This window comes from Lycium ferocissimum, unplaced genomic scaffold, assembly GCF_029784015.1.
Source record: "Lycium ferocissimum isolate CSIRO_LF1 unplaced genomic scaffold, AGI_CSIRO_Lferr_CH_V1 ctg10778, whole genome shotgun sequence".
NCBI lineage: Eukaryota > Viridiplantae > Streptophyta > Magnoliopsida > Solanales > Solanaceae > Lycium > Lycium ferocissimum.
Genome location: NW_026713487.1, coordinates 12,462 through 75,511, shown reverse-complemented (window position 1 = coordinate 75,511; position 63,050 = coordinate 12,462). Strand labels below are relative to the sequence as shown.

Sequence of the window (63,050 nt, the reverse complement as noted above, 5' to 3'; positions counted from 1 at the left end):
ATGGTACTTTGAGAACAGAATTGGTAACACTGCCTATGAAGGGCACATGTTTCTATTTGTAACAGAACAGAACAACTAGACTCTTGGCCTGAGAAAGAGATTCAATGAAAAGAAATTGGGTATGGAATAATCCATTCTTTCTAAATTTCATTTTAAAATATAATCACATCTTTCATTTGTTGACAAGTAGCTGGTCCGATAACCAATTGCAGATGAATGTGCGAGAAGCAAGAAAACTTTGCCATAATGGGTGGATGAAGGAGGCTTTGAGCAATTAGTAAGTCGCCTCACATCACAAAGTAAAACGGACCAAAGGGGAACTATTCCCAGGAATCCAGTGTAGCTCCAACGCTCGAGCTGAAATACTTTCTCCCCACCACCAAGTTCTACTGAAGAAGCATAGTCTTAGAGGAATGAGTTTAGTGAAACTCCAGATTTAGAACCGGAGCTGGCAAATGACATCTGCATATTGGCTTTAGGCTTAAGAAACAAAGTCTTTTGAGTAGTCAATGTTGGTTGGAATAGCTAGTAGTAAGTTGAATTAACTAGTGGCATATGTAAATACCTTCCCGGAACAATAAGGGTGGTCAGATGAACACTCTTAGTCGAAGAATTATATTATGTATATAGAAAATTATACTGTGTATATATATATTTTTTTTTATTAATGTATGGTAAATCTTGAACAACCTTGACGAAATTTCTGTTTCGCTACTAGGAACAGTGATGTTGGAAAATTATTGCATTGAATAGAGGATATTCTGCTGGTTTTTCTATTTCTTTTCTCAAGATCTTTAGCATTCTTTAATTCTTCATCTTGCTGGAAAAATCTAGAAGGATACAGTCATTTACCGTATTAGTTGAAAGTCTCATCAAGATCTAAGCACTGAAAAGGTGAAAGAGATTCTAATTTTGTTGGAGAAAAATGCACTCAGAAGATTAAGGGTAGTCTGGTGCATGAAGGATCCCGCTTTCTTGCAGGGTTTAGGGCAGGATAACACCTCAAGAGGGTGTGATGTAGGCAATTTACCTAACACAAGCATCAATTATCGATTTTACGGCTCAAACCCGTGACCTACCGGACACACGAAGCCAACTTTACCAAAACTCCAAGACTCCAAGTTTATTAATATATTCCTGATCTTACCCATATATTATTATTAACACATTGTTTCAGTTCGAATCACGTATATACATGCAAAAAAGTTTTAATTAGTGTTAATATAATAAATTTCAACTATTTTGAATCAAGTGATTCAAAATTTGAATTAGCGGGAATAGTAACATCATTGGCGGCTAATAAAGTATACACCTACTTAATAAAAGGATATATATATATATATTAATTTTCCCCTATATGCAGGGATTTGATACTAGATTTTAATTTTTACTTAATTGTGCCACAAAGATGGATTTTTTTTTTTTTGATACGTCAAATGATATATATATATATATATATATATATAAATTTTAATTTTCCATATGCAATTTGATATTAGATTTTTTTTTACTTAATTGTTGGATTTTTTTTTTTTTGCGTCAAATGTTATTACATCTACTTCTTTAATTTAAATTCGTTTTTGCAACTCTTTTCTTTCTCTCTTTGATAAAGAGCGGACAATACGTGTCATGTTCTCTTCTTTTTTTTTTTTCTTCACTATGATCTTTTCCTTATAGGTTTCCAAATTTATGCAACAAGCAGTCATGACTCATGATAATAATTGTGTGTTTCAATAAGGCAACTTAAATCTTAATTGAAAATGTATGCATTTAATTATTAATTGTGTGTTTTGATTGAAAAGCCCTCGGGTTGCAGCTAAATCTTTTCCTTTAGCTGATTTTTCTCTAATACACGTTAATGTAATACATACACGTGGAGTCCAAATTTTTATAGCTATTAAGTCACTACCTGCTTTCTCTACTCAATCCAGTTGTCTGTTTCTCTTCTCAGTGCTCCTCTATTTTGTCATGCTTCAAAATCGAGCTATTGCCCTAAGGTATTTGAGACAATATTGTGAATCTAAGTACATAATTTTGTATAGTTAAAGAAAGCTTTAGATGAAGTAGGCCTTTTTTTTTTTTTTTTTTTTTTTTAACTAGCATTCGTATCCGTGCGATGCGCGGCCGATATCAAAAGAAATTAATTATGTAAATGTATTATCGTGTTTGTCTGAATACATTAAATTAAATAATTTTAATAAAGTTGTATTTGTAATTTTGCTTCCTATACAATGTATTCTAGAACAAAAATTATGAAATCAAATATGATAAAATTTTGTCCACGCAAGTGCGTCTACCAAATCAATAAATATATGACAAACATTTTTATAAATATTTTTTATCACTAAACATTAATTAAATATACAATTTCTCCTTAATTTATAACTTTACAACAATAAATTAATATAATTTACTTCATACACCGAGTGCAGATAAAATTACCATCAAAGATAGCCTAATAGCTGCACTCAGCTATGAGCTATACATAATGCTGAAATTCTTTCAATCATTATAAAATGTTACTTGACAACTGATATCTTTTGTTATGGTAAGCTTTTAGTTTTAATACTTTGTATGTAAATATTAGTCCAACGTACAAATGAGGTCTTACCTTAAATGCTTAAACATAATATCTTATGTAGAAGAAAATTCAAATATTATTCTTGCAATATTCATTGCAAGAAGTCTTAATAACGTCATTTCCTTGAACATTTTGGGATGATCCCTTGTTTTTATTATGTATTCATTCACAAATGATTATTGATGTACTTTGAGCTAATATTTTGCCATTATCTCTTCATCGTAGTGCGATCCACACCATTGGTTGTGTTATGAACTCACAACTTTTATCTCAACTCGTATTTATAATGCGAAACCTTTTCAAATATATAAGAAATTTGAGCCGAGAATCTAGTAAATAAATGCATCACATAGTAACAAGAACCCACAAGCTTCAAATCCTGAAACCGCCTCTGCTCTTCATATGCACAAAAAGCTTACACAAAAATCTAATTGTATGTCCAAAGTGATGCTCACCTACAGCTGATTCAAGCATGTTAGAGATACAATTAATCAATAAATTAACTATTTCATCACCAAAACATCACAAGATCCAACAACAAACTTTATAAATACATAATTATACAAACTGGGATTACCATTATTCAACCAATGAAATCTAATCAAACTAAAGTAGAAGTATTGAATACTAATCAGATTGAAGATCACCCAATAGCTCCTTTGCAATTTCTAAGTTGGACTATAGCAAGAAAACATCAAGAATGAAAAAGGACCAGTTTAAAGCAAGAAGCAAGAGCGCGTCAGCTGCGAGAAAGTCATTGCCCCTCAGCACACTCATTTTCTTGCTCGTCAGTGTTGTTTTTTATCTTATTGTAGCTAGCGCGCACAACAAAACCTACAAAAAAGTATATTTGAAATTCCCTATGGTGGGACTAATGAAATAATCAACACAGTATAACATCTTTCTTTTGAAAGTACTCTCTCTCTCTCTCAATTTATATAACACTCTTTTCTTTTTAAGCATTCTCGAAAAGAATAACACATTTCTATATATAGTGTAATAAAGTCATAATTTAACTTTAACTTTCCATTTTACACTTAATAAGATGATTTCTAGTCACATGAATATCTAGGACTTATCTTGAACCATAAATTTCAAAAGTTTATTTTTTATTCTTAAACTCCGTGCCCAATCAAATACTTCTACATAAATTGAGACGAACGGAATACAGTTTATCATTTAAGAAGGCAAACTTTTTTTTAACAAAATTTAGTTCACCCATGGGCCATGTTTGTGGGCTTAGTTGCACCCGGTATGTCAAGTTTCGAAGCCATAATCTCAATCGCAATGCTAACGCACCCACAGTGGGTAGCTTAAAAAGCAAACCTGACATTACATTACTAATTGAGGTATTTCTCTTCTTTTACTGATTTGTGTTATCCATAATATTACTTTTCTCATCATAATTTAAAAAATATAATATTAAATTCAAATACTTAAGTCTATCCTTCGGTAGTTTTACACTGAAAGTTTAGATTACCTTCATTTATTCCTCTTGTTTGTTACTTCATGTTGATAATGCATTTATCCATATTATTGGTCTAGTTGCATTGTCATATAACTTTTTATTAGCTTGTCACTTAAGTTAAAAAATAAATACTTCTCAATTATTTTACAAAGTCCGGCTTGCAAAATGATTAGCCCACGCTAATTTCAATATATAGTAACATTAAACTATCCCACCTACTACTATAACGTAAGAATATTCTGGATTAGCTAATGTATACGGAGGATTTCAAGTCTGGGGGTTCGAATCATAAGACAGGACAACGACCTCAAGCTAATGTGATAACAACTGCTAAACCAACGAACAAGTATCTATGATTATATTCAAAAAGGCTTACAAACTACTTATATACACTATAAATATAAGCATTATCATTACAATTGCACTCGACGAGTTGTCATCTTTTGAAAACGATCAATGATCGCATCATTAGGTACACTTTCAAATACTTCATCCTCTATATAACAAACTAAACAATCATTCAAAAAGCCATCACTAATTCTACTTCGCAAGTCATTTTTAATAAACTTCATTGAGGAAAAGCTCTTTCCACCGTTATAAAGAGGCACAAGTAATATCAGCTTAACTTCACAAGCATAAACAAGTCCCTATGTCTGTGCATATTTGATTTAACCAACGCCATCAAAGATCTCCAAGTCCTTTCAAATTTGAAAAGCTTTGTCCACTTCTCTCACATAGTAAATATAATTGTCAAGATCAAAACTAAGATCATCAAGCTTGGAAGCACCGAACTCATTTGGATAATAAGTAGCAAGCCTCATGATCCCGTTTTTATCATAATTTGCAAAAGAATTTCTGGACTCAAACTAGCCATGCCAAGAAGTAGATCAAGATTCACTTCACTAAAACGATTGTTAAGCTCAAAGTTGCAAATCAATAACAACATAAAAACTTCCACACGCAAACGATAGAGAATATATAACACTTCGAGCTTTTACGCTTCGACTTTCCAAGACCATACTTCTCATTCATTTCGGGGATCATAATACCATTCTTTTTTCACAAAATAAGGAGACGTCTTCTACCAAAGAATTCCATTCCGTATTCCCTCATTGATTGCAATTTTCTTTTGTGAAATCAACAAAGCTTCATAGCAATGATCAATATCTCTTTTCGTTGCAAAGCCATATTCAAATCATATGTAATCGCCAAAATTTTCAACATCAAATGCAACATACGTAGATAAACTCATAAGATCTAATGTCTTCCACTAGACTTTTTTGCCATTGCTTTCTCATGATAATTTGCACCCTCATTTGCAAGAACCCAAGTACATGCACAATTGATGAATAAGGAAACGAAGTTACGTACCATCTTTAAAACGAGATCCCCAACGGCATCACTGTGCCTTTGAAGTCCAAGTTCTTGATTTAATCCACTTCCCGTACGAACTTCACCGAGCGCTAGTAATTCCTCTAATTTTTTCAAATTGATCATCTCAAGCATTCCCTACGCTTAAAAGAACCTCAACGATATTTAAACATTGCGTTAATGCAAAAAAATTATTTACATCATGATGTTTTTTTGCAACGGCTACAAGAGTCAATTGCAATTGATGAAAGCAAAGCAATGTACGTAATATGCCGAAGAATTATCTTTCGAATCGAGTTTTAAGACCATTAATTTCTCTTGCATGTTACTAGCTCCATCATAACCTTGTCCCCGTATTTGAGATCGACTCAAAGAATGGTCTAAAAGCAAAGAATAGATCGCTTTTCAATGACTTTGCGTATGTATCTTTCACATGAACAAGACCAAGAAAACGCTCAATAACTTTCCTCCTTGTTTACATATCTCAAGACAAGAGCCATTTTCTAGTACCACATTTTTCACATCTTTCCTTCTTATCTAAGATACCACTTTAAGAGATCTAGAAAATGACCCCTTCTTGTAGAAGTTACACACTCATCAGGACCTTTAAAGGCATTCCTTCTTTAAAAGATACTTTATCACATCAACCGAAGGATTCAAGCGAACCCGATAATCACCTTTAAATTTTCGAAAGGCTTGTCAAATGAAGTTAGAATAGATTGTTCTTGATTCATCAAATCTAGCATCATCATGAAACATCGAGTATGAACACTATTCACTTCTCCCACATGCTTTTTAAGCCTTTCTATACCTTTATTCCAATTTAAAACCTTTCGTTGTGAAAGCATCACTTACTTTTTCTTCCATATCCTCCAAGCTCATTTTTAAACAAGTAACAACATAAGCAAAATGCCGCATCTTTTAACACTATATTCTAACCATTGAGAATATGGATCGTCAAACCAATCGGGATTAAAACGACGCAATTCTCCTCCAATATCTCTACTTGGAAATTTAAATTCTTCAGGCTGTCAAGGTTTCTTTAGTATGTAATATCTCCTCACTCCTGGCCACGTATATTAGGAGAAAATTTCGACATTTGTTTTCTTTTCAGATCTCGATTTAAGATCCAAATCAGCCAACACTTTGTCATTATCCGATGCATTGAAAAGATTGACAGCGACGAAGAACTTGGCAATGAGAACTTGGCAAAGGAGAGCTAGGAATAGTATTTTGAAGAGCTGAGGTTTGAAGAAATTATGGATCATCTTGACTTTTGCTTAAAGATCCTAAAAGTCAAGAAAACACAAATTACACTTCAAATTTTTGGAGAGCATACAAAAGCAATATAAATCGTCGCAGTAGTTCACCATAGCTTTTAAAGGCTATTAACATTTAACAATCAAATAATCTTAGTGTAGACTCATCTAAAAACAAGATTTGCACTTTTTTAATTAATCATAGTTCACAATCTTAAAGTAATTTATTTTGCAAAAAAATATCTTAAGCTTGGTCTCATATTTGCAGATAAATATCATACATGTCAAATTCAGGAATTCAGAGCTACAACAAACAACAAGGGAACAACAATAGCTGGATAAGACAACAATTTCAAAGAGAAACAAGAGGAAATCAAGATAACAATGGATACCGACCGGATATTTGCAATTAACTGGATGACACAAACGCAAAATGGGTTCTTCAAATCAGCAACATTCGAGCTAAACGGGTACCGATCCTGGAGTGCATTCAAGAAAGAAACTCAAATAGCCGAGCTTAGATGGGAGAATTTCTATAGATTTAGATTTCATTTTTTTGTGGTTCGTTGAACTGCACTTTCCTTTTGTTTTTTTTTTTTATGTTTTGTTTTTTTGTCTTGTGGACCCTTTGTTTTAATATTAATAAAATCAGCTCTTTTAAAATTTATTTAAAAAAAAAAAAAAAAAAAAAAAAAAGAAGGAAAAAAGAAAGCAAGGCTTTATATCAAAGAAAACAAAAAAAAAGCAATGGGTGCTGGAAGGGATTCGAACCTACATCACGAGTGGGATAGTACTTCGCAGGCACTACCTGTACCACCGAACCGTTTGCTTGCTTATGTATAGGAGTTCATACAAATATTATCTATATTTACTAATTTTTCTAATACAAATACAAAAATTCATTTAAAAGTGGGGTTCGCCGAACCCCCATATATAACTGTAGCTCCGCCCCTGTTAGCTAATGTTGGAAACAGTCCTTTAAGCTTATAAGCTTTAATTTAATGCTTAACACTAACATTATAAATTTTCTAAAGATATCTATGCCGACAATAAATTGTAAACCTTAGTCGCTCAATTTTTTTATAAAATCTAATAATATTTTGGCTTAACCGCATTGCAAAATATTAATATTTGAATACAATAATTTTGAAATCTAATAATATTTTCAGTGATCATAACATTCCTATTTTGCATTCAAAGAAGCAACTCATCACGTTGCTAATGTTTAAATGCAAAATAGGAATGATATGATTCCAAATTATCTTAGTTCAATTTTTTGTTTGATCACCGAAAATAGGGGATTTTAGATATAGCTTGTATCTTAAAAATATACGTATTTATTTTTGAATTCAAATTCTAAGAGAATCTTTATCTTCCAATTCAAATTCAAAAACTAAGCACACTAATTCAAACTAACTTATTTTTTACATTATCTATTCAATTGTTTTAATTCCCAAGTGGCTGCTATTAGATTGCCACTTGGCTTAGTCATATTGCTTGCATCTCTCCTATTTTATACAGTAGTGAATTTTCCCGCGCTTCGCGTTGTCGTTAAAACGTAAAATGTTTTTTTTGAACATCTGAATATCATAAATATATTACTCATCAAATATAATTAGATTTTTGTCACGACCCAAATTATGGATCATGCGGGCACCCACACTAACCCTCCCCGGTGGCGAACCCTTCGTATAACTACCTTAATTTGATACAACATGCGGAATAAATCGTTATTATAAGAAATTCCCAAAATCTTTCAGACTCATACAAAGAAATTTTCTAAGAAGCTTTTACATTTGAATAGATACCGTACTCGAATCGTATACTACGACTTCGTCAAGGACAGAGAACAATGTAAATCTAAGGAGAGACTCGGGTTGCAATATCTCAAATAGCTCACCCAAACGCCTTTGACGAATGCTCGAAACGGTCGCGAGACTCCGAACATCGCCTCGAAAATAACTCTACACTCCCGTAAGGAGTGTAGCAAGAGTAGTATGAGCACAACACTAGGCTCGTAGGTATCATAGGCCGACAATGGTTAGTTCACGCATATAAACATGAAGCAACTAACAAGTAATAAGTAATCAAACACACACACATCTACATTACACGAGAAAGTCTTGCATTAACGATAGTCTAGGATCTCAATATCTCGCATTATAAGCCTAGGAGTATTCTATAAACCTCGATTCCATCCAAATTTTTTAAAATAAATACTCACAAACAACAACTCAAGAATTCACAAATCAAGAATCAATCGTAGAACGTGCTATGCACGACATGAATGACCATTCAAACGGAGTGCTACGCAATGCAATGTCGTGCTATGTAAATGTTATGCAACGCAAAGAGTCACCTCTCACACTCCACTCCCGTACACACATGCTATGGCAAGCAACAGTCACGGACTGACCTAAGGGGACCCGCGAAGTCCATGTACCACTCGCTCCGAATATAACCTCATCACGAGCACACTCACGATCCCGCAAAGACCTCTGGCATCGACACTCCATCGTTCCCGGCAAGAAACCTCGCAACAAACACTCACAATCTCCTACAGAAAACCTCGAGTCTCTCTCGTCACTCAATCTCCCAGAAACCCTTGAGTCTCTCTCGTCACCTCAATCTCCCATAAACCCCTGAGTCTCTCAATCACTCTCCCTCACCAATATAACAACATAAGAGTAATATGAAAGCATGTCACGCATGATATCACCTCAACTATATCACCAATATGCAATAAACAAGTACAAGTCATATTATTGCCCACGCTCAATCATCAATATTACCCTTCCCTTTCATAAGGCGTGTGGAGCTAGTACGTGATAAAGATACAACTAGGTGATAATTACATCACATAGCACATAGACATGGACGATGCCCTTTCGCATGGAATCAACCTCAATAATCACCGCAATCATAGGTTCCATAGGATTCATACTAGAATTGCAATTCAATATTCAATTCTCAAATAACCTAACCCTCCTTCCATATGACCAAGTGAGATAACAAGAGAGAGAATTATATCAAATACATGAAATCACAATACAATGACAAACACATAACAATATCGTAATAATGGCGACGAGCCCACATAATGTCACAATAATGGCGACAAGCCCACATAACAAATTCTTGTAATACCAACCTAGATGGAATTTACCTCCACACCATGCCCGAAGGCCTATCATGCTTTCCCCGTCAATCACTACTATTTACATACGTTTCGCTAACCGAGTCTAGACATAAAGTAAACCGTAACCTACCTCAATGCCGAACAAAAGTCACGAACTTTCACGCCAAAGCTTTTTCCTTCAAGTGCTTCCGATCGGACCAGGTCTTTAGTGCTTATTCGTCACACAATATGTGTGTACGCTACCCAATAATACTTCAACCTATATTAAGACGCCAACAACTATGGTTAAGCCACAGTGAGATTCAAACGATTCTAACGTTAACTCCTTTCTAGATGTTTAGGCGATGTTTTCTCTTGTATCTAAACCAACCACATACTACCAATACATACATATCAATAATTGTGTGTTCAATACCAATCCGACAGCCCACACAATATTCTAAATAACACATTCACACACACACATGCAATAACGATTCACATACAAGCTTTCGACATTCTCAAGTTACTTTTATTAGTTTGTAGCCTTAACGTTTGTATGTAACAACTTATAACAGCCCATCCAATATACAATATGATGTATACTCTTAACTTATAATTATTCTTTCCAACTTGATGAAAACACAAGTCCAAACAGTCCACTACCACAACATGTCCAAAACAAATTTCTAACCGACAACATAACGATGTTCGGGAATTGCAAACGTTTACGAACATACTAAGCCAACCACATGCGATTTTTATACATCATTTCATGTCTTCTTTCATATAATTTCAGTAAGTTGGTGACCAGCTATCCACACGACAAGTACAACATCAATTCATACGCAACTACGCTATATCGTCATTTTTATAATCCTTAAAACAACTTTACAAATGACTTTAGTTTCAACTCCAACCATTAAACACCTTCATCCATCATAAAATTCATGATAATAACAATCAAAATATCAAGTAAAAACAGTTCACTAACTTCTTCACAAAACAGCCTCCACACACGCTACACCATGCTTCAACATCTCTCACATAAAATCATAGATTCAACCATTTTCATACTAACATAACTTCACCTTTAACCTTCCAATTCTTTTCATTCTTTTTACCATGAGATCTATGATAGTAACAACCATATTTATTAAAGAAAATCAGTCCATTAATTCCACCAAAACAGTCCTACGCCAACTAACATTCCAACGCCAACTTTCATGATTTTATATGCGATTCATCTGTTCACAAGTTACAACCATACTTCAACATCAACACATATAACCCCATAACTACTATCATGTTCCAACATCAACACACCTTATTTCATGCATACAACTTATATTCACACATCTACATCACCCTTAATACTTGAAAAGAAAGTTAGATCTTACCTTGACAACTTGACTTCTCTACTTGGCTGAAAGTTGGTGACTTGAGATGGAAATGGTTCTTGTTGCTCCAAAGACTATCTTCACGTTTTAGGGACCTTCTAAAGGGCTGAAACACCTGAAAATAATTTTTGGATCAAGACCAAAGGGCTCAAAAATCAGCTCCCTTGGCCGAATGCTCTCTCTCTCTAGGCTTAAGTTTTCTTTCTTGTGTGTCAGGTAGTTGAAATGAATTGTGATGGCTGATTTCTTGGTCATTATTTGGTTCAACTTTGATGCCTACAAGTTGGTCACATGCTCCACTTATGGCATGATTCATTCCATTAACTTTACACTTTAAATTTCCTAATTTGTTTTCTACAACTCTAGGCCAACCTCACCTCTTGTTTCTCCTTTCTTCTTCTTTTCAATTGTTTACAAGACAATCTTATGTGTGTTGAATGATTCATGCACCACCCTTTGCCTATTGTAATCATGCCAAGATGGATGAGCAATATTTAATGTGAAATGATCCCTCCACCATGTTATGTCCTCCTAAAACAATGTATACTTTCATAAAGTAGCGATGCTCAAATATTCAATTGTATGCTTCAACTTTTCTCCTCAAAATTTTCAGCCACCTTGGCCGAACTCTCACCTCTTATTTTCTTAAATTTGGTTGTCCACAATATGATGTAAGTGTAGTGGATGAATTAACATTTAAATGTATATTTGTATGTCTTCCATAATAGTTTTATTTAGATGACTTTGAGTCATCTTTTTTTTTTGGCATGTTAATGCTCATATTGGCTCATCATGTTGCCACTAATTTTAACTTAACACCACAATTAAGTAGTTCCTAATTTCCATTAATGCTTCTATACCAAACAAAATTTGTAGATAAATTGTGACTTCAAACGAAATCGGAAGTTAAAGTCTCTACTTTGTATCTTGAGATAGTCTTAATACTCAGCCGACTTGAATCATCCATATCTCCTTACCCCGATATCATTTTGACGAGCTGTTTGTTGCGTTGCAAACTAGACTCGATGAACTTAATTTTAGGCTTTTGAAACACCTTAAAACTCCTCATATACTAGGAGATATGCCTCCTACAATATAGGCTAAAATCTAGTCCGAGATTTTACCGAAATTGTTCCGATTCATTTCGTTTAACTTCTAATCCTCTCTCCATCCTCATGTAACCTCTTATACATACATATACACAGTCATTTACATCCATAACAATTCATATACATGTCCTCAAGGGTCCGTAGAATCACAATAACCATAAGTAGAACTCACAAAGCTTCGACGAAACTCCAATCGAAAAGTATATTCCTATCTTTGTCCATCTTCTATATCATTACTAATAATCTCAAATACTTTAAAAGGTCACTCACATTACCTCATATACATACTCATAACGCGATTTCAAATCCTTTAGGTTACTGTGTCACCTCGAGATACTTAAGACAACCATATTTATAACGATATTCTACTAACTCGATTAACTTTCCTTGAACCTTCTTAACTCATTCTTTCTTGTTTTAATACAAGTAGCAAGGATTATTATGGATGACATTCTCCTCCTTTAGAACATTCGTCCCTCGCATGTCAACAAGAGGACTAAAACTCGTCAATTAAATAACCGAATCACCCGTTATCGCAGACTATAGACAGCAAGATTTGACCACGAAAAGGGTGTTTTAGGAATATTATGCCTAAAAGTGCTAAACGACCAAATGGGTCGTTACAGATTTCAAGTTTAATCTATTTGATTATAACGATATAATTTTATGTTTTTTCTGAAAAAAAATATAATGGAAGTGTTTTCTAAAAAGCTGTCAAATATAAAGTAAATAAAACTCAAATATATTTCTCAGAAAGTAATGTAAAAACATTATGTTACTGATTGTTGAGTCTCAACATATTCAATTTCTCAAGAGATCATGAAAAAACTCGGATAGTTGGCTCACTTACAAGATCTTTGTCTAAAATTGCAAGACATTTTCTAGCAAACCTTTTCACATACTTTATATAGAGAAATATAAAATTAAGGGTTATTCTTCCGCTTCAAATGTCAAAACTATCTTAGATATACTTAGTTAGACGAAGTTTCATTTGTGTATTATTTTCATTGTATATGAGGTTTAAGTTAATAGGGATAACATCATTACCTTTAAAAAATCTAGTCAACTTATTAAGTCATTTGTATTCATTTTCTCTTTAGAAATTTCAAAAGATATATTTTTTAAATTTTTTTTAATCAAAAGTATGAATAAATATTTTCAGAAAAATGTTTACCCACTTTTTAAATTTAATTTCATAAAAATTAAATACATAAAAGATTTTTTTCTCATGTTATATAAGTCTTCTTACTATTTTAAAATGTCCATGACCCTGTTTCTATAAATTCAATAAAGAGTTATAATTTTTTTGCGTCTTATATAATGGGATTTGGTAAGTGAGATTTAGAGCAAGTGTTTATATAATCTCCTTATCTTTTCACAAGACTAACATGTTCCATAAAAACTATAAAGAATCTACCGGTACTTAAATAAGAAAGCCAAAAGAAATTTTACTAATATGCAGTAGTAGAATAAAATCTTCAAACCCAATATTTCCAAAGATTGCTCTACTTTCTCTAAGTTTTTTTTTTTTTTTTTTTAAAAAAAAAGCTTCTTTGGTGTAAGTATGTAAATTATTCGTACTAGGGGTATACATGGACCGGGTTGGTTCGAATTTTTTAAACACCAAACCAAACCAATTGCGTCGGGTTTTTAAATTTATATACCAAACCAAACCAATAAAATTCGGATTTTTCAACCTCGGGTTTTCTCGAGTTATTCAGGGTTTTTTTTTCCGGAAGAGTCTTGATACAAAACATATAACTTTTACTTCAAATATTTCTTTAATTCTAGTAAGATAAAACTATATAATTAAGGTGTTTCTTAAGAAAATAACACAAACTGTGAGAAGATTGATGACATTGCATTAAAATATTCAACAAAAGGTAATAAAATCGGTTAAAATAAATATTGCTAATTAACAAGCCATAAAGAAAATGACTATAATCTAAAAATACTAAGTCGTGCTAAAATAAGTACGGCTAAATAAGTATTAATTACATGACAAAGAAAAAAACTTAAATTATGTATTTTCACTCTCTAAATCAATTGTGCAAAACTAAAGAATAGATATCCAACATTATTTCATACCTAGTGGTAAATTAAATTTCTTTTGTTAGCATTAGTGTTGAGTTGGTTTTGGTTTGGACTTTATTTGAGTTACTAACATCCATAGTATATAAACCTTATTGACATTAAAAATTCTAAGTTCAAGCTTGAATAATATGATAATAGATAAAAAACTACAAAAAATTTAAGAAAAATTTATAAATTACATTACAAATAAATATTTTTATGTGTTATAAAATAATAAAACAAGAACAAGAATATTGTAGAGAAAGAGAGAAGAGGGTTCTTATTTCTTATAAGGGATGAAATACAATGAAGAGAACCCCTCTATTTATAGGAGAGAATTGAATTGGTGCCAAAATCACAAACCCTAAAATTCCTCCTAAAGATAGACATCACAATATTATAATAATATTTATAACACTCCCCCTTGATGTCTATTTCGATAGATAATGTGCCTCGTTAAAACCTTACTAGAAAAAATCCAATGGGAAAAAATCTAGTGAAGGAAAAAGAGTACACATTTCTAATAATAAGCTATTTGGTTGCCTCATTAAAAACCTTACAAGGAAAAACCCAATGGGACAAAAACCTTGAAAGGAAAAAAGAGTACAACGCGTATTAACTCCCCCTTATGAGAACTTCAATCCAAAAACTTGAATCTTCACACTCCAATCTTGTGAACCATCTTCTCGAAAGTTGTAGTTGATAGAGACATGGTGAACAAATCAACCATATTATCACTTGAATGCATTTGTTGTATGTTGATATCACCATTCTTCAAGCCAAGAACAACTTTGGTGAAATGGCTTTTCCTTCTATGAATCCACTCTTTAGTTGGGCTATGTATGTTGTTGCATCTTTAATCTTTGGATAGAGTTGCATCGGCATATAATATTGTTGAAATCACTCCAAGTGCATTTCTGACTTGCTTTATAATCAGATGTCATCTTTATATGATTTTCACTATCATGTAGAATAACATCGTATGACTATAATCTCCCAACAAGCAAATATATAAATGCATTAATTGCATAAAGATATGGCAAACTTCGGACCAAAAAATTCGCAAAGTTTCTCATTTTAACTTCTTTCAAGATAATCTATTTCTTTTGAAAACTCTTCAAGAGTTTCAATAATTCTCAAGTCATCAACTTGCACTAACCAATATAATGATTTTGATTTTCACAAAGACGTAAGGATAAATAGAGTCATTTGTGCCCTTAGTCAGTAAATATTCATTAAGGTGATAAAATCGCGTTCACCTTGCTTAATTCATATAAGAATTATGAACAAATTTCTACAACTTGTATATGCTTCAGGCATTTAAAATTCTTCAGGAATTTTCATATAATTTTGTCAAGTAATTCATATAGGTTGTGACAATATCTATTTCTATCTAAATGATATGACATCTTCTAGTGTCTGGACAGCAGGTCCAATAAGCTTTACTTGATAATAATTTGTACGTTAGCATGCTTTAGTAAACGTAGAATTTAGATCCTCATGGTCTTTTACAATATTGCGCTATATTGTACCAAAGATATCGTCGACGATATATCATTTGTATCGGTTCTCAATATGACATAACTTATTGAGATCTCATCACTTCCATTATTTTTAGGTACCTAAATCTCTCATGAGGTTTCATGAAGTGTTATGTCGTAGGCTCTTCAAGAGCACATTGCCTCCTTAAAATGATCATTAATCATTTGCTCCTCTTTCTTTTCAATGATCATTGAGTTTGGAACCGATTATGTTATAACCCGTATCTTACACCTTTGGACACCTTGGAATTTTTTTAGACAAGTTAAGGACAATGTAATAAATTGATCTTGTTTGGTTCATAAGTTGGTTATGAAAAATTTAGATGTGGAAATATCGGAAGAGACATAAATGTCAGAAAATATTTAAAATATGGACTAATAATTGGGCTTGGAAAAATTAACAAAAAAAATAATAAGAAGCCAAGCCCAATTTTATAAGGTGGCCTGGCCATGGCCCAATTAGGAGGATCGTCCATATATAATTCATCCATGTGATGAATTAATAAGTTGGACTATATAATTATCATGAATATGAGGATCAAGAGAAAGAATAATGATATATACATTAACCCCCCTATTTTACCCCATTGAAAAATTGTTCCAAAATTATTCTCTTGCTATATTCCTACTAATTCAAGGTCCCTTTACAACCCGTAGTTGTTTTGGGAAGATTGAGCGTTGGTTCAATCTCACACACTTGAGTAAAACTAGGACAAGAATTATTATGTTATGAAGGTTTGTTTGTGTTGTAGTATATGGAAATGAGTAGAATTTATGAAAATATGCATAAATGCGTGGCCGTGTGTGTGGTATGTAGTATGGTTGAATAAGTAATTTTATGTTGTATTCTAGTTATATATATGTGGAATTTGTATTGGAAATGAAAGTTGAATGAAAATTGGATGAGGTTGGAAATTGGTATGTTGGCCGTGGGATATATGAATGATGAATCATGATGAATGTATTTTGTTTAACATATTAGTGGCGTCGTTGCGATCTTTACAATGTAAATGGAAGTTTAACGATTTAAGTTTGGCATTAGAATTGCATATATGTATTATAGGAAAGTATGTGTGTGCTAGCATAGTTGTTATGTATTATGAAAATGAATTGTTTAGGTGTTAATTATGATTGTATTTATGAAGCTCAAGACGATAATCATATCTCATTGTCGAAGAATGGAAGTTTTGGATAAGTTATGGTTTACAGTAAAATTTGTATATTTTGCGAATGATATGAACAATCATATGTAATGCCTTAAATATGTTGAATGATGTTGATGAGTACATGAGTCAACATCCATGTTATTGAAATGTGAAATTAGTCGCAAGTCGTCGCTTTAGGCATAAAGATGTTTATTCGTGTTAGTATGCGATTCTCGTTGTGGATTAATATTGTTGGTTTGGTTGTTGTTGACATTTAAGGAGTTAAATTCTCGGATATTTATTATAGGGGATCAGAAAATTTCGGTAGGCAAATACTAAACTTTTTTGAACCTCATGAATAGTAATTGGTAAATGTGACCATTTGTAGGTTCTCACGAAACAGATTGAGTTTCGAAGCAAAGGACAAGAAATTATGTGAAGCTCCACCTTCCTTCTATTCTAGTCAGTTGTATATTTGGACCTCGGGGATAATGTTTTTGAAATTGCCTATGTCCAAATTTATATATTTCATTTAGTGAAATTGAATTAATTATGTTGCAATGACTAGCAAAGTTGTTTAAGTATCAAAAACTTGTGCAAATTGAATCCGACTATCTTAAACCTTCTATAAGTGATATTATGAAAACTAAAGTGTATATTATGTATATGCCACCTCACTTGACCCGAGGTGGGCCCACTATCCCCGAGTTTTCCTGTATTGTTTTGTTTGACTTGTTTTGAGTAAAATGCAAAGGAAACTCTTAGTTATTTTTCTATTTACTAGAAATTTAATTACTTTTTTATCCTCACAATATACTCCGAAAAAAAATGGGAACGATTTTTAGAAGAGTTGTTTTTGACATAATCCGAAAGTCATACACTTTGATTATCGTTTAGCTTTCTTCGTATGATTTGCTATTTGAGTTATGCTATCGAATTTCTGTATATGTTTTATATTTTGATATGTATAAATGACCTCTGAAGTCCTATTTTGATAAGAATCCTGATGAAAAAGGTATGTTCTGTCCACCCTTTTTCGATATGTCATTTGATTATCCCGTCCGATCTCTCGTATATGTCAACGTTTTATATTGCATTTAGTTTCTCACTACCCACTCGTGGATGCCTCAATGTTCTCCTTCAGCAAATATGAAGAGAATCTTGCCTCAAAATCATATATGTACAAGTATGTCTCCATGTACCTTTGATATGATAAAGGCCAATATCTATGCTATGTGCACTTTCGATATGATCGAAGTCGTGGCGCCGACGTCGGGGGCGACCACTGCAGTTTCTAAAATGGCATGTTTTCTTTATACGGCCGTTTTTATGAGTAAGCATTTCGATAACTCATTACATTTATGTTCCGTATCCTCTAGTGGTGATTCGTTTTTCGGGTTTATGCTTTACATACTGACATATTTAAATGGTGAATCGACCCCCCGTTTTTCGGACGCGTTTCATGCCGCGCGGTACACCCCCATGACTAAGATTATAGGATGCTTAAGGGATTTAAGCTCCAATCGTCCCCCGGAGGCCGCCGAGTCCTATGTGATATGTTTTGTATCCGTTGTGGGTTTGTCGGTTTTGTAACACGGCGTTCTCGTTTATGCCATAATTTTCATGTGATTACATATTCCGTCGATTTGTACACTACAAAGGATATTTTCGAAGAACATTTGTTGCATTTGTCATTTTTATTCCGATTAATAGTCCGAAAGTTTATGTATGTAATAAGAGTCGGTGGGTTCGCTCGGCTATATCCCATCACACCCTAACAAAATCGGGGTGACTAGTCTACCACGCTTCATGCATAAATAATAGGAACATTTTGCGGTTTAGAAATTAATTTTGATCGGGAATGACTCTAAATTGAACTATCTTTTGAATGAGGATCATACTAATGATATATAATTCATCACATATTCCTCACCGTTTTATTCTCTCCCCCCTATGTTAGAAAAACTAACATATACCCCATTTTCTTTGGGGGAATCCATCTTTGTGCATCACGGTAGATTAATTAATCATATACCATACATAAAAATTGTTAGATGAAAATATCTGGTCCTTGACCTTGAACCAATTGTGAAGGGAGAATTATCATAATTTATTGGTCTGAAGTATACAAATGATGTTGTATACAATATATCATATCTCAGACCACCACATGAAGCTTTGTTCTCATAAGCAATGGTTTAACTATTTATCGGAGGCATTCAATGCCAAATCAGCTTGGATTTAAACTAGCATTCACAAGATGAATTATCTTGATTACATAATCTGAAAATTGCGCTCTCAACTCAATCATTTTGAGCAAGTAACTTTGCATATGTCAAACTGCGGGTTGACAATAAACGCACATGTGATCGTCTTATTGATGCATCTATTTAAGACATCACATATAAACTGGCCCATATTCACCTTTTATATTTTTCTAATTTAGGGAACTCAATCCCAACTTTAACCAGTATAATCAACTTATCATGAGAACAAGCAACAACAATAAATTATTGAAGAATCTTCTAGTTCTTCAATATATGTCAAATACTCAATCTATCATATTTGAATGGGATGATCAATCGCTCAACATCATAAAAACAATTTCTTATTGGCTTTTCTAACTCTCTTTAAAAGAGATTATCTTTCAAATTCACTTGCCCAGAACTCGCTTTTTATTGATATTGATCTAGAATCAGCTATTCCTAGTTTTTTTTTTTATTATTCCTTGCCAGAGAAATGAAACGAATCTCGAGATCCAGAAACCTATCTATACGCCTAGCCTTAAGCCAAAGATCCCGGGATGACTCTAAAAGCTAACGAGATGATTCTGGTTAAACCGGGCATTCCTCAGAGCAAGGAAAGATCTTTCCAAAATAGAATCAAGAGAACGAAGTAAAGGAAGTCCATTACTGAGAGAAGTGGTGATCTCGTCTTGCTTGCTGGGAGAGAGGAAGCTAATAAAATTATTTATACTAGTAAATTTCAAGTTTACCATGTCATGTGCTATTTGTTTTAGTAAACTTTAATACGTTTACTATGACATGAATTTTATATCAATATAAACTTCTGGTTTATTGTTCATGTGATTCATCATGCTTATATTTGTAGTACAAATCGAGCAACCTTTCATAAATATATTTCTTACCCATAGTAACTTGAAGATATTCAATCTTCCAATCCTTTGTAGTATTGATCATTTTTATCGAAACTTCGGGTTTACTACAACTTGTATTTCGATCATAACAACTTTTTTATATTGCGATACAAGAAGAATGACATAATAATAGATAAGTTTTGGAGCTTTCAATATGCTTTCCATAATCATATATTGTTTGGACACTTCATGATTCTTGTGCACAAATAATTAAGCTCTTCTGGAGACCTTGGTCACTAATTTTGCACTACCAAATATTGCTTAGACACTGCTGGTGTCACGAAAGAGAATTTGATGATCTTTCTGATTTCATGTAAGAATGCAGTAAACAAATTTACTTTTAAAGACAATAAATTCATAAATAACTAACAATAAACATTATGCTCTAAACTTCAGTATTTCAAACATCTCCTTCAGGGAGATTCGCTATTAACATCTAAATATTTTTTATCTTAGCGGTGACCACATAAAATTACATCCTTGATCAAGAAAAATATATGAATTTGTTATTTCCTTCAGGAAAATCAATAACAACTAACCAATGCTATATCAATGTGGTTATAATAGAAAATATTTTACAAAATCCCTTGGAATGATATGTTATAAAGGTATCCAAGATAATTTGACGTACGACAGGTACGTGCAGTAATGACCTTCATACCACAAAATAATATCTATATCTTTTGTTATTTTATCTCTTTAGGAGGTGTGTTGTGGTATTTCTTCATTCACTTTGGGGAATGAAACTTGGTCATTTAGATGAGCATTATACATAATTTTTGGCGGCTCATTATTTTACTCAAGCACAATAAACATATGAAAATATTACGAGCATATAATTAACACCATCGTCTATAAGCAAATTCATAATAACAATTGTGGATAAGCAAATTATAATAAACTTCAAGCATATCCATAGTAATAAAATTGCACAAGCATATTTTGATCTCATCAATAAACTTATATATATGCTACTGTTTGTTGAAAATAAGAATTTCCGTATGAAATATCCATTTTTTTTTTATTTCAATTCTTAAAAGTCTATTATCCATAGTAGCTATTATCCATAGTAGCTTTAACCTATACAATTAGTGCCACAAAATAGTAGCCTTAAGTTAATCATATGCCTCATATCAACTCAAAATTAACTAGAAATAGGTGTGGCTACGTCTAAAAGATTTGCATCAAATTGAAACTGGTCTAACAACTTTAAAATTAGACTTTCCATTAGTATATGAATGGTCATGTGAAGTGTTATACTTGCTATAAGAAAAAGCACATGTCATATTTATACAAGTCAGAAACTAACAAAACGTGTTAACTAGGATTAAAATAATATGAAATTACAGAAGGGCTTCGGATGGTAAGCACGTATAGGCAAACAAGAAGTCAGTAGTTAATCATACCTTGGATAGAAGGGATTGAAACGTAACTTTGGTGGAGATAATATACTATACAGAGTAAATTTGAGTTTTGCTACTTGAGTAAATTTTGATTTACTATGTCAAGCAAAGTTTAATGTTTCTTGCTTCAGGGGTAAAGTCCAAAATTTGCTACTTCCGGAGAAGATTTTAGAGTTTGCTACTTCGGGAGCAGATTTGTTTACTTCAGGAATAAAATATAGAATATTTAGAATATCTTTTCTAATTATTCCACCTCTTCTGGAGGTGAGGCGTGATATTTTCACAGCCAAGAGCACGTCTGTATTTATAACCTTTACTAAACATCATCACATTCACTTCAGGGAATGGATCTGTATTTATCACATTTATCAAAAGTACTCATTCTGCAGGAATGAAACATATCTTATCGCGCCTTAAGCATATCAAATTATGATAGTTTAGAACCTCTCTTAAGATGTTGCTACTTCAGGAGCAAATCGAGGCATAAATATAGAGAATTTTTTCTCTAACATATCTTCCTTTATAATCACAATAAGTATATGAAAATATTACCACTTCTGGTGGTTATATATTTTCTTGTCAACTCTATTGGAGTTTATGAGTTTTTTTTTTCTTTCGATAATACACATTTTATGATATACACGTATTTAGGCATAGATTGTACGATGTTTCTCTGTGTTAATTGAACAAGTCAACACCTGCATGAAGTGTAAATATATCTAAAAGCATACAAACAGAACCTTTCCTCTACGTACAAAAAGGATTATTTGTTTCCCACTGTAGTCACAACAATTAACAAAATAACTTCTCAATAAGTATATCAATATGGATATATGTGATACGTACTTACAGTAAGGAAGCAATTTGGCTCCATCAATCTCTTAGAAAACGGTTCTATAACGTGGCCAAACAAATAATTAGAGACTCGTGCTGATAACGTGTTATAAAATAATAAAACAAGAACAAGAATATTGTAGAGAAAGAGAGAAGAGGGTTCTTCTTTCTTATAAGGGATGAAATACAATGAAGAGAACCCCTCTATTTATAGGAGAGAATTGACTTGGTGCCAAAGTCACAAACCCTAAAATTCCTCCTAAAGATAGACATCACAATATTGTAATAATATTTATAACATTATGTATAAAATATTTTAAAAATTGAATACATGTAATGTCGGGTTGGTTTGGTTTGGTTTGACTTTTTTTAGTTAAAACCAAACCAAACCAATTATGATTGGATTTTTTTTTCAACACCAAACCAAGTCAATCAAACCACTAGTCGGGTTTTTTTCTCGGTTTATCGATTTAGTGCGGTTTGTCGGTTTACTTTGTACACCCCTAATTCGTACTATGCTTTATGAAGAGGAAAAAGGGTAAAAGATTAGTTGTGAAGGGAAGAGTAGTGGCATTATAAAATTCATGTTCAAATTACTAATTGCACTAATAAAAGAAATTCTTAAATCATTATTTGTCATTGTATATTTCGAAGGTAAAATTTATATAGTGAAATACAAAGTTCTATATATGTCATCAACAAAATAATCAGTCGAATAATTTCCTCTTGTCCTTGAAACCCAAATTGTAAAACTTTGTGATAGAACCTTGTTCTTGGAGGGTACAGATCTTGTATTTGGAGAGATGACTAAATGAAACTATTACTAAAATAAGCACCAAAATGTATATCTAAATTTATTTGTAAATAGTTCAAACTAAAACTTACTGAATGGTATTCTTGCGCTTAAGAAACTAACCCGATCATCTCTCTCGATGAGTCTTCCACCGCCATTAACTTCCTTCTTCATGTCTTCTTCTTGATGAGAACTTGTGTCTACCTATGATGGCACAAGAAGAAATTCTTAATAATATGTCTTCGTTCTTTTCCTAAAGTAACATAATCAAACATTGACTCGGTGCCGAAACTCATTATTGATTATATGCTTTCCCTTCGAGAGGATGTCTATTGCTCTTTGTGATTTGCTTGTATATTTTGCCAATTCATTCCTGCAAGCAGAACATGGAAACTTCAAATCAGCAAAATACGTCACTGTAAGAAAAAGAAAAAAAGAAAAAAAGAAGAAGAAGAAGAAGAAGAAACTGATTGTGAGGAGGGAGAATGGGAGTAAGTTTTAAAACATATTCTGGATGAGCAGTTTTAGAGCCTGTTTGGCCTAGCGTTTTGAGGCCAAAAGCGTTTTTTTTTCTAGAAAAAGCACTTATTTTGGATATTTGAGGTGTTTGGCCAATTGGTAAAACTGCTTTTAACTAGAAGCAGAAGCAGTTTTTCTGCGGTTGGGAAGAAGTAGAAAATTTTTGTTTCTTGAAAAAAGCAGAAGCAGAAAATTATTTTTTTCAAGACAAAATATCCCTGCCATAACTACACATTTACCAAGTATATCCCTCGTTAATCCACTAATTTCTAATCAATAATTCTTTGTGTTAAATTTTAATTTGTGGAATGATTTTAAATTTTGTTTCGGTTGTAGTTTTTAGTATATTTAAATCATAGTGTTGATATTATATCACTATTGATATTTATTTTTTATTTATCTATGTATTATATTAATTTAAAAAAATTAATATATATTATTAAATTTTAATTAAAGAAATATGTATTATAATATTTAACTTTTAATATGTATTATAATAGATATTTAAAAAAAAATTCTCTCTATAAAACAATTTTGATAGTAAACGTTCATTTGATACTTGTCCTTTTTCATAATTTGACACTCAAAAGCACTTTTTACAGATGATTAGCCAAACACAAATTGTACTTTTTTGAAAAGTACTTTTGAAAAAACCACTTCTCAAAATAAGTTGTTTTTAGCCGCTAGGCCAAACAGGCTTTTAATTTGCTATAAAGAAGGAGTGAAAACGTGATTTACTTTTTAGAGTTACAAACGGTTACAATCACTTTTGTTTTTAAATTTTAATACAGAACATAAATAGGAAAAATAGGGACTAAAACAAAAAAAAAAAAAAAAAAAAAAAGAAGAAGAAGAAGAAGAAGAAGATAATACGTATTCCTAAAATTTAGCAACTTTAAAATTTGTGGGTGTACTTTTTTTTTTTAACAGTGCTAAGTTAGTTTTCTTAATTTTTTTTCTCTTTTTGTCTTTTCTTTTCATTATTTTTTATCTTTTTATTTTTCTTTTTTAAAATAGGAATTTATCTGGCGATGACACTTGTCATCCTATTATGCTTTTGTCTCTTCTATTCTATGTGAAGAGGATTATAACGTGGGGATTCGAACCGTCACCAAGGTGAAGAAGGCTATAAGGGTGTTGTTGAAGGTTTTTGTAATTGGTTAGCAATGAACCTACTTGTAATAGGCATAGCTAATTATACAACCCTCATCATGTTGATCTCTGCTGCTAAATCTTCTAAAACGTAAACAAAACATCATAGAACAAACTGAGTACTGATTTTGGACATAATAGTGCTTTCTTGCTGCATTAAACAGGACATCATTGAAGGAATATATGACAATCTCACGACCTTCTCTCTATTTCTTCTGGACAAAGTCCAGCGAGTATTACAAATCTTTGCATAAATTTGCTGGATGTTCTTTCATTTTGTGTAGAAAATTGGTAAACTACAATCTGAGAGCAATTTCTTCTTTGGAGACGGTAGTTTTTAACTGCTGTTTTGTCGTCTTTAAGTTCCAGTTTTCCTGTTTTTAGCTGCTTTTCTTTTTTGCGGTTTGAGCTGCAGTTTTTAGCTGTTGTTTCTTCTGTTTTTACCTGTGTTTATTTTCACATTTTAGGCTGCAGTTTTTTAGCTGCTATTTTTGGCATTTTAAGCTGCACATTCTATAGTTTTTAGCTGTTGTGCATAACCATTTAGATATTCAAAGCATTAAAAAAAAAAAAGAATTTTTGGTCTTATACATATTGTCACTATAAATTTATCTATAATGTAGTAATAAAATAATATAATTTTGTTCATGATGGGCCTGGCCAAAGCCCGGGCTATTACCACTAGTGTATGTAGAGACTACAATCTATGTCTTTGGAAAAAAAAGGTTACGATCGATTCATATGATCATAAAGAAAGCTTGCTTATACTTATTTATAGCTTACGCGCGGTTCCTTTCGATTGGAGCCTGTTGCTACCTGGATCATGTGTTGCCATTAACGACCACAAAGCCCAACATTGCTCTGCCTGCTACCTGCCCACTTTACCTTTTTTACTACTTTGACTAGCGCGCTGTAAAGGAATGATTTTTTTCTCAAAGCTGACTTCCTTTATATATCGAGCACCTCTCTTTGTTGAGGTGCTTTATGAAAACCGATCTAGTCGAATGAAAACCGGTTCTTGCTTTTTTGTCCCTCTCTAGTTTGACTACTCTATTTGCGTAACATAAGTCTTATTTAACTTTCATAGACCACTTCACCTCCGACTCAAAAGCAAGACACAAAAAGTCTTTGAGAAGTGTGTCTTTCTCGGTCAACTAGGAATTGTAAGAACTATAGCTGCTCTCAAAATCGGTTGGTAGGTCCTTCCTCTATTTCAAGAGTTCTAGTACTTGCATTGCAGTCCATGATCATAATCATCCACAACCCAACCGCCGTCCACCATAGGCTCGGCAAACTGTCCTCCTAGAATTCCCGAAGGTAATGCCATATAGATGCATTCCCAGGTTGGCAGAACCATGGGAAGCTGAATATGATGGAGGAGTTGCACTAAATTAATCCAGAATTGGACAATGGAGTAAATGGACGGTTCCCCATTTGGAAAAGCAAAAATAGATAGACAAGAGCAACAAAAGATGGAAACAATTGTTGCATAATCGTATATCATATATATCTATATATCTATATATATATTAATATAAAGCAGGGCACTGGATCCGCCACATGGCACCTCTCCCTGATGAGGAAATGGATTTATCTATTTTCTCAAATTTTTGGAGTTTCCCTTCTATTTTTTGTAAACAAAAAACACAAACTCCTCAAAAAAACCTCCAAAAACTCCGAAGAGTCGCTATAGAAAGACACAGCCGTTCGGACTGGGTGTCGGTTTCCTCTTTCTCCACTCTGAATGCATTTGACATTTTAAAAAAAAAAAAATCCAAAGTCACTGTAAGTTTGCTATTTCATACTCTAGCAAAAGCAGCATCATCACTACGTACATTTGAAGACTTAACAAGTTTGCTTATCCTTGCTTTTCTTTTTCTTTTTTCGTTTCTCATTCAATGTCCGGTATCTGCATTGGGATTCGACTAAATTCGGATTCGTGGCGGATAGTCTCACATTAGGGGGCAAAGCACTCCCTAACAATGGTGACTCTGTACCCAAAGAGGTTCGAAATCGAGACCTCTTGGTTAAGGATGGAGTAGTACCAGCCACTACACCATAACCATTGTTGGTCTTATCCTTGCTTTTCTTTTTCCCTTTTCTGTATCTTGCGTATTTACTCTGTGTTTCCCTCCTATCTCCATTTTCTACCCTTGATTCCTTGAATTTTTTCCTCCTTCTTCTTCTTTTTTTGCAGTGGCAAAATCTTTCTTATTCTTTTCCTTATTGTGGATTGATTCTTTAGATAGTTACGACTCCAAGTTGAAGGGTGACACAAAACAAATTCAGTCTTCCTTTTCCCACTTAAGCCATCGATAAGGATACCGCAGAGATAATAAGGTATTGTCGAACACATATAACTAATTCCTTTCCTTTTCTTTCAAAAAAAAAACTATTCTTTACCTATTTGTAGTCTTTTAATAGTCTCAGCCTTTAACATCCTTGCTTCTGAAATAATTTCCTAATGAATGATTATTTCTTTAGGCATTTTGGAAAATTTTCTTTTGAAAAGGAAAATGCCGGAAGAATTTACACAATTGTTTAGTATGTGTGCTCTATTTATCTTTTTTATTCTTCTGTTATGCTTTTGATGTTCCTTTGTTCTCTCCTTTTTTTTTTTTTTTTTTTTTTGGCCTTTTCGTAGAAGACGCTGCTTTGTGAATATGCATACCTAATCTTCAATTTGCATACACTAATTTTGAATATTATTTTTAAATTACATTCTTTATAACATTTTTTGTCTTTTAGTTGACTTAGCATAGTTTCGTTGTTCATCTTCTATTTACAATAAAAAGAAAATTAGTGAATTAGCAAATTAGCATCTCTGCTTCAATAATAATTGGCTAACTGATGTTTTTTTTTTTTTATTTTTATTTTGGAGTTCCGAGAACTTTGAAAAAAGAAGGTTGAAAGATTTCATGGCGATTATGCTTTATTTCATTTATATACATTTTTTTTATCTTCTGATATATGACTAATAAGAATTTAAATACTTTTATTTGAGTTTCTTTTATTATTTCTAGATCTCCTTAAATCTTTCTTAATTATTACATAAAAGTTAAATAGCTTCCTTGATATGATAAAGCAATTAACTATACATTACTTAGAGGTACCTGCTAAGTAAACCATTGATATAATAAAACAATTAACTATACATTACTTAGAGGTACCTGCTAAATAAACCAAATTAATAAACTAACATATCAATGAAATGTTATTTATGCAAATTTCCCTTTGCATAAAAATAAAGAGAGAGGTATAGTATCTAAAGTCGTTATTAGCTTATTGAATTTTTCGTAATATTCATTAATGACTTTTATAATCGCGCGAAGCGTGAACAATTTACTAGTGTGTATATATATATATATATATATATATATATATATATATATATAAAAGACTATTTTCATATAACACCAAAACCCATAAGGTTGGCATTTATCTATTTTCCCAGAATTTTGAATGGGAAAATTAATTTTACAGGTTTAAGATTAAAAAAAAAAACCCAAACTAGAGACGCCTCTTCTCCCTAAGCAACCCCACAAACTACGGCAAGGCTTATAGCGTTCCCTTTTTCCGCTACAACTTACAAACTCTTTTGCCACCGTTCCCAGCGCCACGCACAAAACACCGTTCTCCCCCTTGCTAAACCACTTTTAGTTTATTTTATTCTACACCTATTCCATGTGTTTGCTTATTAAACTTCTAATTAGTGGTAAGATTTGGTTAGTTGTTATCACTTTGGTTTTGGGATATTCGAAAGTTGTGGTCCTATGAAATTTGGAGTTATTTTGTAGGTGACTAAGTAGGTGACAAACTAATTAGTGGATATAAGAGGAATTGACTTTTGCATACCAATTTACTGCAAATTGGTTCTTTGCTCCGTTAGGTTATTGAAATCATCTCGAGCAACATGAACTTGTGTTTATATTGTTGTACATTTGTACTCTTTCACCGATATATATATCTTTTATGTGAGTATAAAAGTAGATATTTTAACTAAAGAATATAATTTGTGTTAATATGACAACAACAACAACAACAACAACCACATACCCATTATAATCCCCACAAGCAGGTATTATATGAAAGCAAAATTTTCATTCAACTCCTTTAATATTTTAACTTCCATTTTGATGAAATTATTTAATTCAAATCAAATTTGGAACCAGAATTTGACATTATAACTTATGCATCCTAATTTTCTGCTAAATAAATAATCTATACATAGTTAATGAACTTTTAAGACAAATACATAATTTAACTTGTGCTTACGGATAGTTCTCTAATCGATTAGGGGTTCGAACATGGATATGGAAAAAAAAATCTTTGGAGGAAGCGCTCCCCCCCCCCCCCCCCCCGAATAGGCGCGATGCAAAGAATTATCTTAATTGGTCAAATTTATATCGATTGTTGTCAAAAAATGTGAAAAATGAGGTAGGAGGTTCGATAGGCTTTTGAAAAGTAGACTTTAAAAATAAAAAAATTGACTTAAATAAATAAGATTAGGACCTATATTAAAAAGTAAAAAAATATATATACAAAAGTCCCCGGTTCGATAGCTTTTGAAAAGTAAACTTTAAAAACAAAAAACAAAAAAATTAACTTAAATAAATAAGATTAGGACATAAAAGTAATTAATTCAAAAGTTTTTAAAAAATTGGAAAATTATTGTGAGGACTACAAAAGTCCTCACATTTGCTCTTATATATAATAGTAATATATAGGCCCGATGATTGCATTCATATTTTCCACCTCCGTGACACGGTTACACTTGAGACAGCCTACAAGTGCTACAATTGCTATTCATTAGATAAAGTTGTTCGTTGTTTTCCTCCTAAATTGGTTCGTACTGTACTCCCCCCCCCCCCCCCCCCAACCAAAAAAATACGTATACATTTAAGACTTTATTATTCTTTTACTTGAGCTTCAAATTGAAACACCATTTTCTGACTCTCAATATGCGTGACATTTATAGTTTATCTTAGTTTCCGCAGGTTCCACATGTATTCGGTTTATTTCCTGTAACATCCCATATGAGCGCCCTACCTTCCCGATTCCCAATAAAACTCTTCCCGTATTCATATTCTAAACCTCCACTGTGATACGCTTACACTTCCGTCTGTGTTGTGGGGATTTTCAAGTACTATTTCCTTATATAAAGTTCTCCGCCGTCTTCGCACTAACTTGGTTCGTACATGTACTTCCCTCCCTTAAAATGCCTACATTTTACACTTTAGTATGACGTTAGATGCGCTTCACATTAAAACGCCATTTACTTGCTCGCAATATTTGTGACATTTAGAGTTTACTTAAGTTTCCGCATATCCCATGTGTATTCGGTTTCTATACGGAGGAGTACACAACACGACCATTGTCACCTTCCGCTTAGAGATTTACAGTTTATTTTTTCTTTACACAAAGACCATGTGAATTAAGTGTATGCACAGTACCATCTATAGATATATAATTGGAGGACAAAGGCCCGGTGATGTGGCGCAACCAAAACTCAGGATTTGTATTTATCTATTTTTACAAATTTTTGACAATTAATCCTACTTCAAATTGCCAATTAATCCCAGTTTAATACAACCACGTAGCTGCCAGAAGGTTCCACGATCATAAACGCCGCTTTGCTTTACTAATTCTGCCGCAAAAGGTTCGACAACAAAATACGACGCTTACTCAATTCTACCTTATTTCACGGGACTCTTCCTGTTCTTCCTATTCTCCCTGTTCTTGCCATCAGCACCGTCGTTTAAGTGCCATTTCCGAGAGGGATGTCTATATCGTCTTCTCGCTAGACTATGCAAATCTGCTCTGTGGTGCCGGAAGAAGACAGGATGACTCAGTGTTCTCTCGATTTTCGTTGTTGACCTTCAAAAACTCCTTTTTCTTTTGCTATTTAACTTTATTTGCAGTTTAGTTATTGAAACTTTTCTGTCAATTTTTCCCCATTTAAATATGTATAGGTATTTTGATGATTCCTACAAGCATGAAACCTTGAAACAGGAAAATGTCGACTACTCCATCTCCTAACGGGCTGGTGGTAAGCCTGAGTAACTCAGTAAGCAATTGGAATTTTTTAATTATGCAAAAAGTTAAGATCTTTAGGTCTCCTTAATACTTATTTGATTGCTTTCATACAGTTTTAGATCTTTTTATTTCATGTTTTTGTCAAATTAGCAGATTAGTGATGTTAAGTCTTCCTTCAAGGGTTTTCTAAAAGAACTAAGCCAAGTTTGTTATTTTGGGGTTTCTCCAGTTATTGCTAAGTGACTATTTCTGAAGTTAGGATTTGTGTACCTATTGCAGATTGCAATTTATTGAATATTCTATAATATATGTAACTATTCTGTTCTATGCCCTTATACGCTGCCCATTGATTGGTTCAGTTTTCCTGATTTACTATCTTGGCGTTGGGTCTTTAAAACTATGGTTAAAGGACATTTGCTTTTGTTATCCCTTTCCAAATCTTAGCCTACTTTCTCCATGACTTTTGATTGAACTACAGAAGGATAACTATTAACAACATTTTTCCCTCAACTTAAACATATAATAGTACAAAACTCTCACTATACAATGTTTGTGGTCAAGAATGATTCGCCAAATAGTTCAATTTGATAAGGCTGATCAGAAAAAAAAAAAAAAGTTAGAGGACCGTATTTACATGATCTAGAATAAACTTTAAGAAGGTTGTGATTCTACTTCTTCCTACAAATTAATATCCTTCAGGTTATCCTAAACACTTTCGTATATGCCCACGCCATCAGGAACAAATTACAGAGAGTAAGACTTTCTAGACCGTCTTGTTTTCCAGGAAATAAATTGGATAAATACAAAGAAGTAGATATGAACTTCTAATATTACCTAAAAGTTTTGGATGGATAATTTTGCAGGTTCTGCTAGAATTAAGAGAAAGAAAACTGTCGTACCTGCAATTTGACTAGCAATGGTCACAGTAACTGACTAATGATCCATCTTGTGTGGATCTAAATTCTGCTTCTGCAAGTATGCAACTGCTATCACCACTATTGTGCATACATAGTTTGAACAAAACACAATGGGTTGAACCCACAGAATCGTTCCAAGATATGCCTCTATACAGAGTAGTATTTCTCATAATCGTCTTTTTCATGTAGTTTTATTCTTCGACTATTTTTTCTCTTTTTTTGTATAACTTCTTTGGTTACATAATTAATATAGTGTTTGAATGCTCTCTTTCTCTCATGCTCTTTTGACAGCTTCAAGCCCATAATTTAGTAGCCTTTGAGCTGTTTGGCTCTGCATCCGGAATTGATCCTTCTATGCAACAATTGTTTGGAACTAGAGCATTTGGATTTTGGAGCAACCTCATTAGAATCATTAATTGCAACTTCTTTTTGATGTTCAAAGTCTCTCGGCGGTAAAATCTTGAATATAGCTCTATTATTTTAGTTCCTTTTTACCAACTGCTGTTTTTGAAGTCAGTATTTTTGTGCTTTGTATTGGCAATGTAAGATTTCATGCATCAAATTGTGAAGCCTTATTGGAGAACCCAAAAGGTATTTATGCTTTCTTGAGTTATTTTCCTTTTCTGGATTTTGACAATATAGCCAAAATATTCTTTCCTTTAAAAAGAGCTGCACAATATCCGGCTGAGTTATATTACACATTGTTGCAGCGAAATACTTCAGTTGTGATTATCTATACTTACCAAATTGAGTTATCAAAAGTAAACAAGAAGGAAGTCTATACGGGGTCTTTTTTCTTTATTCTTATTGATGGGGAGTTCTTTTGGTTGCTTAAAAATTTGGCAAGAAAATTTGGCCCCGATAAAGTTACCACTAAATATGAACAGAGGCCTCCATCGCCTCCCCGATTTGAATATGTTCTTTTGGTTAACTACATCCGTGTCTCGGGAAAGTTTTTGTATGAGAGACGTATTGACTGTGAGCTTTAGTAATGAGATTCAATCCCACAATGGTGATTATTGCTTGAGTTTCTACCAGAGTAATGCGACACATGTTTTCCCAAATGAAGGATAAATCTTTATTTTATTTTGATAATGAGTTTTGAGTTTTAAGATGCTCACAATTTAGTACCAAGAAACAGAAAACATATTCTTGGAAACTCCTAATCCAGATAGGCCATATATATATACACACTAGCGGTCAAGACGGCTCAATACTTTTTAACTTTAGATTAATAAGATATCTACAGATATATTGTTTTGAATAGTGATTTTATATATATATATATTATGTTCAAAGCAAGATTAATATAAAATTGTAGTTTTGTGCCCGTATCTAAAACTTTATTATATTAATGGTTGCTACGAATACAAAATCGGCAAATTTATTAATATTTTTTAAAAGAGAAGACTTGTTTAAAAAGAAACTATTTTCCTCTCTCTTTTCGAGATAAAACAAAGAATATTTAAGATCGGTTGATACTTTTAATTTTAATTCGATTAATTTAAAAGTGTAAAATACTTATTATTTTTTATCAAATTTTAATTTGGATAATTCTAATTTAAATTATTAAATTAATTTTACATGTTTAAAACAAAACAAAGTAGAAATTGATTTTCTATTTAAACGAAGAAATACTATTTTTTAATTTTGTAAATATTCTCGCTTTAGCTCATTTTACTTGTCATGTTGTCTTTTGCATGGTTTTTTAAGAAAACGCCTATTAGAATTATAATTTGACTAATTTACTTTATTCATTATTTGATTTCCATTTGATATATATTTTTCTACGACATTAATCTCTTTTCACATTTATTGGAGTAAGAATAAAAATAAAAAAGTAATTAAATTCTATCTTATTTTAAAATATAAATATTTTAAGTATATTTATTTTAGTAAACATAACAAATAAATGACATGGCGGAATAATGTAAATACAATAGTTTAATAGCTAGATTAGATCTCAAAATTAATATAAAAAAAAAAAAAATTGTATGGTTTGACTACCTAACCTTTTGAAGAAAAGTTAATTTCATTTGCTCCCACTAATGGATTGATACGCACGTGAATTTAATCCATCATTATTGACTTAATGAGATACTTTGGAAATTACATGAATATTGTTTGATTTTTTAATATGGGGTGCATTTTTTTTTTTGGACATTATTAATTTGCACTATTTTTATATTTTTATGCATATATATATATATATATATATACACTATGTTCAAAACACGATTAATATAACATTGTAGTTTGTACTCCGTATCTAAAACTTTATTATATTAGTGTTTACTACGAATACAAAGTCTGCACTTTTTTTTTTACATTATTTTTTTTTAATATGGGGTTCACTTTTTTTTTTATATTGCTTGATTTTGTTAATATGGGGTCCACTTTTTTTATCGTGAGTTTGGAGATGGTGGGTTCACTTTTTTTTTTTTTTTTTATATTGCTTGATGTTGTTTAGTATGGGGTCCACCCTTTATGGGGTGCACTTTTTTTTTTTTGGACATTATTAGTTTGCACTATTTTTATGCATATAATATATATACATATACTATGTTCAAAACACGATTAATATAACATTGTCAGGAATAAGGTTTCCGTATCTAAAACTTTATTATATTAGTGTTTGCTACGAATACAAAGTTCGCACTTTTTTTTTTAATATTATATTTTTTTTAATATGGGGTTCAATTTTTTTTTTTTTTAATATTGCTTGATTTTATTAATATGGTCCACTTTATTTTTTTCCCATGAGTTTGGAGATGGTGAGTTCCAATTTTTTTTTCTTCCTTTTTTTTTTTTTAGTTGCTCAGGTTATTTAGTATGGGGCCCACCCCTTTTTTTTTTTTTTTTAAGACGAGTCTAAAACGGACGATGAAGCATAGTATATATATATATATATATATATATATATATATAGAGAGAGAAAGAGAGAGAGAGAGAGAGAGAGACTAAAAACCTGTGTTTATATAGTTTCTTTTTTTTTTTTTTTTTTTATATTGCTTTTTGTTATTTAGTATGGGGCCCACCCTTTTGACATTATTAGTTTTGCACTATTTTTTTTGATGTATATATATATATATATATATATATATATATATATATATAGAGAGAGAGAGAGAGAGAGAGATATATATATATATAAGTATTTTAAGTATGTTGTTGTAAAACACGATTAATATAACGCATGTGTAATAAATCCATCATTATCGATGACTGTTGATTTTCAAGATTCGTATTTAAACCTTTATTATATTGGTGTTTGCTACGAATACAAAGTCCACTTTTTTTTTTTTTGACATTGTTTTTTTTTCTAATATTGGTGTTTAATATGGGACTCACTTTTTTTTTTTTTTTTTTTAAAATATGTTGCTTGATTTTGTCAATATAGATACTATGTTCAAAACACGATTAATATAACATTGTAGTTTTTTTGCCAAACGGACATATCTAAAACTTTATTATATTAGTGTTTGCTACTAATACAAAATTAATATAATATCGTACCTTTTTTTTTTTTTTGATTGTTTGTTTTTTAATATAGGATTCACTTTTTTTTTTCAATATTGCTCGATTTTGTTAATATGGGGTCCATTTTTTTTTCCGTGAGTTTGGAGATGGTGGGTTCCACTTTTTTATATATATATATATATAAGCCCACAATTTTTTTTTAAGTTTAAGTATGTTGTTGTACAATAATTTCATTTGCTCTCACTAATATATATATAATACGCATGTGATAATAAATCCATCATTATTGATTTAATTGTTTGATTTTCTAAGCATTTTTGTATTTTAAGTATGTTGTTTGTTTTTTTAATATGGGATTCACTTTTTTTTTTTTCATATTTTTGATTAATACGATCCACTTTTTTTTCTTGTGAGTTTGGATGTGGTGGTTCCAAAAAATTGTTTTTCTTCTCTTTTTTTTTTTTAATTACTGGTTGGTGTTTAATATGGGACCCACAATTTTTTTAAATATTAGTAGTTGTTTAAAACAACCATGGGCCACAATTTTTTTTTAAAAATATTAGTGCGACATTGTTTTTAAATATTAGCAAATTGTTTAAAATATACTCCAGGAAGGGCCCATATTTTTAAAAAATATTAAGTTGTTTAAAATATGTGGGCCTTAAACACAATTTTTTTTGGCCCAACTTATATGACGAAGACGATGAAAAAGTTGCCTAAAACCATTCACCTTTCTATATAGTAGTAATTTTGTCAATATGGGATACTTTGTCTACGCTGTTTTAAAACAAATTAATATAATATCCTTAATTTAATTATCGTATTTAAAACTTTATTATATTAACGTTTGCTACGAATACGCATCGTGTTATATATGGGGCCACATTTTTTTTTAAGTGAATCAAATAGGGTTTGTTTTTTTAAATATGATTCACTTTTTTTTCAATATTGCTTGATTTTGTTAATATGGGGTCCACTTTTTTTTTTAAGAAATAGATAGCAAAAGTGACATATTGGATGTATTTATTTAACTTTTTTTTAATACTACATATTGTTTAATATGAGGTACTAGCCTTAGAACACAATTTTTTTTTAAGTTTAATATGGGGCCCACAATTTTTTTTTTACAATTTTTTTTTTTTCATGGGGGTCCAATTGCAAAAACTGTCTACGAAAAGCACCCAAAAATCAGTACATCTATATATATATATGAACTAATATATTTGTAGAAATATATATATATATATATCTTTCTCCCAATTCTTCATCTGTCATCAATGGATTAAATGTTTCAAACCACGGGAAGCTTAATATGATGGAGGGGAATTGCACTAAATCCAGAATTGGACAATGGATTAAATGGGAGGTTCTCATTTGGAAAAGCAACAATAGAGACACAAAGAACAACAAAAGATGGAGCAATTACGTATTGTTGCTTAATAATTCTAATAGAAAAATATTTGATAGTTTTTCTCAAGTATTTTATGCATCTAATGAGTATTCATTAAAAAAAAAAGTTAAAAAAAAAGAGAGTAAATCGGGATATTATTTTTGAATAGATAACCATGGAGATCAGTCCCCGAAAAAAACTTCGCATCTAACGAGTATTATGATCAATGGTACTAAAAAAGTTCTCAAGTATTTTACGCATCTAATGAAGATTATGATCAATGGTATTAAAAAGGTTTTCTATGGACCTTAAACAACAGATAAAAAAGATAGAAAAGTGTTAAACGAACATAAATAACTTATATGCGAAGAAGAACGACAAGAAGTAAACTTGACCTAAACAAGTACATTCAACCTTTCATCTTAATTCATAATCTGGTGACTGCAAAGTGTATTCGTATGGTGGTAAATACTTATGTCTATGCTTAGTGTTTATATCAAATTAAATAATGTAACCTTTAGCATTTAAATATTAAATTGAAAATTACACAGTACATAATCATGGCTAAGTGGAGGCCGGGCGGATCGATGTAACGCGTAGCTTATGGGTTCATCTGAATTAAGTAGCTTCAACTCGAACTCTATATATGCGTTAAAAGTCCACAAAAAAGTATAAATAATAAATTTTGTACTTAATAAATCGAATAGGTTGTGGTAGAATTCCATACTCGACGTGTCGAACCCATAATGTTGAAATCTCGAATCCGCTTATGATTAAGTAAAAAATAGATACAAAAAACACGTGATATATTGCATTTATTGATTTAACATAATTTTACGTAGGATGGATACAATTGGATAAAGGTAAAGCTGAGATACTAGCAATTGTTAGAACAACAATTATATATGGGTGATCTATTAACCCATAATGAATTAGCCCTTTGTTGTGTTACTAGATGGAAATAGCCCGTGCCAGCACGGGCCCAATCACAAGAATTTGCAAGAGGAAAAACAAAAATAATTCTCTTGGGTTAAATAGTGATCCGTAGCAAAAATGCCGCAAGCATAGAGCAATATATTTATTGGAAACAGACTACAATTGTTTCATCGAGTCCTTCATCAACATAGTCAAATTGCAAAAACTGTCTACACTTTATAACTTTCATTATACAGGCCACGAATTACTTGATATCGAAATCAGTACATCTCAAACTTTACCAAAGTGAACACATTGGGCCTCTTCCACCCACCAAATTTCGGATTTGTTAATGCTTAAAAAAATGAGCTTAAATGCACACATGATTTAATTCAGCTAGCATCTTTCTCCCAAATTCTTCATCTATCATCCAAGCTTGCTACTCCTCTGTTTCAACAATGCACAGTTTCAAGAAAACGCAGCGCATAGGAATAATTCCAGAAAGAGGTCTAACCAAAGTAGATTACCTCTGACAACGTGTGGCATTGTATACTTAATCCGGAGCTCCTTGTTCATGAATTCCCACTACATCTTCAATGCTGTAGATTTCTGTATCTCCAAGATGGCATATATTCTGCACCGTAAACTGGTCTATATTGCAGAAAGATGTAGGGAAAGGTGAGCGGGAAACATCTAAAGATTACGATAGAGAAATAAAGTAAAATTGAAATCTACATTTGTGCAAATCTAGTATTAGCTTATAGCATATTCAAGAGCGAACAAAGAAAAGAGAGCAGAAAAGAGAGCGCTTAATTTCCATTTTGAACTTCTAATACATCTGCAGACCAAGTTTCAAGAGAGTGCATAACAAACCCAGTATAAAATTTTACAAAAACCTGCATACAGTCGTAAAGCAACGAAAAAGATCAAACCTTCCAGGTCTCCACAGACAAAGTCATGATTTGAAGTCTTCTTAAGCTTTCACATATATATATATATATCTGAATCACACTGTCAAAAAACAGCACTATCAAAACTTTACAACTGAAGAAAAAACAGAACTAAATAGTCCCATTAATCAAGCAAGAAAATTACAAGCGTTTGCACCAACAATTAAGTATAATTTTCAAAGCTTACATAGAGCAACATGTTTGTTCAATCAAGGGGGCAAAAGATAAAAAGGAAACTAAAAGGCATCAGATTTCAACATTGTTTCATTAAATTAAAATCACTCGGTTGATATGAACCCCATCTTGATCCGTAGGATCTTCCCAACAGTTTGAGACTCTTCATCTATCTCATCAGTCAACCATAGTTATAATTGCTAAGCACGGGCAATCTATAGGTTGTCGTGAAATATAAAGCGAGTGATTTTTAGAGTAGTAGTATATAGCTTGAACTACAAGCTAACACCGTCCAAAGTATTTCTGTAATTCCAATTAAACAAAATAAAGGATACTGTAAACTGATTACTGTACAACATCGACCAAACGCTATTTTATATCAACGGCAAACTAAAAGAAAGCTCCAAAAAAAAGAGCAAAAAACCACCTTTTACACAAATCAGACGGAACTCTAATATAGCGACAGCATCTTCAACTGCAAAGGCGAACAAGAATTTCGACATAAAAGTTTCATTGTAGTAATTCTCATAAACTTATTGGGTTAAGTAGACGTTGGATTTCTAATATATAGAAGTGGCACGACCTGAAGCTATGCATCTCCTATGTTCTTTCTTCGACCTAAACAAAAAGAACCAAAACTTCTTAAATTTTCCCTTCAAACATCTGCCCATGGAATAGAAAGAGAAAACAAATTGAATTGAAAAATAATCCGACAGAAACTACAACGTAAGCATAATCAAACCAAATATAATCATAATGAAGCAAATACGGACATAAATGGAGAACTATAGGGGAATATATAGACACATACAGAGGAAGAGACGATGGGGCAAAGATGAAATTTGATGAAAACATGAGAAATGTGTATAAGTCACCGTTTCAATATCAACCAACCTCTTGGTAATGCTATAGAACTGCGCGCTTACTTGCAGGGCGGCCCTGCGGAAAGGGAACCAAATAATTAACAAGAAAAACAGTAGGCTATATGTGAAACAGTTTTGATATATAGCTAGAAAGCGTCTGCTACATTCAAGCAGGTAAAGAGTAAAAACTCTTCACAAGTCAAATTTTGTCTCTGCCAAAGTCCTTATTGTTTAAGAGAAAACAAAAGGCTACCATGCCATCAAAGATGAAAGAGATGAAGCACAAGATGATAAGGAAATAACTATGGGAAAATCCAGAAAAAGTACAGTAAAAGGGAGGAGAGAACATAGAACCTGAAGAAAAGACGAATTGCAAAATGGTAAAATCTTTCAGAAAGTGGTATAAACCATAAGATCAAGGGGTGTGTCCAGAATAAAAGTCCACGTGTTGGACTATTAAGTATGCAGAGTCAGGCATTAATGCTGTATTTGAACAAGGAAATCAAAGCTGAAGCGGTAGCAGAAATATGGATCGGCTCCTCTTCATTATTCTTTCTCCATTCCATCAAGTACACATTTAGATGAGTGTCATGTGTCCTATTTAATTTTTAAAGGCCAAAGTTTTATTACACTAACAAGTATATTAATCATAATTAAGTAAATAATTTTAGAAAAGCACTCTCCAACTTTGAAAAGAAAAAGATATTCCACACAATTTTTGGTACCCATTAATATCATTAAATACATCTTATATAACAATATTCAAATATTAAAATTGTAGAACATGAACCTAAAAAAAGAGGCGAGAGGTCGTCAGCCTACTGTGTGTTTGAAGGGAAAAAAAAAATCTTTTAAGAATGTTCTTTAATCTTTTTCCTGTTTTATGAAATAAAACAAAAACATTGTTCAAAACCCAAAATGTTTTTGAAGACTAACTACTGTTATCAAGCTAAACAAACACGTTATTAGGTTCATGTTCTACAATTTAACATTTAAATATTGTTATATAAGCTGGAATTAATGATATTAATGGGAACCAAAAATTGTGGGGAATATTTTTTTCTTTCCAAAGTTGGAGAGTGTTTTTCCAAAATTATTCACTTAACTATGGTTAATATACTTGTTAGTGTAATAAAATCTTGGCCTTTAAAAATCAAATAAAACACATGTCTCTCATCTAAATATATCTTAATAAAGAAATGGAGAGAAAGGATAATGGAGCAGTAAGAGTATCCAAAAATATATAATTTGTTGACCAAATTATCCTTGGAAGCTGGCATGACAACCGTGAGGTGCTTTAGGCCGCTTCTATATATTAGAAAAATATATATTTAGTGCAACAAAACAATATAATGAGATGCCCAACAATACATCAAAGTTAATAATGTCATAATATAAATATCTAAAAGCGCTATAATGTAATTTCAAAGAACTAGGGTTTCTAAGCGTTATAATCACAGCCTCCAAACTAATTATAGTAGGGAATAATTTCAATATTTCTATTTTTCTACCCTTTAGAAGAGCCGGTTTAAGGCACCTTCGTCGTTCGTCTGTGGACCCCCCATAAAAAAAAAAAAAAAAAATTTACGGCCCCATATTAATCAACCCCAAAAAAAAAAAAAAATTTTTTTTGGGCCCCATATTAATCAAACCCTTAAAAAAAAAATTGTAGGCCCCATATTAAACAACATAAAAAAAGTGTAAAACTCACCACATCCAAAATCGCTTTTTTTTAGGCCCAACATCAAGCCCTTAAAAAAAATTGTAGGCATAGTTTTTGTTTAAATTATTAAAAAAAAAAAAGAACTCACCACATCCAAAATCGAGGAAAAAAAAAGTTTAACCCCATATTAACAAAATCAATCAATATTGAAAAAAAAAGTGAATCCCATATTTAAAAAACAAACACCCATGTATCATTAAAAAAAATGTGGGCCCCATATTAAACACGATGCGTATTAAGATCAACACTAATATAATAAAGATTTAGATACGAAACAAACTACAATATTATATTAATCGTAATTGAACATAAAGATATATATATATATATATATATATATATATATATGCAAAAATGTAAATACAAACTAATAATATCCAAAACCTGGGCCCCATACTAAATAACACCAATATAAAAAATGAAAATAAAAAAAAAAGGAAGAAACTATATAAGAGATTTGGGTTTCTTAAGCTTTATCCCTTATTGTCCCTTAAAAAAAAAGGGGTGGGCCCTCATCCTAAATTACCGAGCAAAGAAAAAAAATTGGAACTACAAGCCACCTCCAAACTCATTAAAAAAAATAAATTAACTCAACTGATTACTTAAAAAAAATTTTATATCAACGGCATATTAAAAAAATATAAATTAAAAAAAGCAATTTTTTATTCAAATCAGACGGAACTCTAATAAAGTTTCTTCATACTAAAGACAAAATACATAAAAGTTTATTAATAGTAATTTGATAAACTAATATATTATATATATATATATGCATAAAAATAAGCATGCATCTCCTAATAATGTTCTTCAAAAAAAAAAAAGAACCAAAACTTCCATTTTCCCTTCAAACAACATCAAACATATATATATAAAAAAAAAAAAAAAAAAAGTTGAATTGAAAAACCATCTCCAAACTACAAAGTAAAAAAATCAAACCAAATTAATCATAATGAAGCAATATAAAAAAAAACTATACCCCATATATAAAAAAAAAAACGATGGGGCAAAGATGAAATTTGATGAAAACATGAGAAACTTTGTATTCGTAGTCAACGTTTCAATATCAATATAATAAAGTTTTATATAAATAATTAACAAGAAAAACAATGTTATATTAAACAGTATTTTGATATATAGTGTGTGTGTGTGTGTGTGTGTGTGTATATATATATATATATATATATATATATATATATATATATATATATATATGTTTAAAGAAAACAAATTAATACCATGCCATCAAAAATGAAAAAAATCAAACAATATGATAAGGAAATAACTTGGGAAAATCCAGAAAAATACAGTCATAGAACCGGAAGAAAAGACGAATTCAAAATGGTAAAATTGTTGTTTCAGAAAGTGGTATAAACCATAAGATCTGTGTCAGAATAAAAGTTTTTATATTAAGTATGCAGAGTCAGGCATTAATGCTGTATTTGAACAAGGAAATCAAAGCTCATGTATGGATGCTATTCATTAATTCATTTATATATTTACTAAATAAATATACTTAAAATATTTATTTTTAAAATAAGATAGAATTTAATTACTTTTTATTTTTATTCTTACTCCAATAATTTTGAAAGAGATTAATGTCGAAAAAAAAAATATATATCAAATTTTGGAAATCAAATAATGAATAAATAAATTATATAACAAATTAATATTAAAATTGTAGAACATTTTCCTAAAAAAATAGGCGAGAGGTCGTCAGCCTAACATTCTAAAATGTTCTTTAATCTTTTTCCTGTTTTAAAATAAAAAAAAAGTATTGTTCAAAATAAAATGTTTTTCTAACTTTGTTTTGCTTTAAATATGTTAAATTAATTTAATAATTTAACATTTAAATTATATAAATCAAATATTTGATAAAAAATAATAATATCTTTTTCTTTCCAAATTAAGTCGAATTAAAATTAAAATTATTCACTTAACTATGGTTAAATATACTTGTTTTAATAAAATCTTAGCCGAAAAATTTCTTTTTAATACATGTCTCTCATTTTTAAAAAAATATTAATAAATTTGCCGATTTTGTATTCGGATCCAAAAACCATTAATATAATAAAATTTTATAGATGGGAAGACAAACTACAATGTTATATTTATTCTATATATTAGAAATAATATATATATATATATATATAATGAGATGAGATGCCCAACAATACATCAAAGTTAATAATGTCATAATATAAATATCTAAAAGGGCTATAATGTAATTTCAAAGAACTAGGGTTTCTAAGCGTTATAATCACAGCCTCCAAACTAATTATAGTAGGGAATAATTTCAATATTTCTATCTACTTATATAGAAGCATGGGTTTCGTCGACATGCCAGCTTGATCCACTATTAGCTCAAGGGCATATTAGACTTTAAACAACATTTATACCACGTGTCATTTAGTAACCCTTGAATTGAACAGCCGTCTCCGTATTTTTCATTCACTCTTTCTACTCATTCTTCATCCATCCAGAATATTCTTCAATTATCTTCTCAGTTGCTGGGTCTTTCAGCTCAATTGGTATTACATCTCTGCAATTTACTTTTCCCTGTTCTTCGTTTCTATTGTTTATTAATAGGTTTTTTATTCTCTTTTATTTGTCTTTTGTTTTTTCCTCTATTACTGGCATTCAATATTTCTTTTGTGTTTGATATACTGAAGATGCCCAGTACTATATCGTGAAGGGCTTGAACTGACGATGATAGCTAGGCATGCAATTCTAGCATTTTTGATTCTCTGTGTGTAACTGTATTTGTGCTTTTTTTGTGGCCTTTTCGTTGCGGCAGTACAAACTACTGCGATACCATTTACTCAATTTTAGTGATGCCTACCAAATGTAATTTTCGTTTTATTCTTTCAGGTAATAGAGGATAGGAAACACCCCTTATATGCTTCGCGTGGCTGAAATAGATTGGTAAGTGGAAACATTCTACCCATAGCTTCTCAGGAATTTTGTAATTTTCGGAGAATTATTTTTTTCTATCTTTTTAAAATTCTTTTCTTCTTTATGATTTTATTTTGTATAATTAACATATTTTGTTACAAATATAGGATACCTGAAACTAGCAAGAGATAATTTGGGCCTTTCCCTTTTTTACACAGAAGAGGTTTTTGTTCCTGTAATGTAGACTGAACTTTATGTTTCTTAAATTTTCCTTTTGCTAAGACTAGGTTTATTTGGAGTCATAGTGGTGTGTAATGCTACAATTGATGCTTTTTGAAAAAAGATTAAATTTGATTTACTGAAAGAATGTGATGTTGTAGTTAACACAGGACTTTAAGCTCTGCTTTTTCGAGATCGTTTCTATTATTATCGGCCTACTTTTTCAGGTAGGTAGTCACTCTATTTACTGATATGCTATGATGATACTTTTGTTTAATGTAATATGTGATTAAATTATTATTTTTGTGGTTTACTGTTGGACTATATACCTTGAAGGTTCTTATATTAGAATTATTAGTTTAAAGGTGAGATACATAAAAGTGTGCATGTTTGTGCATGAACTTCAAATGATGCATGTGCTTATGTTCTATTAGACGGACGACAAATTATTTATATATTTTAATCTAGCTGCTAGGATATAATGAATAAATTACTCTTTTGGTTTAAAGGGAAAAAAAAAGGGATGTTTGGTAGGGGTAGCTTGCAACAGAGAGAATAGAGGGGTGTTTGGTAGGGGTGGCTTGCAACGAAGAGAATAATGCAATGCCAATTTTCAGTTAAGAGGGGGTTCATTTGAAGCTAAAGCTATTTGAGCAGTGGGATCACAGAGTAATCATCATAAGTTGTCAGTACCCTTCATTTTTCTTACAAAGTTGTGTATGATTCTGCAAACTATATCGCAAAATAACTAGATTGGTTTAAGTGTTACCTTTTCAAAAAAAAAAAAAAAAAAAAAAAAAAACACATGATTGGTTGTACACTTCTTTGGCTATTGTGACACGCTGATTTTCTGTGTTTGCATTGGTGGATCTCTAAGGAAAAATTATATTAGCTCAATTATCCACCTCAATTGCTGAGTTCTTTCTGCATTTTTATCTTAGAGAACTTCAAGATTATTGAGAAAAATCAGAAAATAGCTATATCTGTACAGAAAAAATTGGAAATTTATTAATGGAATGAAATTGTCTTCTCAGTCTTTTGGTTCAATAGCTCTGTTATGCTACTTTGTTCGTAATGGAATGGTACAAGTTTTAACTTCTTTTGGGTTCTTATGCACCTTCATATAGTAATATACTTTTGTCAAATATTTCAGCAATTAGAAAGCTATCTATTTTGAACTATGAGGAAAAAGAAAATGCCCACCAACCATTCCAACAGCAACAATTATGGACATCACTGAAGAAGCAAGCGCAAGGTTGTGGACGTCGGCTTAGAAGGAAGAAATCAACAAAACCTACCCAGCAAAGACAGATCTTCCAGCAGTTAACAGAAAACTGAAATCAGGGCCCCCTACTGTGTCTCCAGTAAGTCTTTCATGCATTTTTATATATGGTTAATTTGGAATAAGTCTGCAATGATTTATTGAGTCGTCTTCCTCGGATTAGACGTGTGGTTTAAAGTTTATTTCTAAAGGCACCTGATGGCCTTTTAACCACTCAAAAATTTAAAGTCTTTCTTGAGTAAGAAAGTCCAACGAGTAACTTTCATATCAAATTTACTGCTACATTTGTTAATTAAAATCAAAGGAAAATTTCGCATTATGTTCTTTTTCTTTCAGTTCATTTGCTTGTAAAGAACTTGGCTAATCAGCCACAATTTCACCACTTTCTCTATTCTGATTTTATCTGCACCAAAAGTTGCTGGAATCATATAGAATCAAAGCACATTGATCTATTTTCTACCATGGTATAATAGATGATTCTATTTCTGTTTTATTAGTCAAGTGGGATCTATAGATTTTTTTTTTTTTTTGAAATTTATAACATTGGTATTAATAGCACTAGGGCAGTGCTGAAGCCATATTTATAGAGGAGAAGTCCCCGCAGCTAACAAAATCCTAAACAATAGTTACAATAGCCCTATAAAATCTATTTAGGAAACCACCTCCTCTAAGTAGCATTCTTTACACCAAAAGTGAAACAATAGTAGACACTTCATCTTAATATCCTGCACATGATTACCCCTATCATCAAAAACCCTAGAGTTTCTCTCTTTCCAGATTGTCCACCAAATACAAGCAGGAACCAATCTCCACCATTTCTTCTGTCTAACTGAAACTCCCAAACTGTTCCAGCTCTTAAGCAGATCAACAGTGTTTGCAGGCACACACCATTTGATCCCCACAATATTGAGAAAGAGCTGCCACAGCCGATTAGTGAAAGAACAATGAAGAAACAGATGGCTATTTGTTTCTGTGTAAGATTCACAAAACAAACATCTGGAGCATACCTCGAACCCCCTTCTTCTCAACATTTCTCGAGTCAATACTGCCTGCCTAGCCACCAGCCAGGTGAAACATAGAACCTTTGTAGGAGCATTAGTCTTCCAGATAAACTTCCACTACCAGTCGACTATCTGATGAGCATAGTTGCTGATTGTTAAGTAGGCAGATTTGACTGTGGAGGCCCCATCTTTGCTTGGATTCCACAGCAGCTTATCCTCTGCTTCTAATAACCCCTGGAAGACTTCCAAGGTCTTAAAAAACTCCACTACTCTTTCAATTTCCCAATCATTCAGATCCCTCCTAAATGTAATGTTCCATCCTTGCAATCCCTTAGCTGTAGATAAATGATCATTTGGAGAGGTAGAGATACTATAGATGTTTTCTCTACAACTTTTATAAAATTCATTCGTCAGGCTCTTGAACAAGCTGTAAAAGATATTGTGAACAACTAAATAAAATTGGAACAATAGTGAGAAAACACATTAAGAATCTGCACATTGTTTTTATCAGTAACATGAAGTTTGTGTCACTTTTTACCAAAGCATGTACTTTCCCCTGGTATCTTCAGTCGATTCTAACACCAAACTCCTAGCTAGCTCTTTTGCAGCTATAAGGAGTATTTGTGTGTTCTCACAATTCTAATCCATAAATCTGGCACCTGTGTCATCTAATGATCACAAAGCTTTTTACAAAGGGCTGAAGGAAAAGAAGTGGCAGAAACGTTAAACTTGAACAAAGATGCCTAAAGTATTTAAGTGAAATAAAGCATATTAATCATTCATATCTTTGTGCATGTGTTGATGAATTTTACATGAGTGCATGCTAAGTCTTTTACTATAACATTAAAAATGCTGAGAATGTAAATGAACTTTACATGAGTACATGCTAAGTTTTTTACGGTAGTTTAATAAATGTTAAAGGGGTTGATAGTGATTAAAAGAAGGCTTGATGTATAGCTGGGTTTGACATTAAAATAACTCTACATTGACAGATTATTTTATTCTGTTTTTAGTCAGCAGAAACTAACTGAACAAAGTTGTGCTGTGACCTTTGCTGTTGCCTGCTTTATACACATATATATGTATCTGCTATGTTTGTATTCTATTGTGATTCATGTTTGTTTTACAAAATAAAAGCATTAGTGTTTTTTTACCTTGCAGATGTCATGTAGCCTTCTATCCAAGTGATAAAGGTTTTGTGAAATCTTCTAAGATGTTAATGGGTTAAAGGATTGGGGTTGGTCGAATATTTACTGAAATAATCGATGAACTCCTTTTTTTTGTTATAAGAAACAGCATTATCTTAGTGCTTGACTTTTGCCTTATTAATGAAAACTTTTGCCTCTTGATAGAAGAAGGGAAGATGACCCTTTATCTTGATGTCTTGCTGCTTGTATACTACGGAGAACTATTTAGAAGCTAAAAAGAATAGCTCATTCTGAACAATAGGACTTGATTTGAAAGATGGCCCCTAGAGATAATAACATTCTCAAACAGGGATGATTTTTATCTTCACTTATCACTCGGTTTCTATCTTTTGTTACTATCATCTTCTTGCAAGACACTTGTGCTTTCATTTGCTTTTCCCAGGAAGCTTTTGAAGCAAAGACCTCAAACTGCTATCTTTGCCACATTGCACTGCCTATTTTGAAAGCTGGATTAAAGAAAAACAAGAATATATGCGGCACACAATGTTTTAAAAAGGTGTGTCACACAACTAACCCAACTCTGCTGCTATTGCATTATCTACATCCACTATTTAAACACTCCTCTTATTTAACAAGAAATTCGTCATGAATAACCTCTACATGTATTTTGTCAGACACAGTCACACAGCTACAAACAACAACTGCGGACATGACTGCCAACAAAATAGGAGCCGACTATTGTGCCTTTCGCCAATACCAGCTTATGTGAATGTGTAAATAATGTGCATATATGCATAGACAGTACAATCATGAATGTATATATATCAACAGTCTAAACAATATGTTTCAGCAGAAACAGTGCAAACAAAATGCTTGGACTATCCAGTCTGCATGACAAGACATCTTCACACAAATACATATAGGTAAATATTGGGCCCGTGCGCTCACGGGCAACCACTACCTAGTGTGTGTGTGTGTGTGTGTGTGTGTGTGTGTGTATATATATATATAAAACATATATAAAAAAACCTAGCAATTTTGTTGAAGACTCACTTAAGCTCAATACCCATTTTGATATGCACTTGAATCGACAACGTAGTAGTGCTGGTCAATCGTTTTTTTCCAAAAATTTTGTAGCACTCGGGCCGGATCCTCAGAAATTACATTATTTTTAGAGGATTCGACGCACATTTAGCTACATTTTTTAGGAATCCTTCAGGAGTTCGAGCAGCATAGATCTTTTATAGTACATATGTCGATTCAGGTTCGTATGAAAACTATGACATACTTCAAAGGATGAAATAAATTTTTTTAATAACGTTGGTGTTCAAATCAGCTTACGCTCACAGGTGATAGTATGTAGATCTTGAAACCAGATCTTCAAATTGCAATTTTTTGGGTCGGAATATAATTAATTATCGATGATAGTATGTAGATCTTGAAATCACACTACGTCAAATTGCAATTTTTTTGGTAGGAGTATAATTAATTATCGTCTCTCATTAGTATTTGGTAGGAATTAAATTATCATAATGTACAGAAGGGTTATAAATGTTATTACACATAACTAGGTTTTTCTAAGTGGTATAAACACAACCTCCCAAATATTCTAGTTGGGCATAAATTTAACCGCCAAGATTTTTTTTGACATTACCCAATACATCTATATAAACACCACAACTTTTTAAAGCCTGACGTCAATTAATACACATTTTTGTTCACTTTTTAACAGCTTTTTGATAGCCTTTGTATGTCAGAGTTTGCAAACACACCTGAATCGTCAAATGTTTTTAAATATTTTTGATGATTTAGGTTTGTATGCAAATTATGACGTACTTCAAAGGACGGCTAATGTAGAGATGTATGCAAATCTCTTTTTTAACGATGAGATTTGAACTTTGATCTTCCGTAATTTTTAAATACTTGTTTTATTAATCGCTAGGTCACACCATTCACGAGTGCATATCTTGAATCCACTTTATTTCAATTTGCACTACTCACATTTTTTATACTTCCCATTTTCTTTTCTTTTTTTGAGATAATTTCAGAGACCTTCCCTCACGTTTGCCTTCGTAACACTTTTCTCTCATGTGGTTTATAATATTACGCTTACCTCCCTTATTTCATTTTGTGTAACAATTCTTTTTACCTATTTTTCATAAATGTAAATAAATAAGAGTTTGACTACTTTGCCCTTACTAATATACTCCTTTGTATAATATATTCTTTCCTAAATTCCTTTAAGATAGCTGCCAAAGACTAACACACAAATATAATCATGAATTTGATATATGAATTATATAATCAAGCTTTACATAAATCTTAATGAGGTTTAACAATTTTGGTCAATGATTAATTTATAACACCTTTAATAAATATATTAAGAGAAAAAGAGCACATCTGGGTGTTAAAGTATAGCATCACAATCTATAGAATAAGAATTCTTAATATGCAACACCAAACGCTATGGCATTTGCAAATCAGTCCTCCGTGATTTGCTGTCTTTTGCGTAAAAGATTGGTGATGATCTTGCTTAGAAATAAAAGAGGAGACGGAAGACGAATTAAAAAATGTGGATTCTATGGTTGTCGAGAATTAGGACTTTAGAGCGAAGGGTTTTTTATTCTTAAAAAACTTGTTAAAAAGATTTCTACAAAATTGTTTAATTAGAAAGGTTTAATTTAAAGAAGGGCACAATAGTCAAACTCTTATTTATTTACATTTATGAAAAATAGATAAAAACAACTGTCACGTGAAAATGAGAATAACGGAGTTAAGCGTAATATTGTAAACTACAGGAGAGAAAAGTGTAATGAAGGTAAACGTGATGGGAGGTCTCTGAAATTATCCCTTTCTTTTTTGATGTGTTGGTCAAGTTTTGGTATTTGAACTTTATTTTGAAATATGAGATACTCATTAGTGCCAGCTAAATTTTGTCGCCATGAATCATTAAAAAACTACGTTAGTTACGGACCTTAGGTTTAAGGACGGTATGCTACTTTTCCTTTTAAATGTTTATATTTACAGTAAACTACTTCTTGGTCTCGAACCACGAAAAGGAAGAGGAAGTGGTTGGTCTTTCCATTTACTAACTTTTTTTTTTTTTTTTTTTTTTGCCCTTTTGTATGGGAAAATTAGAATGTACAATTTAGTCTCTCTTGAAAATAGGGAATACCCAGTAATTTTCTTTGCGTACAATTTTATACAGGAAATTTATTGCAATCTACTCCCTCCGTTTACTTTTACTTATCCACTATTTCAAAAATAGATTTTCACTTTTACTTGTCCACCTTCACATATCAAGAGAAAAATAATTTATTTTTCCTATTTTACCCTTAGCATTAATTACTCATTTCAAATCATTTTTCAAATTCAATACAATTATACACCAATTAATATGAGTATCATGGTAAAATATGCACTTCATTTATTATTTCTTAAGAAGTGTGCAAAGTCCATAGTGGACAAGTAAAAGTGAACAGAGGGAGTATTTAATTTGTTCTTGTCAACTTTAAACGATTTAAATGATCACCTTAAATTATTATTTTACGAGTTGTGTTTGGCGGAACCTTGATTATCATTAAATCAAGGGAATTCAACCTCTAATTAAAAATTATTAAAGGATTTGAAATCCTTTAATAATTTTTATTTCCATTTAGGTTTCGCTGAGAAAATAACTAAAATAGAACTCCCTCCGTTAAATTTTACTTGTCCACTATGAAATTTGTACACCTCTTAAAAAATAATAATTAATGTGCATAATTTATCATGATACCTATATTAATTGGTGCATAGTTTTAATAGACTTGAAAATGATTTGAGAGTAATAATGTTATGGGTAAAACAGAATTTTTTTTTTTTTTTTTTGATATACTAAAGTAAACAAGTAGAAGTGAACGGCGAGAGTAGTGCATAGATAAGAGTGTGTGTGTGTGTGTGTTTATTTACCCAAGAATTGGGCCTGGTAAGTGCGTGGTTATCATATTTAACTTAGATGCACAAACTTGTTTTCTGGAAGTTAATCTCATAAAAAGTTTTTTGAAAAAACACTTAAAAAGAGTTAGTAGCGAATCCTAACTGTAATAGTTTGTACCTTTTGTGTTTTCACATGAAAGACTAACAGTTAAATTGTATTATTACTGAAAAATAAATACAGCTTTTCCTAACAATTGGGAGGGAGGAAATGCATAAATAGTTGTTTTTAGCATCACAATTTAAAGAATGCTTGAAGTTTACAAACCAAATTAAAAATTTAACTGCCTCTTCAAATTTCATACCGGTGAATTTGAAATTTGAACGGCAAAAACCAAACTTCAAATCCGATAATCTTTGCAAGAAGCCAACTTCAGACTCGAAACTTTAAACTTAAGGTTTGAAGTTTGACTCTTGCAGATCGAGCCTATCAAATCTGGAGTTTTTAATTTTAAATTTAGGGCTTTTATGCTTTAGACGCAAATGTCTGAAGTTTGCTTTTGGCAAAGTTTAACTTGAGACCAGATGGTATAAAGTTTTATGTATTTAAGTTTAGGAATTTAACTTGTTATCAAGTGGTTAAACTTCAGATAGTTTATAAAATATTTGGCTATATGTTAAAGGATACCAATCACATGCCCTACCTGTTACATAATTGGGATTTTTACATGGTGTAACTAACATTTACTTGGTATTTATCATTCGTAGCTATAGTTTAAAATAATTACTATACGTAGCTAACTTTGAATAACTAATTACAATTCGCATCGCTGCTTCGCCTTTTAACAGCGTAACAAACATCTTCGCCTTTCTCGGCCTCTCTGCTTTCAGCTTCTGCTCTTTCACCCTTCTCGCCTGAGATGATACCTGATAAGTTGGTATTTTTACCAACTTATCTCTTCTTTATGCTTAGATTTTTGTTATGTTTGCTTGAAGAAATTAGTGCATTTACTATGGTTTACTTCAATTTTAGAGGTTTATATTATTGAAAAGTGATCATGAAGAAATCAAGTGAAAAACAACTCAAAAAGAGGTCAAGGTGAAGAAAATGAGAAAAGTGCAAAAAGTGGCCAGAACCGCAATTTTGAATATTTGAAAATCTTGGGCTGTTTTTGTCATCTTTTAGTGGGGAAGATTGTGAAACTATAAAAACAAGACATGGGAGAAAATATTTTCTCCATATTTTCAAGCTCGGGAAGCTAGAGTTCATCAACCCACACCTTGGAAGAGAAGATTGGAGCATTTTAATGCGCAAATTCTTAACCCTTTCTTCAATTTTATGTTATGTATTGAATATCTAAGTGTGTAGTACTCTAATCCATTACTTGAAACTTGTTTATGAAAATACACATTTTTAAAGTTTTGTATTGAAACTCTTATTATGCTTATGTATTGAATAGTTTTTATTTCTAATGAAGTGGGTCTTTATTTCTTTAATTAATCTTGTTCTTTGATGTTTCTTAAGGGATTAGCTAACCCTAAGACTCACCCATTTGCTTCGATTTGAGCTCAGAAGTTGAAATTGAGATGGGTGGACGAAAGAGGCATTCAAACTATTAGTAAGTAGCCTCACATTACAAAGCAAACGAACCAAAGAGGAACTTTTTCCAGGAATCCGGTGTAGCTCCAACGCTCGAGCTCAAATACTTTCTTCCAACCACCAAGTTCTACTGAAAAAGCGTAGTCTCCACCGATATCTACTGTCAAATGTTACATGGTCAAAGTAGTTTGTGAATGGGAATTAAGTACTGAATATGGTCAATCCAGCACACAGATTAAGTAGTTCGGAGGGTGTTTAGAGCAATTCCAATTTTAACGATGTTCTAGAATGTTGTTTTCAGTAAGTCTTTCTTCAGATTCAGTATGATTTATAGTCACTTATTGATGAAGATGCTATCTCGTAACGATGTTCGGAGGTGTACCGACCTCACGTCACTCCGACAGATTCAAGATGTACCTTTATCATATTCTTGCATTGCATTTCATTTTTTTATATATATATATACAGACCTATGACCCCTCAGGCGTTGTATACGCGTATATTATGTATTATATACGGAAGGCCATTGTAGCAAATTTGACTTCATGGAAGGGCAAATCCGTAATCACAATGATAATAATGGAACTCTAAAACAATCTGCATTTCTTCTCAAGAGCTACAAAAAGCATCTTGTTCCACGTATCAGGGTTAGTGGAGTACTGCATTCCGTGTAAACTTATTTATGCTCTTTTCTTATGGGATCAAATTTTGTTCGATTTGTTTAAGCAAATAATTATCATAAATATTAAGGCAAACATTTTACTTTTGTTTATAATTAATTTTTACTCGCACATTGGGTTGTACAAAACTGTAATAGAATAATAACAAAATGTGTTAATATTTATAAGGTTTTTATATTTATCCACACACTTTGAAAAGAAATTTCAAATTGACATTTCCATATATCTAATCTAAGAATAAGATTTTTAAAACCTCAAAATAATTAATTCCTTTTTTACTTAATTTTCTCCTTAACTTTGCAGTCTTCATAATAATGACCAACTCGACCACACTTATAACAAGCCTTAGGATTTTTGGATTTAATAAAATCCTTCCTTTTCCGGAATGCTTTTTTCCTTCTTGTTTCCTTTTCCAAGCGTTTTTCTTTCAAAGCTTGGAAGACTTTCTTATTCTTTTATGCTTATGAGGCGCTTTGGTTTGTGGAATATCCATACCAAATTGTCCATAAAATTCTCCTAGTTGTTGTCTTTCATTTAGATGATGTCTCTTAATCTGCTGATTTAATTTAATCTCATTGCATAAGAATAAACCTTCTTGAACAAAAGTACCTATTAATTTGCCATAGGTATAATCATCATAATTGATGCTAGTTTCGCCTTTCCTAAGAGCTTTCCTAACTCTCTCTGCAAAAAGGCTAGGTAATCTATCTATAAACTTGGACTTCCAATGGGTGTTATTACACTCAGGTAACTCCATAACTCTACTAAGGAATACATCCTTATACCACCTAAATGAGGTAAGGGTTTTACACCTTAAATTCTGAAGCATGGTCCTAATGTTTTCACTATTATCAGACCATCTTCCGGAAAAATGTTCTATTATATTAATAACCAATGTATATACAACATTCTATACACAACATGTCCTTGCTCTCCCTGTTCGTGCTTAATGGCGGTTAGAATTTGACCGCATTGTTCCTGGGTTAAATAATTATCCCACCATCCTTTTAATTGGCCGATAAACCCAACAATAATCATTTTCGGCAATGTTTCTATCACTATTTTTATTGGCCTTGCAAATTGTGTTGTACATCAGCATTCTATGTACCAGGGTATAAATTTGTTTCTCGGTATAATCGTCAATATTCCATTCATAAATCTATTTACCACTATAATTGTTGGTAATAATATGCTCATGTTTTTCGAGCAATACATCTTGAGGAGTAGGACGAGGATAGTAGAACATCCTTTGAGAAGGTTTTCGGGCATATGCTTCCGATATCTTATTAATATCCTCCGATAATTTATGTTTATAATCATGATTAGAAAGGTCAAAATCTTCTTCTTCCGCTAGTAACGAGCTAATTTTTAGACCTTGAATCTATCATCAAGCAATTGCTCTAATTCTGAAAAAGCTCTTAACTTAAAATCTTTGATTTCAGGAGGAGGCTGCACACTAGGAGTGGCAATAATTTTTGGCTTTTTCTCATTAAAACCAAATGAGAATGATATAATTTTCCTATTTCGGAAAATAATTTTTCAATTCTATCATGTAATGAAAGAATATGTTCATGTAAATACTGGTGTAATTTTGTTATTTTAGCATATTATTAATATGCTTAGCAGTAAATTGCAAAGTATCGTTTTCAAATAATTTTGAAAAAGCTGCAAAATAAAGAATTTTATCGTCCTTCCCAATTTGAAAAGATTGTTATGGAGGAAAAATAGCACTAATAATTTTATTAGTCAACCTATATTCTCTTTCTAAAACAGAAATATAATTTCCTACGTATTTAGCCATAAACCAAGGAACAAAAGATATAATCCTGTAAATAATTAAAAAAAAAAGATATAATCCTGTTGACTTGGGAAAGATCTTTATAAAATTCTTCTTGAAAAAATGTTTTTTCGTCAGTATTAAAATTTGCAAAAAATCATTTTCTAAATGGTTCCCATCTGGGTTTAAGAAATTCTCCATTTTCCCTATTACTTGTACCTTCTTCCATAGAAGTATTTTCCATGGCAGTATCTTGAATAACTTGGGTTTCTATGACTTGTTTTCCTTTACCCTCAATTCTAGAAATCTTTCATCTAGAATAATATTATGCTTTTTGAGATTTGAAATCTCCTTCTTGAGGTTATTAACCTCTTCTTCCAAATCTTGAACTTTGGTCGGAGTACTTATAATATTTCTCTTAAGCCTAAAAGACAGGTAAAATGAGGGAGAGGGAGTATTGCAGGAATTGGGGATTTACCCATTGAAATGGGTTTTGGAAATTGTTGTCCAATTAATTACTATGGGTGAGAGCGAATTGGATTATGGGAAAATGGGCATAGCTAGAGGAAATAAAATCCCTAGTAAAGATTGGGAATTTTCATAGAGGACACACAAGGTAATTTTTGTTACCTCTTTGGTCTATTCTTCTGTTTCAAATTCTTGTCATTTATTGTTATGGACCCAATTTATTGTTTCACACTCTCCATCTGTACAAAGAAAAATAGGACCATAACACTGCCGTTGATTGCTTGTTTATCTTCAATTATTATTACAACTAGTGTCATTTGGCCCGTAAAACTTATAATGTTACAACTTTTTTGTGTTTCTTTTTGCTACTGTTGCCTTTTGTTTTTATAACACTATATCAATTGTAAAAGTAGTTCGAGAATTTCTCAATGTTTCTAAAATATTAAATCATATAATTTTTTTGAAAGTTAGAAAACAACATTTTTGTTAGAGTATAGTTAGACTTCCTTTTTATTTTCAAAAAAATGCACGCACCAAAATTCTTCTCGTTTTTATTATAATGAATTTTGGGGATTAATGTCTTTTAATGATTCAAATTGAGTTTTATTTTATGGTGGATGAACTCAATAAATTTTTTCTCAATTAAACTTATATTGGCAACCCATTTTTGGGGGGAAAAAAGAAATATTTACGGTGTTCAAGTAATATTACAAATATTTGATGCTACAAATTGATGTAATGAAGATAAGTTATAAATAAAGATATCATTTAAAATTAAAATAAATAAAAGTCTTGATATGACGAAATGCTTTTGTAGACGTTCCTTCAAATTAATCATACAAAATGGTTGAAAGGTTAATGAAATTATTTCCTTTTCTTACTTTAATATTTCCTTGTTCTTTAAAAAAGCAAGTTAAGAAATGATATATTTTTTATTTTTTCTTAAACATGTATATAGTTTTAGTATTTCATATTTAACTAACCATTTGTCATATATATAAAACGTTGATTATCTCCTCTTTCGTAAAATATTCCAATATCCAAAAAATCGCTCTTGTTTGCAATTATTTAGTATTATTATTTGGCGGGCTAAATTATATTTTTTAATTACTTTTTCAAATGCTTTTAGCTACATATAAATAACATTTAATTTAATAATTAAGCATGTACTAAGGTAGAAAGAGAATGTCACGATAATTTTTTTTAGTAGTCTATAATGAATTTTATAGGAAAAATAATTTGAAATAAGTTTAATAATCAATTCCACATAAAAGAAAGACAACTAATTTTTAGATCAATTTTAAATTTGATTGAATAAATAGATTTTTTTTGTAATGTCACTATCACCTTTTACACATCATCACTCCTTGTAGCATCTAAAAAGCCCTTATATAGTTATTCAAATTTACCAAAATAGGTGAAAACTTGCAAGTAATTAAAGCTTTAATTAGAGATAAATTCACGTGAGGTTTAATTGCGGGGTTATTATAACCTCCGCAAAATTATATTAATTGTGGAGGTTAATGTTGGCCCCACTACTTTCCATCTTTTTTTTTTTTTTAAGTTTCTTTCCAAACCCAGAACTTTCTTCACTCCCACACTCTCTCTCTTTCTCTCTCTAAAATTTCCCCAAACTTAAAAAAATGTAAGGTTGTAATTCTTCTTCCTTTATTCTTTGATTTTCCTTACAAATTGTAATTTAGCTTTATTTCATCTTACATGTGGATTTTTTCTGCATACTTGTGTTTTTTCTTCACTGAAACTATCAGTGATGATAAGCTTGTTGTAAATCACCGATTCTGTGTTTTCATTTTCGTATGTAAGTTCGTTGGTTTCAAAGAAATTGCTTCTTCTGTAATTTGAGATATTGTCGATAAAGGTACTGCGCGATTTTCAAATTCCAATTTTTCAGTGTAATCAGTGAGCTCTTTCATTTTTGATTTGCTTCGTATGTAGAATTGCTTGAACAATTTTGTTTGAAATCGAACTTTGTTAATGCGCTTTTGAAATAATTGTTTGATTATTGTGGATATAACGGATTGGAATTGTTGTCGAAGGTGATTCGATATTGTATTAACAGAGATCTATTAGCTATAACCAAGGAATCTGCTAGTATTATTTGGTGATGTTTTTTTGGATAATGATACCTGCAACTATTTTTTGCTGAAATTTCTTAGTTTAGTGGTGTGTTTGGTAATTTCTTCCCATTTTTCCAAGCACTAGTGGACTAAATTACCCGGTATCTGTGCTCGTGAAATTAGTTGAGGTGCACGCAAGCTGGTCCGAAAACCACGGTTGTAAAAAAGTAGTTCTAGGACTGGTCCGACATATTTTAAATTGTACAAGAACTTCACTACATGTCACCTGCGTGATATCTAAAGTTTGAAATTCACAAATTGAATAATTAGAAGAAAAAAAAATCCACATGAAAGCTTTTTATTTAATATTCTTCGCGATAAATATTTTTGGTTTTTAAGTAAATAATAACTCTATTTGATAAGATTAGTATACTGAACACAACAGATTTCCTGTTTGTTCTCTTACGGAAGCCAGACAAGGGGAAGAATTGTATCTTTTTGTTCACTATAGCCTATGGATTTGCTGTAAGCACAAAGGCCTTTAGCTAATGCAGTAAACACAAACATGTGGATATATCTGCATGAATAACGATATCAAAATGCATTGTGTTTTAACATATAAAAATGTACTAATTTGGGTGGTGGTGTATATACGTATTCGAAAAAAAAAAAAAGTTGCCTTTGAACTACACATTCTAGACTAATTCCATCTTTGTTGTATAGTAGCTACTTTAAAAGTCCATCTTCCAGTGTGATTCTGAGCTGAATAGTGTCTGGGCTATTTCATTTTCGTTTTAGTACTTGCTTTTCTCATTTAAGCAAAAGAAACTACAGCCAAATGCTTTGTAATTGTTGATATTTGTATCATGCGTAAACTAGTTATTCAGAGTTATAGATAGTCAGTCAATTGTTTAGTGTCTTGGAGTTAGGGAAGAGCTAAATCGTTTAACATTGGTGTATTGCTTCAGGATAGAATACATACTGTTACCTATTGTTAAGATGTTGGGTAAAATCGACCATCAAGGAATAGTTATTTGGTTATTGCTTTATATTTCAATACTTCCATTATCTGGTGAGATTTCTCAAAAAATTGCTTGTTTGTTCTCTTACATAAGCTAGACAAGGGGAAGACTTGTATCTTTTTTTTTTTTTGGTTGTTTTCTCTGTCCGTTAAATTATTTCACCTTCTGTGTGATTTTAGTTGGTAACTATAACCAGATTGTTATAGTTTTTGTGCTATATATGTGTGAGTTGCAATGGTTTTGAAATAGTGTTCTCGCTATGTTTTGAAATACTTTTTCTTAGCATACAAAATTGTTAAATGTATGTAATCATACAACATTGATAGGTTACTAAGCTACTCTTTCACATGAAAATCTGTAGGTTATATTCAACACTTCTTCTAAAAAATCTGATTTTTGTTCATCAGTTTCACTTTTTGAAAGGTTATAAACCAGTACTCCCCGATGGATAAATCTTGGATTGGAATGCCTAGAACCACAACTAAATATTTGATTGGGTTGAATCAATTTCTAGATTTTGCATTTATGAATGGAGCTGTAAGAGATGAAATGAAATGTCCCTGTCCTAAATGTGGGAATGAGAAGTGGCAGACTAGAAGGATAGTGTACAATCATTTGATCGACAAGCCATTCCCTCAAAATTATGTCACTTGGGTTATGCAAGGGGAAACAAATGTGTTGCAAAACTCCGAAAACATAGAGGTTATCCCGGATACATTGCCTCCTGAAAATCCTATAGAATTATTGATTAATGAAGCATTTCAGGGCTCAAGGCCAATGGACATTGATGTAGGTCCGTCACAAGTAGTTGGAGAAGAAGAAATGTTAAATGATACACCTTCAAATAACAAAGATTTTCTTGAGTTGCTTAGAGATGGAAGTGAAGAATTATTTGAAGGGTCCAAGTACTCGAAGCTAGAGTTTTTGTCAAAATTATATCACATAAAGTGTTCGTCTGGGCTAAGTGACAAGGGAATGACTATGATTCTAGATCTACTTAGGGATGCATTTGGGTTTGCAAGGATCCCTAATTCTTTCTATGAGGCCAAGAAAACCATCAAAAAGGCCAAGATATGTTTCTATCAGTAAGAAGGGATAGTTCCTATTAATTTAATTACAAAATGACATTGTTATGCAGATAATATTTTGAGTGGTTCTTCAGGATTTTTGATTTATGTGCTTTTAGTCCCTTTATCATAATTATGCAGTAATCTACAGTGTGAAGTACTTCTCGTTCTTTGACTTTTTGACCTATATATCAAGAATCGTCTTACTTTTTGTAGGATTGAATCAGAATGTATTCGGGATCTTGTTGACCAAATTTCCAAATTATGCAAGACTTCTTTATCTTATTTGAAAGATATTGTGGGAATAAATACTCATTTAGAGGAAGTAAAATCCTGGCTACAGATGGAAATCAAGGATGTTCGGATTGTGGGGATCTGGGGAATGGGCGGAGTCGGTAAAACGACAATAGCAAGAGCCATTTTTAATACTCATTCTTATCAATTTGAAGCTGCTTCTTTTCTTGCGGATATTAAAGAAAATGAAAAAAAAAAAAAAAAAAAAAGAAAAGAACCAACTACATTCTTTAGAAAATACCCTTTTCTCTGAATTGTTCAGAAGAAAAGATGATAACGTCAATAATAAGTATGATGGGAAGGATAAGATTCAGAGCAGACTTCATTCTATGAAGGTGCTAATAGTGCTTGATGACATAGATGAAAGAGATCATTTGGAGTATTTAGCAGGTGATGCTGGTTGGTTTGCTAATGGTAGCAGAGTTGTTGTAACAACTAGAAATAGAGATCTGATAAAGAATGCTGATGCAATATATGAAGTGAAGCTATTGCCTGATCATGAAGCTACACAATTGTTCTATCAGTATGCTTTCAAACAAAATAGTGGAGTTCCAAGTGATCAGTGTTTTAAGAAGCTCTCCTTGGAGGTAGTAAATCATGCTAAAGGCCTTCCTTTAGCCCTCAAGGTGTGGGGTTCTTTGTTGCATAAGAAAGACCTAGCTCGGTGGGAAAGAACTATAGACAAAATAAAGAAAAACTCTAGTTCAGAAATGGTTGAGAAGCTCAAAATTAGTTATGATGGGTTGGAGCCCAAAGAGCAAGATATATTTCTAGATATAGCATGTTTCTTCCGAGGAGAAGAAAAAAGAGAAGTCATGCAAATCCTTGAGAGTTGTGATTTTAGAGCTGAATATGGATTGGATATCCTAATTGACAAATCTCTTGTGTTCTTAACCGAAGATGATACGATTCAAATGCATGATTTAATACAAGATATGGGTAAATATATAGTGAAAATACAAAAGGATCCGGGAGAACGTAGCAGAATATGGCTCGCTGAAGATTACGAAAAAGTGATGATCAACAATACGGTAAGTAGGCTAAACAATGCCATAATACTCAATTTCTATTTTTCATATTCCAAAGACATATAGGTCCAATTCCAATCTATCTGTTTCTCACATTTTCATGCAAGCAAAATTGGATAGCAAATTAAATTCTTGGATCATCTCAATATCATCATAACGTACTTTCACGTATAGAAGGTCTTTCCATTGAATAATCTTTGAAGTCATAATCTGTTGAATAATCCAAGGAAAAGATTTTTATTCTATGGTTAGCATGTGCTCTAGTGTAGAAATGATTCTGCTTTGCTGGGTTTTTGCTTCACATACGTAATTTTAGTTTTTACTTTTGTGGAAGAAGCATAAGTAATTTCCTAACGCGTCCTAATTTGTCAAGTAGCCACTTCAATTAACATTTCCTAATTCGTTTTCTTAGGTTATTAAGCCATAAATTAGTCTAGTAGCCATTTAATCTATTTATTCCAATTTCATTATTTGGATTAACTTGAAATTTGTATGACATTATATAATTAATACGTTAATAATTCGATAAGGGATTCATTTTACCATTGATTATTTTTGTTAAAAAAATTTACAATTTATTGGTACTGTTTAAATTAATTTCGTTTTCTCAATGCATAAAAAAGCTTATAGATTTGACTCTACAGAAATTTTCAGAAAATGTACTTTTTGAATGTAGAATTATTTAATTAATTGCACCAAGTATTTCTCTTAAGAAACATATTTCAAAAAAGACCAAACTACTATTGTACCTTAATTTTTTCTAATGGTAGTATGGTACTAGGTTTTGCAAGAACTTCAAGTGCAATAAAAAATAGTACAAAACATGATGAAATTTGGCACTGCGAGGATTGACAAAAGTAATCATACTGGTAAGGGAATTTTATACCACATTCTTTTTTTTTCCTTAATTTAAATTTTCATTTTATTATAGACAAAAAAACATGAAAATGGTTTGCTAGAGTACAAAAGTAACCATCTTGGTAAGCGAAAAAAGCCAGGACATGCTTTTTTTCTTAATTTAAATTTTCCTTTTATTAGCCTCTAAGCTTACAAAAGTAATAAGGAACAAATTCATCCGCCACGATAAAGGGGATTCCTCATTTGTTCTTCAGGCTTGTTAATAAGGAACAAATCGCAACCACTTTTCCATTTGTTCCAACTTTTTTCACTAAAATTGGTCACTTATCAAGTCTATATGCATCAATTGCAGC

General features: G+C 31.7%; 1 protein-coding gene, 2 long non-coding RNA genes and 1 pseudogene across 7 annotated transcripts; 3 read left to right on the top strand and 1 right to left on the bottom strand.

Moving 5' to 3' along the window:
* Positions 1–3,056: 3,056 nt before the first annotated feature.
* LOC132041585 (uncharacterized) lies at positions 3,057–23,657 on the bottom strand. Its single transcript, XR_009411118.1, has 2 exons — positions 23,345–23,657; positions 3,057–3,415 (listed from the first exon to the last, which is right to left on the bottom strand). It is a non-coding gene; the product is annotated as an uncharacterized LOC132041585 (long non-coding RNA).
* Positions 23,658–30,517: 6,860 nt separating this feature from the next.
* LOC132041588 (uncharacterized) lies at positions 30,518–32,865 on the top strand. The gene is made up of 4 exons (XM_059432288.1): positions 30,518–30,791; positions 30,936–30,990; positions 32,168–32,328; positions 32,424–32,865. Exons 2-4 carry the CDS (start codon positions 30,940–30,942, stop codon positions 32,863–32,865), a joined length of 654 nt encoding a protein of 217 aa, XP_059288271.1. The 5' UTR covers positions 30,518–30,791; positions 30,936–30,939.
* A 10,929-nt stretch (positions 32,866–43,794) lies between these two features.
* LOC132041584 (uncharacterized) lies at positions 43,795–48,794 on the top strand. 5 transcript variants are annotated; one of them, XR_009411114.1, is made up of 5 exons: positions 43,795–43,899; positions 44,240–44,293; positions 45,636–45,846; positions 48,356–48,469; positions 48,588–48,794. It is a non-coding gene; the product is annotated as an uncharacterized LOC132041584 (long non-coding RNA). The 5 variants fall into 5 exon arrangements; XR_009411113.1 differs by lacking the exon at positions 44,240–44,293 and having other exon boundaries at positions 43,798–43,957; positions 48,360–48,469; XR_009411112.1 differs by lacking the exon at positions 44,240–44,293 and having other exon boundaries at positions 43,798–43,957.
* Positions 48,795–59,894: 11,100 nt separating this feature from the next.
* LOC132041587 (TMV resistance protein N-like) overlaps positions 59,895–63,050 on the top strand; it is a 13,089-nt pseudogene continuing 9,933 nt past the window's right edge.

What these genes read in the sequence shown, in the direction of transcription:
- LOC132041588 (XM_059432288.1), top strand. Translation starts at nt 30,940, where the DNA reads ATGTCGACTACTCCATCTCCTAACGGGCTGGTGGTAAGCCTGAGTAAC. An exon ending in TGGTAAGCCTGAGTAACTCA is followed by an intron (nt 30,991 to 32,167) that starts GTAAGCAATTGG and finishes CTCTTTTGACAG; the next exon opens with CTTCAAGCCCATAATTTAGT. An exon ending in ATGTTCAAAGTCTCTCGGCG is followed by an intron (nt 32,329 to 32,423) that starts GTAAAATCTTGA and finishes TGGCAATGTAAG; the next exon opens with ATTTCATGCATCAAATTGTG.